This window comes from Chanos chanos, chromosome 10, assembly GCF_902362185.1.
Source record: "Chanos chanos chromosome 10, fChaCha1.1, whole genome shotgun sequence".
NCBI lineage: Eukaryota > Metazoa > Chordata > Actinopteri > Gonorynchiformes > Chanidae > Chanos > Chanos chanos.
In genome coordinates this window covers 3,970,858-4,042,946 of record NC_044504.1, presented here as the reverse complement: position 1 = coordinate 4,042,946, position 72,089 = coordinate 3,970,858, and the positions used below count along the sequence as shown (strand labels likewise).

General features: G+C 42.8%; 1 protein-coding gene across 1 annotated transcript; it reads right to left on the bottom strand.

Annotated features, from left to right (window-relative positions):
- Positions 1–18,440: 18,440 nt before the first annotated feature.
- Positions 18,441–61,703, bottom strand: anos1 (anosmin 1). The gene is made up of 14 exons (XM_030787115.1): positions 61,521–61,703; positions 54,054–54,101; positions 38,720–38,782; positions 37,860–38,082; positions 32,302–32,486; positions 31,661–31,790; positions 27,170–27,375; positions 25,695–25,839; positions 24,866–25,009; positions 22,128–22,216; positions 20,700–20,871; positions 20,025–20,245; positions 18,731–18,872; positions 18,441–18,493 (listed from the first exon to the last, which is right to left on the bottom strand). Exons 1-14 carry the CDS (start codon positions 61,701–61,703, stop codon positions 18,441–18,443), a joined length of 2,004 nt encoding a protein of 667 aa, XP_030642975.1.
- Positions 61,704–72,089: the final 10,386 nt, after the last annotated feature.

Here is a 72,089-nt window from a genome sequence, read left to right as displayed (position 1 = left end):
GGTCTCTAGCTCCTTCACTTTTCATCCTACCCTGAACACCCCAAGCACCCGCCCCTCACCACCCCCCACCCATCCCCCTTAAACTTAAAACTGTGAACTGCTGAGAACTTACGGCTGAACTTACTGGGACAGTAACAAACACCAGAACAAAAGTCTTTGTGCTTCTTCCATTATACCGCAATTCACCAAAAGAAATATACTTCATGTCAAAAGCTATACGATATCACACCTGAAATAATGAAAAAAAGTCACACACAATTAAAATATTTAACCATTGTTTCTTTACAGGCTTCAAAACAGAGGTTGTGAGAAATGTCATGCAGTAAGCGAGTGATCTACAATTCTTATTAAGTTGGCGTCCTCTTATTTTTTTTCCTCACCAGACCATGCGTGCTTTTATTGACATAGGCTGACAGTGTGGTAAATCGTCGTTTTGACGATCAGGGCTCAGTCTTTGACCTACTCTCCTGCGCGCGTTTCGATTAACAGACGGAAAAGATAAGTCTATAAAATTCCTCGATGAGCACACGGGTCAGATTTTGGCAAGAGAGCTATTAGATGAAGCCTCATCAATTCAAATTGTAAATCTCTACATTTTCGTGCTTTAGGGTAATTTATTGTTGCGCTGGCATTTATCTTATCCGTTGCCAGCTCATATATTACATTCCCGCTCGCGCTGGGTTTTGCATTCTCAACGGTGTTCGACGCCGAGCGCGCGGTATAAGTGCTCGAGCAGTCATTCAGTTATTCATACACCGCAGTATCAATCAGAGTTACCCAACACCTCCGATAAGCACATCTCCACATACCTTAACCGTTTAATTATGCACTGGAAATACCACTGGCTGCGTTCCCGGAGTTCTGTACATAGCAGCCCGCTACACATGAACAGGCTTGGTCGACTACTGAAGGTTTTCTCCCCCCAAAACACTAAGCGATACCCTGTGGGTATTATGTCTCTCTCTCTCTCTCTCTCTCTCTCTCTCTCTCTCTCTTTCTGTCTTTCACTCGCTCTTTCTCTCTCTCTCTCGTATCTCAAACTTCAAAGGCGCTGTTTTGAATTGATTTGTTTTCATGGTCTCATTTCTGGTGCAGGGGCACAACATTGAAGCTAAAACAGATTTTGCATATCACACCACACTCACTGAGACTACGTGTCCCAAGATGAGGACGGTTATGTGGCTTTGGAACACTTCATATCATTTTATGACTTATCTGAGGCGGCCAACTTTCAAACAACTGAGGAAGTGAGTGATGAATCTGGCGGTTTGTGTCATTGTTCAATGTGGTTTCTTGCCTCAGATAATCTATCGCACACACACACAGTGTCAGAGTGAGTTACCGTACTTCCTTCAGGTGTGCAGTGCACCATAAACCAAGCGTTCATGAAGAGCTGCCCTTAACACGCGACAGCTATTGCGCGCGAATTCTACACAGAAATTGGAGATCGGCTGAAATGATTTCCTATAAAGTTTGGCTTGCCGTAACAGTTTAAATGGTGATTGTGGTGTGTGTGTGTGTGTGTGTGTGTGTGTCCTAATCCTCTCTGCTTCATTTCACATCAGAGCAGAATCAGTTTGCCTCATACCCGCTGACTTCATACATAAAGATGTGTGGACAAATTACATATGACGGCAAACACTTGACTGACAGAAATAAGAGCTCTGGTTTATAATGCCCTCCGTTCTGATGCTGCCACAGAAACAAAAGTTTTATTGTTTTGGTGTTTGCCTGGTTTCCCTGCAAACAAACTCAAATTCACTCCTTTTGAGCCGTGCTGTGCAAGACACAGCGACGCGATGATGCTAGATATTTAGATAGATTGTTTTTTTTCTTTCTTTCTTGAATCTGAATAGATTTTTTGAATATCTGACAAAAGGGAGATTAAACTCTGGCCTGAGAACCAATTTGACATCTGTGTGTCCTTAAGGCTGCTGGCATGACATGGTATAGTTGGCATTTACCCATTCAACCATCTGCCAAGAGCCTATTGTTTGGAGTAGCAGAGCATTCCACCCATCCGATACAATAAATCTTTATTTTCAGACATATCTCTAACCAGCCAACTTGGGGGAGCAGTTAGGGAGACGGAGAGAGAGAGAGAGAGAGAGAGAGAGAGAAAGAGAAATCATCACCTTGAACAGTCAGAAGAAGATGTTTAAGAGCTTGCCTTGGCTTTAGACTATCTGTTAACAGTATAATGGTCAACCTTCAGCAAATTGTCACTGATCTGGGGGTGGGGGCTAGACGACGTAATCACTAACAGTTCATGTCTACCCTTCCTCTTTTTTTTCCTCTCATGGCAAGCCTGACCCAATCATATACTCCTGCTCTTTAATGTGATGTGAGATGGATTTCACCCCCATGCTGAGGCCTGCATTCAGAGGGCCAGAAATCCTTAGAGGACACATTACTGTTCTTACTCAAATTCTGTTTCCAACCATAAACTGCTTTTCAGACAAAATTGGCTTCTCATTGCCCGTAAAACACATGCCTTAAATGTGCCCTTCTGTGGCAACTGACAGCAGGTTATTTGTTCCAACTCTGGTATCAAAACTGTTGAGCATAATACTTCCAGCAGGGGTGCTGTTCAGCTCAGATTCAGTCCAGATTCAGTACAGCGAATTCTTTTTGCTAACTTGCGCTAACTGTCGGGCACAACGAGATGATTGTGCAGATCCACAGAGCTTAGACCAAAAATTTAAAGGAATTTTCTGTTTCTCTAATTCTTCTGTAATACTCCCTGCCTCTCTGACACTTACAACTAGGAAACGAGGTGTAATCTGTGGAAACATTGCAAGTTTCTAAAGTGTCTATTTGTCAAGTTTATTTGCACAATTTATAAAGAGCCAAACAGTCCACACTGAGCAACTTTGTGGGTGCGCTGCTTGTCTGAGAAATGCTAGTGAGGCGATGATTACACATTCATAAAAGAGAGACAGAGAGATAGAGCTGGAGAGAGAGGGGATGAGAGCGAGAGAGAGAGCGAGAGAGAGATAGAGAGAGAGAGAGAGAGAGAGAGAGAGAGAGAGAGAGAGAGAGAGAGAGAGAGAGAAATGGAAGCTGTAGAAACAAGTGTAATATGAAACAGGCAGATCTAGTCAGACACTGTTATTGTTGTCCACAGTTTCTGGCTTCATGTGACCCTGCTTTGCCAGCCTGGCGGGCACATGCATGAATATTTAAATGGGAGAGGAACTTCCTTAAAACATCAATCAGCTCCCGTCTATTCAATTACCGCACGCAGATCCAAGAGGTCCGGCCGTCAGCAGCTGCCAACGAAAGAAGATGTCGCCCGGAGCAAACCAAACGCATAATCCAACCTTGTGGACATGGACTCAATAGAGAACAGATTTGAGCACTTGTCAAGGTCTGTAGGGAATAGTTTAGTTACTTGTGTCTGTAATGAAATTGGACAGAGATGTATAATTCAACTCTGTGTCTGTGCGTGTCTGTGTGTGTTTGTGTGTGTATGAGCGTGTTGTGTTAAAATGAGATGCATAGACCAGAGTCATGAAAACATGATGGACGCCATGGACATAAATCATGGAAATGTCCTCTGTCCATTACAGGAATTGCAGTAATGGGCCACAGAGTTGTCGTCTGTTGTTTTTCAGCCGAATGAGGTTGTGATATATTCAAATTCACCTCACATTATAGTCTGGGTGCAGTATTCACCAGGGATGGTCAACTCAGGGCCTGGGGCTCATAAAACCTGTTGGATATTGTTTCTGTCAGTCACTACAGGTCTCTGATTGGCTGGGCTGATGAATGCACTCTTCTGATTGGCAGGTAGAAATCTGCCTCTGGTTATGTGTTGGGGTCAAAAATCATCATGACCCTGACCTTTGGGTATTCAAAGCAGGTTATTCTGATAATTCAATGATTAACTATCACGTTTTGGTTTCAGACTGTTTATTCTCTCTCCAAGTTTTGCCCATATTTCAAACACATCCCTGAGAATTCAGCCATGAAGGGAAAAAAAGCAGATTTGTGACATAATCTGGGAGGAGTGTTTGTGATAAGTGCGTGAGGTTTGTGGAAACAGGTGATTATTAGTTTAAGAATGAACAACCCTGTCAGGGCTGACAGTTTGAAAGAGGAGCCCAGTGGTTACTGCATTTGTAAACATTTGAAATAAGACTGATAATCATTAATTGATACAATATTATTGATGTATAATTAGTTTAGTTTTTTTTTTAACCATGCTGCTGCTGTGTGCTACTTCTGTAACAAACAGATGTATAATAGAGCTAATATGTTGATAAAACATAGCTCAAAGTTTTAACTCATTTTTTCAGCGACTGAACCTTAACAACTGTGTGATCTACAAAGTGCTTTGTAAATCTTAAACACTCTCTTTTCACCTGGCAAAAACATTATAATATTGATTTTCTTCAAAACCCAGGGTAAATACAGCAAAGCAATCAGCAAAGCTCCATACTGAAGGATGACTGAAGAAAAGTAGGAGAGTAAAATTCAACCGCTTCTCTTTACTGAGAGATTTTTGGAAGACGATGGCTTTTCCATGCAGTAAAATTTTATTAAACAGATTCAATCATTGTGAAAAATCAGTCTCAGAGGGCAAGGAGCATCCATCCAACAAAAGTGCATTGCAGACATTATGTTTTAAAAAATACAGATGTTTTTGCTCATACTTTCCATTTTGAACATCATTTTACAATAACCAAAATTAAGTCTTTAATTATCCTAATTAACCCGTCATTTGTCCAAGAAATCCTAAACGTTGCAGTATAGGTCATAGATTCCTTCTCACACTTTGAAATTTTTTGCAGTAATGTGATCGATGAAGTAACAACTTCCAATAACCCTTCACACGACAAATTACTGCATCAGACAACACAATCAAAACGACAGCAAATCATCTCTGGAAGAAGAATTCCATTAAACAGAAATGTGCCCCCATTTTAATCTTCTCAGCGTCTGAGATGGTTGATGTCACACGGAATATGATCCACGTATTTGCCAAAAAAATAGACAGCGGATCTGAGACATCTGGACGAGAGCACAGCCTACAGAACTCCTCTAAAAATGAATCGCTCGGCTCGAGCTGGCCAAACATGATTTGATGTGAGGTGTGTCATCTGCAGAGGTCTGACGTATCTGTTGTTGAATGATTGCAAATGTAGGGACATGGTTCTCGCTAGCAATAACAACGCAGATGAGAAACAGGAGCAGCCTAAGGAAACAGTTCGTTTGAAAAGTTGATTCGGAGAGGAGCCGATCTACCGTTAACAAGAGCCAGACCCGGGCCGACAGAGTGCTATTCTTGGCAACCGACCTCGGTCCTTCAAGAAAGACAGATCTCACGGCAATAGCAGACGTCTTCCTCTGGGATTTCGCGCAGACCTCTAGAGTGGTTGGTTAATGCAATGTTTGCTTTTTGTATTATCTTTATGTGTTATTGCTTCCCGTGGCTGATTCGGTCCGGCTAATTATGTTAATCAGAAACTGTTTGGAATGCGTCACTCATTAATGTGGCCAAATGGAACGCTGAAATTACCGAAATGGGAGGGGCACCGAAGGAAATTAAGAGATGGAGACCAAAGGAAAAAAAATGAACAAAACCACCACATTAAATAGGCAAAATTATTTGTTAGATGTCAGTGGTCTAGTTAAGTCTGGACTGAATCTGAATTTGATCTGGTTCAGAGTCCTGCAGCTGTCTCTTGGCTTATTGATAAATTGCTTGATATATGAGGCTAATTGAAATCAAGTTAATATTAATTTAGCTATTTAATCCAGCTGGGAACAAAAAAAAGCCCCATTAGTTTTCAATACAGATGAAATATTATTATAATTTTGGATGTCAGTTATTGAGAAATACCATACGAAGACATCGCCAAGGGAATTATATATTTTGTCTCCACTTTTGCTGTTTTCCTGTGACTTACCTCCACAGTGAGATCTTTTGAGTCTTAGCTGCTGGTCTGAAGTTGGGGGTAGGGGGTGTGGGGGGGGGGGGGGGGGGGGGGGGGGGGGGGGGGGGGGGGGGGGGGGGGGGGGGGGGGGGGGGGGGGCTGCTCTTCAAATACCAATTGAATCTTGTAAATTTCCAGTGATAGCTTTGTGTCCCCATCTCTTCACCTCTTATCAATTTTCGTTTATCTTTGTTCCTCCGGCAGAGAAACTGTGCTCCTGTGTTTGTGAGAGAAATGGCTTAATTTATAGATTGCTCAAGGCTTTTAGAGCTTGGAACATCCCTCTGAGAATTATTTGAACTAAAATGAACTACACCGCTCAGCTGCCAAGTTCAGAAACAGATCTTGTGATGATAAAACCAAATTTTAATGTACTTTTGAAAAACAAACAAAATACAGCTTTTTAATGCATGTCTTTTATGTACTGAAGGAAAATAAAACAGGTCCCAAGATTTTGCCAAAGACTGTTTGTATTAAATCTCAATTTTGTTATCTCAGCTTTAGTTATTGGCTTCATGCACAAATATCATCAAAGTGGTTGCAATGTTCTCTTCACTCTGATCTGAGAGCAGTTTGAGAGAATCTGTAATGTATTAGTTCAGATCAAAAGGAGCTTTTTTTTTTTTTTACTCATCATGTGAAGAATTTAGCCTCAAGAAGCTGAACAAATTCTTCTCTATCTAGGACCTGGATGACAGAAATCAAGAGCTGTCCATCTGAAAATCTGTCAAATGTATAGAATTACTAATATAACATCAAACATATGAGAAATTACTATTATAACATCAAAATATCAGATAGACCTCCCCAAAGACAAGCGAAGCTGTCTTCATTTAAAATCATCAAACCCTCGCATTTGTTCTTTCATTTTTTTTTTTTTTTTTTTAATGTTTTGTTTTTTTCGAGAGAGCAGAGCTGGATGAACTGAAATGAGGAAAAGGTCACCACGGCCATCATAAGACATAAAACACTTTGCTAACAAATGCAAACGGAGCGTGTGAGAAACAGAGCTCTGCTTTAAAGACATATAAATTCTGGAGACCCAGGGGCTGGTTCCACCGAGTTTTTCTCGTTTAGTTCTGGCCCTCGGAAGCCAGGAGAACACGCCGACTTACTCTGGTCTTCCTCACAGGGCTCGTGTCGGAGTGTGTTTTTCTCCGAGAGACCGCGTTAGCTCGGCACTGTTCGTGGGCGTTCCACAAGAAAATGCGCAGAAAAAAATTCCAGCCCCTCCAAATCTTTCCGTTCTCTGAGGAGAGATCTCCTCGTCTCCCTGTCAGGAGTGATATGGGATCTCCGCATCGCCGGAGCGTTATGATATGGAAACATCTGTGGACGCTTTGGTCTTCACCGTTTTATCTCTCTGATACGTTCAGACTGATGTTAAGAAAGATATCTAAAGAATTTTTTATGGCTAAAGCAACAGAAATCCCCAGAAATTATGGAACTTTTCTCTTTTGGGTCTTTTCTCCCTAACAAGCTTACACTTTGCTGATTTGTATTCAAAAACATGCCACAAACACACACACACACACATACGCACACATACGCCCCCCCCCCCCCCCCCCCCCCCCCACACACACACACATACGCGCACACAAAGTTTGACAGACAAACTTTTGCTGTCATAAGAGGTAATCAGTCGTTGACAGATCCTCTATCTACAGAGGACAAAAATGAAAAATATCTCTCCACATCATAGTGTGTTGTGTTCAGTCCTCTAACACATATCCCATATGTTCTCTGTCTCATTCCAGGTCTTAAAAGTGTCTGGCCCAGCGGCCCTTTCTGACACAGCATCCTCGACCCCTGAAACCCCCTTCCACCCTCCTCAAATCCCCACCCCCTGTAAATCAGACTGCCTGTCAGCACCTTCACACACACACACACACAGAGATTCATACATAAAAACACACACACACACACACGCACGCAAACACACATGCACATACACACGCAGACACACGCACAGATACATGCATAAAAAACACACACACAAACATATACACACATGCGCGCCTGCACGCACGCACACGCGCACACACACACACACACACACACATACAGAAACACACAGCTTCCCATACACAGCAAATGAAACTCACTCTTCCACAAAACACACCTCTGAAGCATAAATTCCTATTAACAACATTCTTATAACAACATTCTATAAACAACATTCTATTAACAACTGTATTTTGTGTTCCACTTGTGTCTCTGTTGTTAGAAATTCACTGCTTTGTTCAGAGGCTTGTCCCAAATGCCTCTGATTTAGCCTCTGTTTGTTTTTGTGTCCTAATTGATGTAGAAAGCCGAAGCCGACGCACTGGTGTATTGCACTGGAAACGGGTGCAGTCGGCTCTTTCACCGCGCCTGTTACCAGCTGCGTGGCAGATGTTTGGGAAAGGAGGGAGGAGAGAGTGTGGAGAGGGTGTAACTTGGGCACACTCCTGTTCTCTCTCTCTCTCTCCTCTCTGATTATGATTTAGGGAAACCTCTCCTCCACTTTCCTCCTAATCTGGGACGCAAGACATCCCCAGTGCTCCAGCGCTCCTCGGACGAATACTCCTTTAACCCTCCTCTTCTGTTTTCTCCTCCCTCATTTTTATGAAAATGTCATTTAAATGCAGACCAGTGACATTTGACAAAATAACATGCTGTTAGCACAGATACGGTTATGTATAAAACAGATAATTTGACACTAAAGCAACAAAAGTAACATTTGGAAATTCATTACGGTTGTTTTCTGAAAGCGTACTTTCATACAAGTTTATCAGTATAGATCCTGTGTCGCCACTGCTGAATGCAGCCAGTGGTCCAGGAGAACGCAGCTGATGGGTGAGTGTATCAACCAGTATCAACTCTGTCTTCCTCACTGTCTGTCTGTGGCCACTGACGGTCAGGTGACTATGCAGAGCTCTCCTCCAATCACATCGCTTCACTTGGCAATACTAAGTAACCAATAGTGTGAGAGAACACACGTCAGAGGCACACACTCACTACACTCATCCAGACAAATAATCAGGCAGTAATGTCTCACCACATTTCCCTTGTTATCTGTGTATAATTAAACATATAGTTATTATGCTATGCTATGTTTGTTAGTTGCAATGTGACAATATACATCCATGCGCTGTTGAAGAGTGAGTTACAATGTAATAAAATAGTTCTGTTTTATTACATTGTTGTTATGCTGTATAACATAAACATCTTGGTAACGGATAGAGTTTAGAACAGCAGGGTTAGCGACGGTCACAGGTTCAGTGAGCAAAATGTTTCTGTTTCAGAATGAGGGCTGTGTTACTCACAAGACAACACAGCTGCGAACGGGCCAAATATTATAATCCCCAGAGACCACAGGCAAGTGTTCTTTTGCCTGTTTATATACAGGAAATCTAGATTAAATTTAACCAACAAAAACAAAAGGGGTTTGGCAGAGAGGCAACTGTCTGTTCTGTGGTAATAATGATGGATGGAAGGGAAATGTTGTCCACATTGTGGTTTCCTGCAGGCCAAAGTCTGTGAACACAAAGGAAGAGGCGAGTGGGTTTGCTACTTACCTGTCTGACCGCACTCAAAGGACTTCAGTCAGATGCCAGGGTGGAGGGGGGTGAGAGTTGCATGCATCTGTCTGTGGAGTAACCCCACCCCCCACCCCCGCCTCCGCCCCCGCCCATTTAGATATAATGTTTGGTTAATGTAGGCCAGCTGTTGTCGACATTTGATTTTAACTTTTCCCCGTTTAACACATCCACATCCACCACAGCTCCATGTGGCCAGCTCTGTATGATTATAATCAGTCAGGCAAGAGATGATCAGAGTGGAAATGAGGTCGGTATGCATTAAACACACACACACACACAAGCACATGCACAGAGCCACGCACGCACACACACACACACACACACACACACACACACAATGCAAGCGCGCACACACAGGCACGCACAGGCACACACACACACACACATATACACACATATACACACACACACAAAAGAAGACTGCAGAACAGCACAGAATACTACAGACTGCCTCATATAAACAGTGGTTTTCCACAGCCATGTGTTGGTCTCTCTCTTTAGCGTGTTTAGACACAACTTATTGGTAAAGTACAAAACAAAAACATGCTGCCAAAGTCTTAGTGTGGGAGCCACTCAGCTGATCCTTGTTCCACAACTGTTGGTGACAGCTACAGAAAGGAAGACAAATTACCTTCTTTATGACTTGAAAACAAGCAAGATATGAATGGGCAGGAGAAATGAAAGCCGTTCTATTATTCATTGAGTCATGCACAATTAGTCATGATGAATAATGAAGTATGAATTATATTAACCCTACAGATAAACAGATGTAAGTTCATTTTCACTCCTCAGAGTTTGCATATGGAACATACTATAGCTACTAACGGAATGGCTGAATTATTAATTTGATTCGTGGATAGAGTTACTTCAGCACTAGACGATTTCAACTTTACAATACATAACTTTTCACATATTAGTTTCTGTTTCGTTTAAATTCATCCATGTGTACGTGCTGTGCTTCTTACAGGGTGGTACACGCTTTATTGCGCCACACGGATTAACAAATGTAGACATTTATCAAATCCATGTGTCGGGGCTGGGGGGGCGGGGAGGAAGAAAAAAAAAACTTCATAGGCCATTTCTGTCATCTGTCAATCATTAAAGTATGAAATTTTATTTTATAATAACCTCAAAGAGATGGAATTTGGAGACATTGGGAGGACTCTATTCTCCTTGACCTCTGGGGTTGGAATGACCCATGTTGGCATTATTTGAAAATTGAAGCACTTCTGAAAGTCTTTTGATTTCTTTTTGTTCCACAGTGTATTTTCAATTGTGTTCGCTTCAGACCGCATGCAGAACCACTTAAGTCAGTATGTGGAATCAGTTAAATATGTGGTCAAAGTAATGCTTCATATCTTGGCGATATTAGACACAAGTTGATGCCTTTGTGGCGTTTTTTTTGTCTGCTAACAGTATTTACATTGTAGCTTAAGACAGAATCAGAACCCCATGTAGTTCTATGGGTCATCGTGGTGATAATTATTTCGTCTGATACTACTGTTGTACATCCGTGGAATGGATTTATTTGTCATATCAAAACAATTGTCTTTGTTTCTCTTGTTGCGCAGACGTAACATTAAGTAGGTAGTAAACACACTTTTGATGGCGTATGTGCCTGAGTTGTTTCTCTTGCTGTTTGCAGCTTCAGTTATGTCTGTTTTGAAAAGATGATAACATTTGTTTAGCGCTACATTAACCAGAATGTAGTGCAATCCAACAGCTAATTGGGGTGAGAAAAATATAAGAACTGTAGCAGCATAACTGATTGAGAAATCCTGTAATATTAGATCCTTAACAAAAGTCTTTTTCACCATTAGTATTCATTGAGAGATATGCTATCATCTGACTTCATTGCTGACTTTGAATCCCAGTGTGTGGGTAGGAGACTTGATCCTAGCAACTACATTTGAAGATGGACTTGCCAATGATCTGTCTGGTACCCAGACTAACAAATTCTCTGAGAGCTTGATTCTCCCTTTGGTACTATCATCCCCAGGTTCCTCACAGTGTTTCATATTCGTGCCAATGGTACAATGCCTGGCAGTTTGTGAGGCTTTGTTCAGGGCTTCTCGGAGTATCTTCAGGTTCCTCTGACCAGGTACTTTGTTTCAGTGACAGGTGTGAAATCTCTGGAGTTTGCTTCAAACCAGTCACTAGTGTTCAGCTGACTTATTTCCAAAGGTTGCTGAGGGAATGCCCGGGATGGTATCTCGCAGGTGATCTCATTTCTCAGTAGCTGAGTCTCCTAAGTAGCTCATATATAGAGCGTCTTCAGGGCATTGGGCAAATGGATCTACTTCCTCTGCACACAGTGTCATACTGACCTCTGTGGATGCATACACACTGCATATACCTTGTATATGGAGTCTGGTTTGACTGGGGTCTTTGTTCTAGTCAATGCAGTAATATGTGTAAGTAAGTTGCATGTGCTTAAGGCATGTGTACTTACTGATGATGAACACCAGGTGATGGTTGTGCCTTCACCATGTTGTCTCCATTGAGACCATGTGCTGAGAAGTAGGATAACACAGAGGTCATGGTAACAGTAAAACTCCAGGGACTATCCAACTGTTTTCAGTGATTTTGGCAACTACACAATGTCTCTTGGACCTAATGTTCAAGACTTGTGGTCGACGTCCACGTTTGCATCGAAGTTTACCAAAGGGATCATGTCTTTCACATGGGACGTTCCTGACATTTGTCTGCATGTTCTCAGTGAACTTATGGTGCAGGGGTAGATATGCTGATACATTTCACAATACTGTCAGAGGCAAAGGGTGGAGCATTAACACTCTTTCCATTTCACCACTACAGTCGCCAACCGTCTTCAGTTCTGAATTCTCCACAGCTAAGTCAGATCCGTGTTTTCTTAGGTTGACAAGTTCTTTTCCTAGCCAGAAGAAGATGTAATCCTTTTTTCCTTCAGGATGCAGAATCCTCAAGGCATGATTCCTGGAGTGTTCAAGCATCCACTTGAAGCGTCTTTAGCTCATTGTTGATGACAGCAGTTTCGTGGATAACTCCAACAGTTTGGAGATCCTTCAGACTCAGGGACTTGTGGGTTTATTCCCAAAGCCTTTCCCAAGAAAGGGAACAGCCGTGAGGCTTCCGAAGCTTGAAAACATTGTTTTCTTTCTCTTAAACGAACTGTCTCGCAAACCTGATGGGTGTCATTTGTCACATTCAAACTCATTCAAACTGGAAAGCAACTGGAAAAAGTCAGGCAGCTGGAAAAACTGGGAAAAGGTTCTCCTTTGACAGAGCGGCTACCATCTTGTGCGTATGGATTTGTTCTAAACTCGACCCCAGTGACAGGCTCCTTGTCCCAGGGCCAAGGTGCTGACCTTTCGTGCTGTGCCTCTCCTCAGAGGGATGCTGACCTTTTGACCTGCCTTGGAGGCTTTGCCACCGTCCGGTGGTATGAGAGGAAGGAGAGCTAGAAGCTAGAAGAACTTGATATAGACTTTTGTGTCTTGTTCCTCTGAAAGAACAATTCTACACTACAACCATTATGTCCCTCGACACTGAATACTTCAACTGAGAAATGTGAAAGGAAGCCTTTGAGGTTCAGGAGACCACCATGGAGAACATTAGCAAGTAAAGAACAGGGTGAATATTTGTGTTTGACTGACAAATATAACTGTAATGTATGGATGTTAACCTTGAACAAAAACGTTAAAAGTTATTTTGAATAAAACATCACCTACAATGACATTAACAAACAAGTTTGTTGAGTGGATTATACATCTGAATAATTCATAGCAGAGGTTAAGAGGATCTAAGACTAATTGAGTTGGCCTTTATTAACGTTTCATGTAAGAGTATTATGTCAATGGGACTACTTTTGTTGTTCTTTCCATTTCCCAGGGGTTGATAAGACAGACTTGCCTGAATCTTGGGGACAGCAGAGTCCACGGTCAAAATTCCTATACTGAAGGGGTGGGGGGTGGGGGGTGGGGGGTGGGGGGGGGTGACCGGGGCCCTTGTAACTTCATTAATGATGAAGGCAGTAGGGTCAATATGTGTTTATTTCCTGGAAGAAACATTAGCGGAGATTAACGCTAATCAGCTGCGAGCTTAAATGGATTTTCGAGCGATATCCTCCTAGCATACTCTCCGTGAGAGGATGTTTTTTTTTACAGGGTGAATGAGATTTAGATAATGCTCTCCTTAGGGGATATTCTCTAAACGCCAACCGAAAATCCAGAAAAACACAGTTTTCAGTCACCTCTCAAACCTATTCCCAGAACTCAACATGCCAACACAAATTTAAAACATTTTCTCAACTTGGCATTGACTCACAAAGACTGGCCCTGATACATTTTCATCTGAAATGATTAGAAAAGCAACAACATAACTTCTGGGCCTCATGAGAAGGCCAAATGTAATAATAGTAATATATATATATATATATATATATATATATATATATGTGTGTGTGTGTGTGTGTGTGTGTGTGTGTGTGTATGTGTGTGTGTATGTATGTGTATGTATATATATAAATGTATTTCGCATCATTGACAGAGGCAATGATTTATTACATTGGGTAATCTAGGTGTGTTCCATTAAATGCCTTTATGGATGGATGAAGTGGAGAGGAATTGCACTGCTGTACTCCTGATTAGTGTCTTAAACTTGCTATGACACTGGATATTCAATCAATGTTCATAGGAGAAAGAATTTGTTTTTCCTTGTACAAACAATAAGATGTACCAATTTTTTTTTTACGCTTGACAGGTGACTTGAAATCGACATGCAATTTGAAAGTGTGAGATGTATGTTTTTCTCCTTTGCAATCTAAGGTTTGTTTTTTTTTTTAACAATTCTTTGCTGATAACTTTAAAAAAGCTTTGTGAGACAAAGTTTCATAATTGACTGGATCTGGACTATGCAGCTTAAACATCTTTCATGGCCTTGGAATAATACTTAAGAGAAAAAATGCCACATTGGTTAGCCTTACCAAAGCCCTAAATCCCTTGTGGTGAAAAGGATTCTGTCTACAGTGTGTGTGGCTCCGAGGAAAGTCTCAACCCTACAGCAAAACACTGAGAAAAATGAATGGCAACAGTGTATTTTCTTCATAGAGAAAGAAATTGAACTTATTATGTGCTCTTATAAAGACAAGGACATATTGCAGTGTGTCAGGCAATGGACAGATGGTGTTACTCTTTAAAAAAAAAAAAAAGAAAAAGAAAAAAAAGACAGTTTCATGAAAGCTGGTAGGTGCCGTAACCGGTTCTTCAGACGTGACCATATGGTATTACGGATGTGTTCCTGGCGTTATAAACTATGTAAATCCCATTTCAGCTCAGCTGTTCATCACAGTTTCTTGTAATCTTGTTATTTCCCCTCAATTGAAGGCTCAAATCCTAAAGTCAGTGTTTGGTATCATAATCAGTGTTTAAATACAGCAAAAACAATAATCTGCTTGAACTGGAATCTGTTGCAAAAGTTAGAACCACATTAATAGATTTGCAGAGACTTTGTTTCTCAGGGAATCTGCTTTACATACGCTCTCTGGTCCTCATTAGCTTTTAGACGGAACATCCTCCTGGCCTGATAGAGAGGGGTCCTTTCATCTGTGTCCAGCCAACTTCTCCTCAGTGCAACCTAACCGAAAACACCCCCAGAGCCCCCTATTCTGCTCAGTGTACCCTAACTGAAAACACCCCCAGACCCCTGGGCAGGAGTAAAGGAACGATATGACTCTTCCAAACATCTAATGAAGGACTAACAGAAGATGAAAACACGTTCAAAACTCCAGTATTGACCCTCCTGAGTGAAGCAGCGCGCTACCTGAGGAAACTCTGTATGGAGTAAAGACCGGTAATTGGGCAAGGAGCACTTTTGGTTAAGTGTTTGAAGGAGGAGGTTGGGGGGGAGGGGGGGGGGGTACAACTGAATTATCTCAAGGTGGGAATCACTAAGATTCAGACCACATGTAAAAAAAAAAAAAAAAAAAAAACTTTTGAAGCCTTGAAGAAAAATGTGGATCTTGTTTGCATAATTACAACAATGTAATTTTGGAATAAGAATCTGCCCCCCCCCCCCCCCCCCCCCCCCCCAAAAAAGGAAAAAGAAAAAACATACTATGGACAAGAACTTGTGCAGTTTGTCCAGACGAAATTGGATCTAATTCCAATCTGCAGTGAGATCACAGTAGGTTGGCTACGCCGTTGCCACTGTAACATAGGTAGAGCTACAGTTAGGGATGCTAGTGGGGGAGTTTTGATGAGTGTTGGGGATGGCTCAGTGCGATGCTAATCCACAGAACAACTGTTGAGGGGTCAGACGAAACCACATAGAAGAGGACAGAGATGCTCTTTGTTTTCCGTTCCCTAAGAAAGAGGTTAGTGTTTCATTATTGTCGGCACACCAGGCAAACGGCAGCTAGCCCCCGAAGAGCAAACATTTGAGAAATCAAAATTCTTCATGCTGTGTGCGAGAAGGATGGTTCTGTTTCCGAAGAAATCGCTTGCATGTGAATTCCAAAAAAACCCCAAAACGGGTCATGTATTTCATTGTCAATGGACTTCTTTGCCTGCTCTATCCCATACTTGTTAGTTACTGCTTCTTTGTTGCTTCAAGCTAAGTTTGAGGTCCTTTTTTGATGTGTTCACACTAAGGGCCATGGTATTTGCTGTTTGCAAAAGGAGCTCTGGCAGGCTGAAAAAGGGGAGGGCTACTTTTGGCACTGAGAGAAAGAAGTCCTGCCTGAATCCTAGGCCTGGGTCCCAGCACAGACAAGCGGATTATCCTACAGAGAGAGAGAGAGAGAGAGAGAGAGGAACTAATCTATTGTGACATAATAAGACTGAACATAAACATTCTAAGAGGAGAGAACTAAAAAAAAAAAAAAAAAGCATGAAAGCAAATTTTTTTTTTTGGGAGGGGGGAGATGAGGTTAAAAAATACATTGAAATGTGTTTTTCTCTCAGACATTGTGCAGACAGAGCTGGAAAACAAGTGCAGAATTGATTCTGAATAAAGTAAATATGAATTTAAAGTAATCCAGATTCTAAATATAAACAATTGCTGGCACCAAAACAGAATCCACACTACCTTTTAGATAACCTCAGAATTTTCAACAGAAATCTGCAATCAGAGATGGAGTCATTAAGCAGGCCGGACCCTTTTCTCCCTTTACACTGCAAGTGATTAATCCAGAGCTAGAGACCACAAGCAATGACAATAGGGATCCATATTTTTCGGCCCTAGATAGGTCATCGAGTTCTCCACGGCCCAAATAACATGTCATACAAGTTTCTGTGGTATACTGTAATAATTTTCCTGCAAACACTTTTAATTCTCTGACCAACTTGGCCTCAGTTGCTTTATCCAATAAATCATTCAAATACAGTTCACTTGGCATTCTAATTTTTATCACAGAAGAGAAACAGACTGGCTCATGCTCTAATAGATATATTTTTTTTATGAACGTTTTTCCTTTTTGACACAGGAATGTTTGGAATCCACGTCTTGACCATATTTTATACTTTCCATACTACAGTACTTTCCTTGTGTCGTCGTTTGTGTGCAGGTTGAAACCATCTTTATTAATAAGAGACGTATAAATAAACTTAACCGCAGTTTAATAGTATTGAGTTACTGTGAAACCATACAAAAACACTGCACTGAATGATTGAGTGTTTAGAGAATATATCTGGTGTCGACCTTAATTGTTTTTATGAGGTATAAACGAACACAATGCCTCAGAAATAAGCAAAGGAGCAGGGGACACATTTTATTACTTGACATTATGTACAGGTTTGACTATGGAAAAATAACATAAGACTATATGTACAATTCGATTTTTTACAAAGTATGTCTTTACAAGAAGCCGTCAGATCAAAAAGGAGAGACTAAAAACACAAAACTCACTCACTCGTACACACACACACACACACATATACACAAAGACACACACACACACACACACACAAATCAAAACACACATAAATAAATAGAGACATTCACTGACTGTTCCACAACAAATATTTCTACAGCCAAGAACATGTACAAATTAACCGTTTCTCTTCAAATTTCACACAAAGTTATAATTTCATTAATAAACAGTACAAATTGCAACGCATATAGAGTTCTCTGTTAATTTGTTAATGAGATATTACTAACTATATTCATAAGAGGTATCACAGAAGGATTGCATGCGTACAGGACAATCAGATCTCACATGCAAAATGCAGCGTGGCCATTCCATCTGAAGCAAGGTATTCATCTACACTGCCAATCAACTGAACCTCATCATGCATCATAAGAATACAGAATATTGGTTTGCACTAAAACCGTTCTTTTTTTTCTTTTTTTTTATTACATTTTGTTTAACTTTCATCAGCATAGCCCATTCTTTCCCACGGTTACCGTAACACGACAAAATAAATAGCTGAATTCCTAACGTACTTTATGAGGGTTTGAAAACTTGACGACACTTTACGTACATACTGTTCTGACACAACACAAAAAAAAAAAAAAAGAAAAAAGAAAAAAGAATTTCTTATGACTATGGAAACGTGAGGTTTGGTTGTTTCACAATCCTAATCTCGGCACTGACCCATTTTGCCGTGTCCTCTGGGATCGGAACAAGTGGAAAAGAAAAAGGAAAATCCATTTCAGAGCATTATATGAACAAAAAAAAACAAAACATTTTTGAAGCGTTTAAATAAGATGTGCACCAAGCATGAGCCAAAAAAACCAATACAAAAACAAAACAAAACAAAACAAAAAAAAAACAGCATCGGCACTCGGCCTGAAAGAGTCGTCTTCTGTTGACACACAGCGAAGGGCTGTTATTTTTCGGATGTCCGTTCTGGGGTTGAGTTTTGTGTTATACACTGGGTTCTGTGGAACACACTGCTGTGATGTGGTCTGGTTCGGTCCGGTCCGGTCCGGTTACTCAGTGTTTCTCCGGAGACTGCTTCTGATGATGCTGCTGCCTCAGTTTTGGCCCTTAGTGAAAAACCAAGGACATCTCAGACCTCCAGAACTATGTCTATGTACACGTACATTTAACTAACAGTAAACGAATGTGATAAGAAACATTAAAAATAACATACTGCCACAAAAAATACAAACTGTCATTTTCATTTTTATGTGTATACGTGTGAGCGTGAGTCTGAATGCGTGTATATGTGTGTATTGGGTGTCTGCGTGTGTGCATATGTAAGACACAGAGCATTCTCTTACTGAGCTGTAGGACTGGGTTGACACTGGGAGTCTGAAAGATCTTCATGGTGGCTGGTCCCTCTCCTCCCGCGGTGATGACCTGGACCTCCAGCCTGTAGTACGTCTCTGGCCTGAGGTTGGACACCACCAGCAGGTTATGGTCCTAAAAAAACAAGAGAAATTAAGAAAAGGGGGGTCGACCGGCCTTTGGTGACTTATGTGATTGTTGGATCCAAATCCCGGGACTGTTCACTCATGCACTGCGGACAAAGGCAGCCTGCTCCTCCATACACAACGGTGCCGCGGCCAGGGTAATTAGCCTTAGGTGAAACCGCCGGCGAAGAGATGTTAAACAGAGAGAGAGAGAGAGAGAGAGAGACGTATAAATAACGCCTTATCAAGTCCATATTTCTTTCAGGACTGTTTTTTGCATGATAAATGGAGATATGAGTGATGTTTATTTGCAGTTCAAACTCAGCTAGCGTGTGCTCCAGATGTGTTGTTGATAACGGAGATTATGGAGAAGCTGCGTGCGCTCGTCTGACAGTGCGGGGAGGATGAAAAGACGAAAAGGGGGGGGCGGATGGACGGCAGATGAAACGAGAGGAGGAGCGACTCCCCTACCTCTCTCTCTTGTTCTCTGCGCTGCACTGAACTGTGCATAATTACGTTTACATAAGGAAAGCAACACCATATCGCCATCAAATACCTTCAGACAGGTAGAAAACCCACAGCCCCTCCAATGTTTTGCCATTTCTCAGATCACAGATCTGCTCATCTAATCAGTTTAACACGCATTCAGCAACGGTTCTGACTCATCCGTGGTGCGCGTCCAAAAGGTTTTAAAGGTTTTAAAAATGGGGCACAAAGTCAGTTTATTTATATATATATGAATATACATATATATATGTGTGTGTGTGTGTGTGTGTGTGAGTGTGTATATATATATACATATATATATATATATATATGTGTGTGTGTGTGTGTATACATATACACACACACACACACACACACACATATATATATATATATATATGTATATATATACACACACACACACACACACATATATATATATATGTATATATATAGATATATAGATATATATATGGGAGGGGGAGTGAGGTCGCTGTGAGCCCATTCTGTAATGAATAAATGAATTAATCTAAAAAACCAATCACAGCATGGTGACATACTGACATGCCCGAGTCACTGAATTAGGAGACGACACCATATGTTTTCAGACATGCTCTGTAACGTAGTCCAATGTACTACAAACATTCATCCCATTGCTCCCAGCTTGGCTGCTTACCGGTGGCAGGATCTGAGACTGGGAGATGATGCTGTTGGGAAGGCTGTTTTGTCGACTCTCCGTGGTAACCTCGGCCCACGTGACCTGGAAGCCTGTGATTCGCTGGTGAGGCTGAGGTCTGGACACCCTCCAGAGGAAGTGACCCGTGATGTTTCCCTCATGGATGGAAAACGCCGCTGTCAGGTTTTCTGGCTTGGCCAGGACTTTGGGCTGGACGGATCCTGCATCACAGCGGAACAGTTCATATCAGTAAAACTCTACATAAAACCGTCAACACTCGTTAAAATGACATCTGCAGCAAACATGAGGTGAGTAATAACTGCAGCAGAGTACATCAGCAAGTATTAATATCATAACAAAACAGTGCATATCAGGATAGTGCAAGTTAACACTACAAATCAATAAAGATCACAAAACAGTTTGCACTAAATATTATTAGAAATACTGCAATGCTGTACAAACAAAAAAAAAATCACAGACAAGAATCACAGACATGCTTTTTCAAGAATCACAGACATGCTTTTACACACATTATATATCACTCCACAGGTTTTAAAGTAGGTCCCGGATAACGAACTATTGAAAACGACAGACAAAACACGACTGAGAGTCCCGGGGGAAAGAGCGTCAATGAACGTGTCTGGAGGAGCACAAGAAAAGGGGAGGAGAGCGTACCTCCCTCCCCGGGGCAGGGGATGGGTTTCTGGGTCTTGCTGCGGAGCACGGCGCAGGCCGGCGTGAGGAAAGTGGTGCTCTGGTCTTTGGAGCGTCTCTTGGACTTCATGGTGTGGACGGTCACTCTGTACTTGCAGGAAAACAGGAGGCCAGGAAGGTTGATGTAATTCTCCTGAGGGAGGAAACGAAAATCTTCAGCTCGGACACTTAAAAAGATGCCTCAGCGCTCAGCTTCCAATCAGGACGGACAGAATTTCATATTCATAGCCCTGGGTTGGTCGCTTTCCTGTCAGATTCTCTATAAACTGTCAGTACACTCACCGGTTCTTTCCATTCTGTTCACCAATGTGAGGCTAATGTGGGAGCGTGTTTTAGTGTTTACTCAGCACCGAATCAAATTCAATCAAGAGACCGGGACAGTTTGAGCGCACAAATGTTTTTTTTCAGTGTAACTCTGTGCAAATGCCTGCACATAATATTTGTATGGCTGTTTTGCTTTGAAATACAAACAAAGTCATAAACAGAGAACACATCATCTTTCTCTCGTGAGGTAATATAGCGTAATAAAGGTCATCAGGTGGGTCCAGTCCTCACTGAATACCTTCTGGTTACATCTATTCATTTATCTGTATTGTGTTTATTTAATTTAATCTGTAATTCCTGGGTTTATGGGTAGGGATCTAAAATCCAAAACAGTATGGATTTTTAAGTCTTTGTGCAGCCATATTGTCACAGAGGGTGTAGTGGGTGAGGCCAGTGGGGTAGGGTTGAAAATGTAATTTTCTGATACAGACTGGAGCATATTAAAACACGGGAGAAGAGCAGGGAGCGATAGATTCACACTGACAGGAAGGAATGCCTTTTTGGAATGCTGCCATTCCCGACCGCTCTATAGAAAAAGGATGTGCAGCTCCTAGCAACCGGAGCAAAGCTCCCTGAAGAATGCGTCCATCAACCAACCCTCTGCTGTCCTCCACAAGGCAGGGCAGCGACGCCCCCCCCTCCCCCCACCTCCACCCCACCCCCTTAACATTCACCTCTCCCTTAAAAAACTTTTGCCCCTGCCTGGACAACCGAGTGATACGGGGAGGGGCGGGGGGGCACGTTTCATTCCAGTTCCCGGAACCTTTGTTTCAGAACACGTGTTTTACTAGGCCTGTACACACCACATGTTGTGACCACTCCAAGTGAGTCATTACCGAAAAACCACGTTCACCAATTGGCAAGCCGTAAAGAAATGAATTGTATCTCCCCCCTCTGAGGCTCTGAGGGAGGGTGTATTCATTTAGTGGACTTTTTTTCCCCCCCAGTTTTTCAGTGACCTGGATAATGTTTATTTGATTGAATGTGAGTTTAAGTAAATATGTATGTCAAGTATGAGTAGTAAAGTTTTGACGTTTTGAAAGTGACCCAGTAAAACGGACTCACCTGAGTGACAGACTTTTCCAGTGCTTTGGTCTCGTTGTGAGCGCAGTATTCAGGCATCCACTGGACATGGTAGCGACTCACCAACGGGTCTGGAACCACGGGAGGCGGGGGAGGGGGGGGGGGGGGGTGGTTCAGGGAGAGAGAAGTCAACAAACCGCAGGATTACTGCGGTACATCAGAACAAACCGCCTGAATAACAATCAAATCAACGCCAGCCTGAGAATGCAGGGGGAAATGTTTTTCAGAAATGTAACCAATTAAAGGGTTCGTTCCTTTGCCCCGAAAAATAACACGTCTCTCAACGGAACGATATGGAAATCTCAAAAGAAAATAAAAGTGCAGATTCACTAGTTTCAGGAGGTAGGATATTTCAAAACGAGATGAATACAAACGTGGGATTTCACTCCGCGCTAAGATCTGGCCTCACTTGACTTCCCTCTGTGTTGGTTATCGTTAACAGTAGAGTTTCAGGAGTTAATCACGGGTGTTTATGCTTGCTGTGCAAGGGTTTATTACTGAGCAGGCCTTGCAGTTTGGATGTGAAATTGCTCCACTCACATTAATAATTGAGTTATGCTGTGTTAGCCCTTGGCGGGAGCCGCAATTGCAAGCGGTAGATAAAAGGAGTCCTTTGATGGCTTCGACATGGTTACGGAGCTCCAACGCTTGGAGCGTTTTTGGAAGCAGAAAAGAGAAATTACGAGCGAGAGAGAAAGGAGAAAAAAGACAAAAAAACGGGAAAAAAATAAACACAATATGTAAAGCTTTGCTGACAGTAAAGGGAAACGGTAATGTAAAAGAACAGAGAGAACAGCAAAATGGTCTGTAGCTGGGACAAACTTCAGCTGGTCAGCCAAACGTGATTCAGAGGTATTTCCCATCATTCCGCATACGAAATCGAGAGGAACACTCAACAGGTTCCGGTAATTAGGCGGCAGATACGTATACAAGCAGCGAAGAAACAGCAAACAAGTTTTCATATTTTGAAAAACTACACGGACTATGAGTTTTTCCAAACACGCTTTCTTATGAAGTCGAAGACGTATGAAAATCCATCGGTGCGAAAATGTGAAATATCGCAAAAATATTAAAACGCCGAAATGTTCTTTCCAATCACGTTTCGCTTCCAGTCATCGTTTCACGATAACGGAGCTGTCCGTTTCTTTTAGTTCCATGGAAGCCAGAGTTTCTCCTTGCCTTTTAACTATTCTGCCTCGGGAGATGTCGGTGGAGAGAGTAGAGACAGCGGAGCCCAAACGGACACGCTGAATTGCCTCAGAGTGAGTGAGAGCTGTAATCAGCGTTAAACGAACCTGCTCTTCACCCCTCGCAGCGAGGGGAAACCATCGGAAAACTCCGCTGATTGAGTTCAGAGCAGCAGCCAGCGACGGACAGCTCACTGCCTCGCACTGTTATAACATGCAGGTGGTAGAGAATCATCCATCAACCTCCACTCAGAGGAAAATAAAATAAAATAAAGCCGCTGCCTGCCACACAACTTGTCTCTGTATCCTCCAGGAAACGGAACAGTCTCATAAAATAGCACCGCTTTTGGCCCGAGCAGCCGCCGCGGGCCACGTCCCAATCCCTCATGCCCGAACGCCTGCAGTTTCAGCTCGGCTGACGGGGAGAGACCACGCTGCTTGTTACGGTCGTACGGAACGGCACTCCATCACGACAACCTGGCTCTGCTTGCCCTTGCGCGTTTCTCTAGTCTGCCACGCGCCACGTGTTTTCGGCCGCAGGCTGTGACATACATTAGGGGCCTAACAGTAACCACTGAATCAGATCCTCAACAGGTTCCCTCTCCCTCCTCCTCCCCCAGAGCGCCTCACAAAGTTTAATCTCCTCTCAAGACTTCCATTCTGGTATTAATCAAAACGCCAAGGTACACCCATATACTGCTGTGTGCGAGAGGGACGAGTCGTCACCCCCCCCCCCCCCCCCCTTTTATTTTTTTTTTTCTTTTTGAGCTGGTGAGTTCTGGAAAATAACGTCAAGCCTTGTAAAGCAAAATGGAGTGTTTCAGCACCGCGGCATGGGATGTCAGAGTGACAAGTTAAGCGTTAAGCTCAGCTTTCAGTAAATTCTGCTGCAACTGTTCTGTTCGCCATTTGGCCACGAGCACATACCTCTCCTCTAATCATGCCACTCCGCAGTCTTTATTACTCGCAATTAACTTCACAATTAAACAGAATAACCCCTCTATTCTATGATCATATTTCAGTAGTTTAAAGACGGCCGAGTATCGTGTTGTGTATATGACCTAGTCATGTTTTCACTGGGGTTCTGAATTATAATAAATCATCGGTTTTACTGTACAGCTGAACCGTGCTGCGCATTGTAAAGCTTGTCTGTAAAAATGGCGATCGGTTCCCGGCAGCGTGGATGCGCAGATGCCAGCCGCTCGCTGTAAACTGTTTATTAAACAGTAACTCTGAACAAGGATGTTTACAGGATGTTACTGTAACTACGGATACAGTATCCATGTCAGTAACTATGGGAAAATCACAGGTTTCAAGCTAATTACCGTGTTAAGCTCAGTACCTCTTACATATTCTGCCTTACCCAGACTGTTTCTGTAAAACCCTCATTGCTTTGTATCATCACACAGAGACCATCCGAACCTGTCATATGCAGAACATTCCAGAATAACACAACACGTTAAACTCGAACATACTGTGCAATCTAAGTTTTCCATCGGCACGTGTGGTGACGCTGTCGTTTCTGAAACCCACCTCCTCTTTTCTTCCAGTAGACGCGGACCTGTAGCTGGCCGTCCTGGTAGAAGGGCGTGCCAACCTCAAGGGCACCAGTGGGTCTCTTTCCTGGCACAGATACTGCTGCAGGCCCCTCCTCTTTCCTTGATTTTGATCCTGACTCTAAAGAGAAATCCCAAAAAACATTTTTTTTTAGTCTTTAGGGCTTAAAGAGCTCAAAAAGCTCAATATCAATAAAGTCTAGTTTATTGAGTTGGTATATTCAATAGTTAGCATTGCAGTTAGACATATGCACTGCTACAGTGAAGTGGTTTAGCGCAGCTCTGGTGCGCCATACCGTGTGACGCACTGAAAAACGCATACACAGTCTTGATTTCATTACTTTTTTTTTTTTTTTTTTTAACAATTCCATCCTAGTGTTTAATCAACTCACAGATTGTGAATATTGCACTATGTAGACACTGTCTGAGTTCGTGTAATACAGATGACTTAGTGGTATAGGAACAGAAACATCAAAAAAGATTTTACTGCAACTGAAAGTGTTTTGAAACCGCAGACGTGTTGGAAACTGAGAGCCGGGTAGACCTACGATGATGTGGCCGGCGTTAAATTGACTCTGATAGTATTTATATTGGCCTGATTGGCATTTCACTGCCAAATTAGCCGACGCTACATGAATTCTGAGCGTGTTTATATACTGCCCGGTGTGCATGTCCGTGTCACTCAGTTTCTAAAGCTTCAGCGGTTCCAAAGCGCTTTCAAGCTAACGGTGTAGAACGCAACACCACGGACGCTGAACGAGGAGCCTCGGGACATCGGGAGGCTGAGACGGAACGTTTGGACGTACTCGAGTCGTCGTGCAGGGCAGTGCTGAATTGCAAGGCTGCTTTGGAGCTCTTCAGACGAACCTGCCCCCAATACGCCACCGCCTGGAGCTCCACCGTGTAGCTGATATTGGCCAACAGTCCCTCCAGCTCTACCGAGGTCTTCGCCTGGGAGAGAGCAACAACATCAAACCATCACTAACACGTCCTTCACAGCCAGTCTTTTCGCTAGGTTAACGTCACCCAACCCCGTTTGACCGTGGAACCCCAAACCTCTAACCCTGGGGGGAAAGGAGAGCTCATTAAAAACACATGTGGTGAGAAGGCTAAGAAAAGGACTATGAATCCCAGCGTGGCGGGAATTGCCCCGTAGGGGTCTGGCTTCTCGAACCGCACAGGGAGTCTCGGCGTTATCAAATCGCCCCCGGTGTTTGGCTACCTTGTGTTTTGGCGCTCGGAACATTCCGCAAGCAGCATGCGTTTGATTGGATTTCGTTATTGACCCCGCTTGTTTTGGAATTCCGGGAGCAGCGGGTTGCTGCCCAAGCACTGAGGCAGAGAAGTGGAAACCAGTGGTGTGCGTGTCAACAGAGACCTTGTAGAGCTTATAGACTTTGGCAAGACATCTGCTAGTTATTACCAAAACAAATTCAGCTTAGGATTCTGTATACAGAAAGCACAGGCGTACCGGTAATAGTTGTATCAATCAGTACTACTGCAGATAATGTAACGAAAACAGATGCAAAAAGACAATGGTGAAAAATGTTCTGTAGCTGTTTGTTAAATATGACAGGGTAATCACTGAGTACAACTCAGACAACAGTAAATAATCATATTATATAGTAATCATATTATATAATCATATAAGCGCTTCATTGGTTTGTTCAGTTTACGAATTTGTCGGAATAACACTACTCAAATCCTTGTCACAGGTGAAGCTAAATGTTTCCGCTTTTTCAAATTCCAGCTCCCATTCCAAATCCAATTTTTTTTTTTGTGTCCCAGTTGACAAAATTGCTTATGATTTTGAAGTAAAAGCTGCACATCTCTCTCTCTCTCTCTCCCTGTTTATTCTCCTTGCTGATAGATTACTAGAGAAGCTGACGGTACTAAGACAGAAAAAAAAAACATCCTTCATTCAAAGAGCCCTGTCATAAACTCTCCTTACATTTAGTGACAACGTACCTCTACATCATCTTTAAGGGCTTTGGCCATGCGCCTAAAAAAGAAGAAAAAAAAAAAGAAAAAAAAAACTGCTCCTCTGAAAGAAATAAAGAGCATAATGCACTGCATCTCTGGTGCCTAGATGATCGATTTTGAGAAGTGTGTATGAAATGAAGTCAAGCTGCTGGACTGTTTCTTATTTATACTGCCGTCATCTCGGGCCCAAGGCCCCAGAGATCACACACAGCCGTCCCGACGCCCGGGTGTTGACGGGCGGTTCTGAACGCGAGCAAAGCGACGGAGAGCGCTAAACGAGAGGAGGGCGGATGATTACCCCACTGGTGGTCTTTCTCCTCCTCTTTTTGGCCGGCACGCCCGCCCGTCCCGGCACGGCCCAGCTCCAGTGGACTTTGAAGTGGTGAACGGGGATGTCGGGCTCCTCCGGGAGGGTCCAGTCCAGCAGGGCTGTCAGCAGGCCATCGGAACCGGTCGTCAGGTTGGTGACTCGCAGGTTGGACGGGCTGGGAGGCGGGGACGGATCTGCGGGATACATTAGCTCAAGCTCAGAGGGGTTTTCAACAGCTTACAGACACAAAACAGGGGCCTGTTCTTCAGCTAAAATAACAAAAAAAAAAAAAAAAAAAGCATGAGATTCTGTGCAGAGACCCTGATGCCAGACAACGTAGGATGCATTTTCTCACAATTTTGAACTGGTATCGTTGCTAACGCAAAACAGCGGCGATCCAGTGATGCGATTGCGATTTCTCCAAAATGTGCTCGCTGATGCCAGCGATGAAACAACTCCACAAGCGTCATGGGGTTGTTTCATCATCACAGTTTAGCGTGCTGAGCCAATCACAGGAGAATGTTGACAACTTAGAGTTACCAACTGCATGATATACCACATCTGTGTGCACTGGGGAACATTTTGAATGCGTCCAGTGACAGTTTTGTGGCTCATTTAACTTGGCCCAAGTGGAAAAACCCTGTATCTGATAGGAATCAGAGGGAGCAAGCTCAGATCTTGTGAAACATGCTCCATGGTCCAAGTGCTCTGTAAGCTTAAGTCCCTTCAAAAAAGATTAAAAAAAAAAATGCAACATCGTATTGTTGCGCCACTTACATTTAATCAAATAAATGAGGTTTTAGTTAGCTATTTATTACTTTAGGAACACTGCTTTATGTACATGAATTAACAAATAGTTGGAGATGTGCATCCAATGAGTGAGTTATAAAAGAGCGAAGAACTGTTCTTCTGTTTTGTATTTGACTTGTTTAGCTGTCTCCTGTCTGTGGCGTGTTTCTTGTCTGCAGTAGCGTGTTTAAGTTCACTTGACGTTTTGCTTGGTCAAAGACCACAGGCCTGCTTTGATCACTCATCTTCTGCCTGACCAATGGCAGACCCGCCCTGACCGCCTGTCACCACCCTGACCAACGACAATGGACCAACACAGTCTACGAATCGACTCTCTGACCAATGGCTGGAGCCTACACTCTCGTTAAGTCTGACCAATGAACGGAAGCCAGCGTTTTCACACTTGGCCTGCCAAAGAACAGGCAACGGCAGCAGCTTCTTCTAGGAAAAACTGACTCAGTCTAACAGTAAGTCCACTCCTTTTTTATCGTGTCCTCTCCCACCTGAAATCCATTTCGGCTGTTCCACAACGCAACGCCACATCATCATCATCATCATCATCCTCCTCCTCCTCCTCCTCCTCCTCCTCCCGACCAGGCGACGTGAAGCCGCGCAAGATAAATAAGCAACCGAACGTTTTCCGTGGACGGCGCCGACAAATTACGTTAGCGGGGGGAAATTGAAATCAGATGATTCACTGCGGGTGTGTTATGTAAATAAGAGCCAGTTGACAAGCTCATCAATTGCTGGAGCCTCATGAATTCAAAGGCAATGGGGGCAATCAGTCAGCCAAGCTGTGGACTGTTCTGACTGATTTAAGGGCTTTCCAAGGGTCCATCAGAATGCATGTGTAAATATATGTGTGTGTGTGTGTGTGTGTGTGCGCGCGTTAAGCAGCTGCTGTCTAGAGATGCTGAGCCTGACATTTATCACTCAAAGGTGAATTTACAGCGGCACTGCGTACCGGGACATTTTGGTCCGCCACACCGGGGTTAAGTATGTGCCTGAAGCTTCTAAGTGACCGGCCCTGTCCCAATAGCCTGATATAACCCCCCCCCCCTTTCCCTTAGTAAAACTAAAACTTAGGAAATGGACTAAACGCTTAAAAGTCACATTGGGACGCTTTCCTTCCGTTCACATCAGTTCAGTTCGATTCAACATTGTAACAAAGTAACTTTACAGAGGTTAGGCCTGGGACATACTCAGTTCATTCAGATTACCGACACGAGGGAGCAAGGGCACGAGGAAGGAGGCCGTGTTAGAGGACTGGGACGGTGCCGGACGCTCAAATCCCCGGAGGCACGTTTAACTCGAGTCTGCTGTCCGTACACGAATCCAACAATGCGGCGAACGGTGATGAGTTTCCTCCGCTTATCCAAGTAAATTACACACTTAGCTCAAGATAACTGTTAACAACAGGTGTCAGGGCCAAGGCTGTTTTAAATAGCCTTCAAAGAGAGATGATGCACATGATAGAGTGACGCCAAACGTATGACTAATCCGATCAGTGCACGGACACGGTCGCATCTGGTAATGCTGCTATTTCTGCATGTTGCTCAAAGATTCAACTGTGAACAACATTCAGCAGGAGCTGGATATTCTGAGTTTCCAAAATGGCATTTAAAATAAAAACAGCAAAAACCCTCGAACCACAACAGTAACTTTTGAGAATAGTAAAAAAAAAAAAAAAACACACACAAAAAAAGACTGCAGACATTGATACCCTGCCAGATATCTACCTGTCACATCACATGTTTTTGAGTTTTAATCCCACTTTTGTTCACTGTTTTCATCACAGTCACCACATGTTATTTTGACTCTAAAATGAGGTTGTTGACAGAATGAAGATGATCTTTTCAGAGTAACCACATCACTGGAGGTATGAGCAGACACTTCTGGGCTTTAATTACTGCATCTGCTTTGTAGTTGACTAATTATGTTAATTTGCATATCCGGGATACTGTTAAGCGTTCTCTCTCTCTCTCTCTCTCTCTCTCTCTCTCTCCCTCCTTCCCTCTCCCTCTCCCTCAGCTGCACCTTGATGAAATTCTAAACACAAAATTACTACCATAAATATGTGGGTGCACTGGAAAAAGTCAGCTCATGTTTTTATGTTATATGCTCTGAGGTTATGCTAAAAAGCTCTTTATTCTCACTGAACATTACCACACACACATATGCGTTTGCACACGCACACACACACACACACACACACACACACACACACACACACACACACACACAGTCAAGCCCAAGCTAGCCCAGCCCTGAGCATAAGCTAATCTGTGGTTAAAATCAGAGGCAGTCTACCTTACCTCATTTGTCCTGGCACACACGCAGACACAGCTTACATGTACACGAATCCTTCAATATCCCTCAACAAATTTCAGAATTATTACATTTTATATGACTGTAAAAGGGTTGGGGAGGGTTGGGGGCGGGGGGGGGGGCCTGTCCGAACAGAGTTAAATGAGTTCCTGCTACACACAGGAGGAAAAATCCCTGAGTACTTCAGCATGTAAAGGCATTGGTGCTTTCTCTGCCTTTGGAGTAAATTAAAGTCCCCCTCTCCTAACTCACTGTAAAACGTTTTAAATGACTTTTCACTGGGAGAGCTACGCGAGGCTAAAAGTTCAGGAGTACGATTCCGCGTAAAAATGCGCGTGTGGACGAATGACGGATTGATAAGTATTAGAAAAAGGATTTTCACTTTCTTTTCTTCATTAGAAAACAGTATAAATCTCTCAGAACATTTCGGTCTCGTTCAATACTTAAAGCAGACGGGAAGAAAGTCGTAGTTAAAGAGCATTTCCAAAAAAAAAAAAAAAGGCTAAAAGTTAACTAAAATTTCAGAGGAAAAACAGATTAGAAAAATGGATTCTTTTTCTCCTCCTGTTTCTTGAATTATGAGGCGAGTGTGCTCTTCTATGGGGCATGCCAATGTGGGAAGCTGGAGACATGAATTGTGGGTATTTGTCGTTAATGGCTAAACCGGGCACGTTGAGGAGTAAATCTAGTCGTAAAAAGCCAGGAGCAGGGGCTCCACCTGTTGTGGGGTCTTAGCAGTAAAATATGGGAGGGGGGGGTGAGGTGTCAGGACCAAGATGACAGGATGGGACAGAGCAAACTGGGCCACCCAGGAACACTTTAAAAAAAAATATATATATATATATATATATATATATATATATATATATATATAAAATACAAGGACAAGCCAAAGTGAGACAGTAGAAATTTCAATTGCTATTTTAAAACGGATGACGCTCTTCAGGGTTTTCAGTCTAGTTAAATGATGAGTACTTTTCAGAAGTGAGAACTACTTGTCACACTTAAAAAAAAAAAAAAAAAAAAAAAAGAAGAGGATCCCTCATAACTGAAGAATTTTTTTGGGATATTTTAAAAGATGTCACCACAGAAGTTGAGCTGATTACAATGAAGCCGAACAAACTAATAGGCACTTTGCTTGGTTTCCGTGATACCCATCCTCTATGACATCACCACCATCCTGAAGGTCCTATACCAACACGCATCAGCCCCTGACCAGACTCAAGAAATAAAAAAAAGAGAGAGAATGATGGCCGCATCATTTCCTCTCAAGTGGACAAGGGTGTCACTGCCTACTGTCTAAACATTTTCGACTAACGCTCCTGTCCCTCCCCTTGGTTTGTTCTGACTGAACACACTCACCTCTAGAGGAGCGGAAGTGTTTGCTGGGAGCAGTGAAGCCACGGGTGCCGTGTGCGTTAACTGCGGCCACACGGAACTGGTACCACCTGCTGGGTCTGATGTCGGCCAACTGGACTCGCTCCTCTGTAACCTGAGGAGCAATTTAGAACCAAAGAGGTCAAAGTTCACAGAGAGAGGTTGTAGGTCATGTACATTTCCAGAAGCATCCAGAACACCCCATGTTTTTTCTATTTAAAACTTAAAAGAAATCCAAGCAGCCATTTGATGTAACAAAGTCTGCAAACTAAAAAAAAAAAAAAAAAGCTTAAAAGATGTTTCCCATACTTCTGAGGCTCTCCACTCTTTTTGCGTGTGTGTGTGTGTGTTTCTTTAATTTGCTGAAACTTTCAAGAAATTTAGTGCATATTCTAAGTAGCAGTTTCAAAAAGTCCTCCAAGACTCCTGCTGATTCTGAATATGATTAAATGATTAAAGATGCATAAAAACCACTTTGTAAAACTTTGTGAAAGGAGAGGGTCTCATGAGGAGGGGGGGGGGGGTATTCAGTTCAAATGCTTAAATCATTAAGAAACACAGGGTGTTTGGGTAGGAGCGTGGGCTTTGCGTTTCGGGCGCGGAGCGTTCGGGCAAAGGTCTCGTACCTGGGCGACGGTCTGCCATTCCGTGGCGTCGTCCTCGCTGGGATGGATCCCGTGGTTCCAGCGCCGCTGTAGGACGTAGAGAACTGGCTCCACCGAGATGTTGAACTTGGAGGACCAGCGGATTTCCAGCTGGCCCGAGGGCAGCTCCACAAACAGCAGATCCTTCCTGGGCTTCAGCGGAGCACCTGACAACGCACACAAATCACCCACCCATATATCAAAAGTCCCACATTCTGTCATCACCTACATTCTTACTGAACTATGGGGAAAAAAAAATACACATACAAATATTTCAAAGAAAAGCGTGTGAAATCTTCAAAAAAAAAAAAAAAAAAGAAAAAGAAAAAGAAAAGAAAAAAAAAAAAAGAGAGAAAACGTTCTACTGATTACTGAATGATGCAGACCAGGCCTGTGTTTCTCCACATCAAGCGTTCACAAAACACATGTGAACGAGTTGCCACTTCATGCATTGTAGTCTGATGAGCTTTAGCGTAACGGACAATAAAGAAATCTGCAGTCTGACTTTGATCAGTGCCAGCAAATTCAAACACTTTCATCCTTAGAGAGTGGACACATGTGGCAGAACATCTCTTCTTTTTTTTTTTTTTCTTTCCTTAAAGAGGACACGGACAGTAAGGCGTCTGAAGTGAAGTCCTCTTCATTCAAGTGAAGCAGAAAACCCGAAGAACAAGCCATGGTTTCGCATGGCGCTTACTCCCATTCAAGCCCTCAAAGCCATTCTGAACGTTTCCATGTGTAATAAATTAAAGATTTATGAAGTACAGGAGGACTTTGGGGGGAGAGGGGGGGGGGTGTTGGGCGGAGGGGAGTGATGCTCTCCCATGACAGATTAAGTCTCTACACCCAGTTTATTCCAGCCGAGATGTATTGAGCTGTTGATTGAGTGGCAGTCTTGAGATGTGTAATGGCAGAAGAGAGAGAGAGAGAGAGAAAAAGGAGAAAAAGATTCGAGAGAGCTACAGTAAATCAATCATAAACCTCCCTATAAATCAAAGCAACTATGATGAAGTCGGTAGCAAAGTGCCCCGTACTGTTCTGTATGTGTGGAATCCATATACAACGTGCCCATTTTGAGAAGAGAGCATTTTTCAAGGTCACTTAGAGGTGACTGGAAACTAAGTCTTGACAGAGGAAGTTAATGCACATATTTCAAAACCTGAAAGAGGGAACTAGATCTACACAATAGACTGTGGAAGAATCTCTCTGTCTCTTTCTCTGCGTCTGTATGTGTGTGTGGTTTATGATTGATTTTGAGGTGGATATATAAGCTAAAATAGATGAGCAAGGCGCTGGTAGTCAGACGATTATGGACTCATTCCTCTGTTATGCAGATAGAGGCTCTCTCTAGGGGTAACAGCTGTCTGCTGTTGTGCTGTGGTTTCACACAGCTGAAGAGAGTGTGTGTGTGTGTGTGTGTGTGTGTGTGCGCCTGTCCCTGCGCCATGCGTAACGCCATAACAATACCGCAGCGTTCCTGTTCTGACCTCCAACCACATCTAGCACATCAATCCCACCCATGAACACACACACACACACACACGCCTCAGCCTCCAATCATAACCAATGTCTCAGCTCGACCCTATCCAAACCGTACCACAAGGCTTAGATTTCACTCATACTCCTCCAACAATCACACACACACACACACGCACACACACACACACACACACACCCCTCACTTGTATTCCAGCAGAAAAACACATGCACACACACAGACGCACACATGGCACTCCTTCCAAAAATCACACAGGGTGATGTGGCTGGTTTTATTGCTCTTCTTTGCTGTGAGCACAGAGTCTATTTCAGGAACTTACCTTCTCAGTCACGGATGACAGGTCACGTCCAGCCGTAATCACACTGAGAGATCACTCTCTAATTATAGCAGCTGACGTAAACCCTCATCAACAGATATGTGAACAGAAGATCCACTCAGAGGACTTTAGTCTAAATATTCTCATTTTCCCATAACTCCATCCACATCAGTAAACTCTCTGTGATAAAATCTGTAGCTTCGTCAGTCAACGTCACAGAGAGGGTTTAGCCCCATTAAATCATATCCATATAATTCAATCATGTGTTTCAATCTCTCATTTGTTTTTGGTTTTGTTTTCTGAGCCTGAGCGTTCCATGGCTTCTCTTTCATTGAAACTCCTGGCGTTTTCTCTCCCTCATATAAACTTTTTAACATGTAGTGTCTTCTGTAAGGGAACGTCCCACACAGCTGTAAAGTTTACCGCTGTGAAAAATGAGAACTGGGCAGCGAATCCTCTGGACAGGGCTGGTCTTACCACATGAATAAACAGGGAATGTGCGCAAGTCTTACCAGCGAGACCAGCACAGGCTGACGTCAGGGGTTCTTCATATCATTTGAAAATAATTAGGAGGTCTCGCAAATAGGCGTGAAACTTTGAACGACGTTTCTCTGTTTTTGAGAATGACAAATTTCGTTCTTGTTTCTTTAGTGAATATTGGTATTGAGTGAGTGAGTGAGAGAGAGAGAGAGAGCGCGAGAGAGAGAGAGAGAGAGAGAGAGAGAAAAGAAAGGGGGAGTAAGGGTGAATGAGAGATAGATAGAAAGAGAGAGGGGGGGAGAAAGAAAGAAAATGCAGGAGAGACAGAAGGAGAAGAAAGAACAGACAAGAGACAGAGAGAAGGATTGAGAGAAAGATAAAGATAGAAAAAGAGACTAGGGAAAGAAAGAGAGAGAAAGAGAGAGGGGGGGGTAAAAAAAAGACTCTTTGAAAAACAAAGCACTCTGAGGTATTACACTGTGGCTCATATGCAAAGGGGATTGGAATGGAAGACCCCACAGAGGGTGCAGACAAAAACCTCCACTGCAGGGGTCTCATGTCACACAGTGTACAGGCTCACAGGCCAAAACACACACACACACATACACACACACACACACACACACACACACACACACACACACACACACACACACACACACACATACAGAGTCACATCTGAGAACCATCTACACGCGAGCAACGCTCAATTTCTCCCCTCTCGCAACAAGCTAATCGCTTCCAGCACAATGTCTCATTCTACTTGTATAGTTACGTGAGCGAAACCCGCCCGCACACACACGCACACACACACACACACAGAAACAATTACACCCTCCATACAATGAGCATTTAATGAGCCCTTTTTTATGCTGAAGATTAGGTCTGGAATTCAATCAAGGCTTTTAAACGGACCTGAATGAGGAAGAGTGAGCAAATCTGATAGCAATAAAAGCTCGTCCTTGACTATCGCATTCCGCTGGCTCCGTCTAGAAGTATGGGCGCGAAGTTCAATTACCACCCATATGTTAGGGGTTGTATGGGGTTTGAGGATCTTGTTTAACAATCCTTTCTCTGTTTAAACGATCTTTTCAGACAATCTGTCCAACCCTGCATAGACAGACAATCCAGGGTCTTCTGAGTACATTTAATCAATCTCTCACCTTTCAATGTCTATGGGACTTTTTTTATGAAGTCAGTTGTGTTTGTATAGAGTATTTATATGTTTATAATATATTTGTCTGGATATCCAGAATTGGCTTTGGTCACTCCCACTGGAAAACCAAATGATGAACTGTTTTTCCAAAGACACACACACATACACACGCACACACACACACACACACAAACACACAATAACACATGCACACACAGTGCAGGATACCAAAAGTGTCTCTCTCTATTCTCCGCAGAGTTAAATTCTGAAGAATTCTCTCTACCCTGAGGGTAGCTGAACTGTGTTCATTTTATCCAGACATGAGATCTGTCTGTCTACAAATGCAGTTCAGAGTCACTGAAACTTCTCTAATCCAGACATGAGATGCCTGTCTACAAATGCAGTTCAGAGTCACTGAAACTTCTCTAATCCAGACATGAGATGCCTGTCTACAAATGCAGTGCAGAGTCACTGAAACTTCTCTAATCCAGACATGAGATCTGTCTGTCTACAAATGCAGTGCAACATCACTGGAACCTCTCTAATCCAGACATGAGATCTGCCTGTCTACAAATGCAGTGCAACATCACTGGAACCTCTCTAATCCAGACATGAGATCTGTCTGTCTACAAACTCAGTGCAGTGCCAGTGAAACCCCTCTAATCCAGACATGAGATCTGTCTGTCTACAAACTCAGTGCAGTGCCAGTGAAACCTCTCTAATCCAGACATGAGATCTGTCTGTCTACAAATGCAGTTCAGAGTCACTGAAACCTCTCTAATCCAGACATGAGATGTCTGTCTACAAATGCAGTGCAACATCACTGAAACCTCTCTAATCCAGACATGAGATCTTTCTGTCTACAAACTCAGTGCAGTGCCAGTGAAACCCCTCTAATCCAGACATGAGATCTGTCTGTCTACAAACTCAGTGCAGTGCCAGTGAAACCTCTCTAATCCAGACATGAGATCTGTCTGTCTACAAATGCAGTTCAGAGTCACTGAAACCTCTCTAATCCAGACATGAGATGTCTGTCTACAAATGCAGTGCAACATCACTGAAACCTCTCTAATCCAGACATGAGATCTGTCTGTCTACAAACTCAGTGCAGTGCCAGTGAAACCCCTCTAATCCAGACATGAGATCTGTCTGTCTACAAACTCAGTGCAGTGCCAGTGAAACCTCTCTAATCCAGACATGAGATCTGTCTGTCTACAAATGCAGTTCAGAGTCACTGGAACCTCTCTAATCCAGACATAAGAACTGTCTGTCCAAAAACAAGTGCATAGTTACTGAAACCTCTCTCTACATCTCACCACAGCTGAATGCCTAGCTGTTTAATATTAGTGTTTTATGTGCAGTTTAACATGTTCTCACTCAAAATGACTGAAAAAGACAACATATATCTAAACCATTCACTGAGTCAGTGCTGAGCAGAATCTGTTCTTTCTCAAAGCTGCGGACTTCCATGAAAACTGCAGAAAAAAATTGCTGAAATTTTGTGTAATTCCTGTTAACATACATGTTACAAAGCGTCTTCTAAAATCCAGAGCTCTGTTCAATATAAATGCACACTGGCTTACCCTGACAATCAAATATCTTTGATTACATAAATGGCTATAAAAACTTAAAAATAAAAAGCGGCACAGGTTCCATTTACCATCACTAACTTTTATTTATTTATTTTTTTCTTTAACAATAGTCTGTAGTATTCTCTACAGCAATCTGAAACGGATTTTTGAATAGGGGAGCTAAGCCATGGCATATTGTTTGAATCAGGGTAAAATAATGCAAACCTTTCATACTCTTTTTTTTTCTTAACCAAACCCCAGACCCAGAAAACTTAAAAAGTCTGTTCCAGCCCAACACTAACAGTCATTTGTCAGGCCTGTACTCATTAACATATCAGACTGTAATCAAGGACCCTGTTCAGGAGATTCAGACGTATTAATGCTGGCACTGGACAGACACTGAAAGCTGACTGGGTTCCTGAGTTTTCTATTGGCTGGTCTCTGTTGGTTGATGTCTATTGGCTGACGCCTGTTGGCTGAGCCAAGCTAGAGCTCCTGATGTTGTGTGCGTCCTTTTACCTTTGTAGACGTTCTTGGGGATCTGGCAGGTGTGACCGCAGCCGTTGGAGCAGCACTTCTTCAGCCCCGAGCATTCAGAGTCTTCCTCACAGCTCTCCACGCAGGCGGCGGCAAATCCGCTGGCTCTCTCCGGCGAGGGGCAGTCTCCCTGCTTTACCGATTCCACGGAGCGCAGAAATTCACAGCTTGTCAAACACTCGTAGTGTTTCTTTGGAAAAAGCGGCTGAAAGAGAGTTACAGAGAGAGGGAGGAGAAGAAAGAGAACTGAATAACAAAAAAGATGGCAAAACTGTCAGATGTTTGTGGTGTTTCTGAGGAAAGAACAGTTCAGAAAAACCATGACCGAGGGGGGTGGGGTAAGTGTCAGAAATGAATAAATGTCAAAAAATATATGAAAAATATAAGTGTCAGTTATGGGAGAAGCAACTGAGAGGGGGAAGGAGTTGAAAGAAGAGATTAACAAAAAGAAAAAAAAAAAACAAAACGACAGAATAAGCGAGAGACAGTTGGAATTTTTTTCGGTCTCTGAGTGAGTGCAAACAGCACATGAGAAGAAAATGAAAGCAATGGATGGGGGTCCAAAAAAAAAAAAAAAAAAAATCAGCAACAGATACTGGAGCGTTTGTTCGTTCAGTCTTTCTGAAACCAGCCGTTCTGGTGAGGTAAGAGCCATCGTGTTTGTGCAGCGGTACATGAGTCACTTGATGGAGAGGGTGGGAGCGATTTTGGACAAAGAGTGAGTGACATTTAAGCACAGCGAGTCTCCGCTTCATGCTTAGCTACGCTCTCATAATTTCCCTCCTTATTGAATTTTCCCCCCACTGAGAAGAACACTAAGGCATTTTAAGCTACTGACTTACCTCACATAAATCCTGGCATTGATTCTCCTTCAGATCCCATGATGCCTTGCATGGCTCCAAGCACTGTTAGAAAAAGAAAGAAAGAAAGAGAGAGAGAGAGAGAAAGAGAGAGAGGGGGAGACAGAGAAAGAGAGCGAGAGAGAGGGGGGGGGGGGACGAGGAGAGCGTCAGTGCATCAAAGACAGTAGTGGCATACACAGGGTCGCGCTGACCGAATGAACAGCGTTCTGACACAATGCCAGTGCCAAGCACCATCAGTGAGTCACTTTCACAACCAGTCCTGCTCCAGAACATCTCTCACACCACACAGACACCTGATTCATTTAACCATCCTATTGCACGAGACGCACGGTGTCCTTTCAACCTGACGCTCAGGGCAACCTTATTTTACCAACACGGGCCAGTAGCTTTCTCTTTCACAAAGACGTCTGGTATGATGTAGGCAACTATGGCATCATATTGCTGAATTACAGAAGACAAGACCCGTAGGAGTGGGGCTCTGTACAGAGATTATGAAGCAGTAGCCCACTGGTTAGAGATTTGTTATCCTTAAGCAGATGATCTAGAACCTTTAGACAACCTTTCTTTTTTATTTTTGGTCATTTTCAGGTGTTCGCCTTGCGGATCATCAGCAACGACCACACACTCAACGCACACGTAAGCGGACGCCGAACAAAAGGGAACAGAACGCAGCTTTAGTTAAACGTAACCTGAAGAGCAAGCGTTGTCGAAAATATCCATGCTGGATTTCGCTGGCAGCGCGATCTGAACAGCTTGCCTTCAGAGAGGCTGCTGGCATTTCTTCACCCAAACGCCTGGACCTGATGGGGTTTCACTGGCAAGAAGGCCAGAGTTTGTCCTCTGAACCATTTCCAGTGGTGTGTACTGACACACACACACACACACACACAGAGAGAGAGAGAGGGAGGGGCATCTAAGGGACTAGACACCCACTTTCAGTAGGCCCATAACTGCCTTATAGAAGCATATGGAATTTATTTACATGTTTATATTTTTATAGTATGGGCCAAATTCATCATACCAGAAGTGAAAAGTAAACATACCAATATGATCCGAGTCCCCTCCCCCTACTTCAATGTAAGGGTTCAGCCGCAACGAATCAATTCCAATTAGGTTAAATGTAATAAAACATGAAAGTTCATATATGACATATGGATACCACCCAGAACACGATAACCTGTCCTATGTTGTGACTGCCCCGTGTAGAGATAAAGCCTCTCTTTGGTCCTGCCCCCCCCTCCTCCCCCTCCCCCCCAAATTTTCGAAGAGAGATTCTTTCAGTGTGTTGCCAAAGCCGCTTCTCGGCAGCTTCTGGGCTAAGGCTGGGTCGTTCCCAAACCACATTCCCAAGACTTGCTCCAAATGGAATCAACTCCCTTCACTTCAAATCTGTTCATGTGTCAGCTATGCCGGCGGACCACAGATCAGACAGAGCGACTCGTATTTCGCACCAGGTTAGCCTGCTTCAATACCACAAGTAGGAAAGGCTAGTTTTGTTAGCATTTTATTGACAAACAGGAGTTCACATGAATGTCGTTAGCATTATGCTGCAATACGTTACTTGAAATTTACACAGCAAAGCAACAAGTGAAATAACACTGTAAAATGTTTAGAATTATATTTGTAAGAGGATCCTTGTAAGTTTTTTTTTTTTAATTTTACGAAAATGTCTTTGAAATGATTTTTAAATCGTTTCAGACAGATAAAAAAATTACATTAATATGAAAAAAGGAAAGAACTCTGCTGAGTAAGGGACCAGAGTCGTTTATAGCTTTTAAATTAGCTCATTACGCCGCTGCGTCGTTATTCTATGATTGCCTGTGAAAAGTTGATTTGTTTTTTATGGAGTGTGTGGGCTGGGTGCGTGTTGAAGCATAAATCTAGCCAGCGTTTCGGCTGTAGTCCGAATCAGCCCGCCAGTTTCTTAATGACAGACTGTGGTCTGGTCTCTTAATTAGCTCACAGCTAGTCTTCCGACCGGTTCACGAAGGTGACATTCCTCATATACGCTAGCTGCTAAACGCTATGTCTTTGCACAGGGTCTTGGTGGGACTGGGGTGAATGAGCGTGACAACTCTTCCATCCATGACTGAAGAAAAGTTTCAAATCAGAGAGGCTTACCAATCACCACACTAGAAGCTAACGCGCTTTCAACCCGAAAGAGCGACGGGCCAACACATTCCCTCATCAGCGACGCTGTTTAGATGAGAAACTGAGAGCGCGTCGCCGAGGGCGATTTAGCGCACCGCCGAGAAAAACCAACAAATGCCTCCCGAGGCTTCAGTCTGAGAGGGCCTCCGTCGGAAATGATTTGCAGATATTCTGATGGCTAACATGTGTAGTTACGCGGGCTATGTATAACGTTCTTCGAGAGATTTGAGAGCTAGCCTTCAGGGTCGCGCGAGTTACGCATACTTTTCCACATTAAAAAGGAACGTCATATTTTGTAATTTCGGAAAATACCGATGGATTAACGCAAACAGTAGCAGACTATAGCACAGGTGCTGTATCTTAAAGGAGCTCCACACTTGAGCAACGAGGAGTTGAATGACTGACGTCTGCCTCAGTGTAGTTATTATGGGATCCCCAGCCAACACACGCACACTCCAAAGCCTCTCAAATCCCCCTGACAAATCGCTAAACATACACACGTAAGCCTCAGGATAAAACCAGGTTCACCCCCCCCACCAGTGTCACAGTAACAAAGTCAATGCATTCCTTTGCAGTGAAAAAATGTCTCTTTATGGAGGAGGGGAGTGCTTTTCCTTCCTCTTACACACACGCATGCACACACACAGTCAGATGGAGAAACACAATTGTGCTATGTCTTTCAAATAGGTGATGTGCATCACACGTGAATATAAGCCTCAGGTAACTGGCAAACTTGATATTGAGATGAAATCACACCGGACTTTCCAAGCCCTCCTGTACGTCATCACCTATGTGACACTTGAATACACGCAACAGTTTCTCACCGGTTCATTGAATTTTCTGGATTTTTTTTTTTAAGAGTTTCAGGTAACTCCCGGAAAAAAAGGACTGGTGTCCTAAAAGCAGCAAAAAAAAAAACAAAAAAAAAAGAACGGGAGCACGCCAGAGTGAACCTGGCTCCTGAGTTCTCTTTGCAGGTGTGCCGACAACTGACGAGCTGACGGGAGCTTCTCAGCGGCCGCACCCCATCCCAAAAAACTGACATTTTAGCGGGAGAGGTGAAGGGTGACAAAAGACGCCCCTGCCAAAGCAAATAGGAGGGCCCCTGCTATAATTACAAAAGACGCTCTCATCAATCAAATAAAGCTCTTTTTAACATCGTTCTTTCACAGCTGAATTAAGCTATCTTTTCTTCAGATTGAGCTTTAGGATGAAGTCATGCCCTATGAGGACAAGACCATCTTTTTCTTAAATACCGCAAGCTCAAATGGTGCACTGTTTCTCCTTTGGGTTTAAAAAAAAAAAAAAAAAAAAAAAAAAACCATGACAGTTTTGCAATGTAGCGAACAAATACTAGATAAGTCATATGGCAATGTGAAAACACACACACACAAATACACAAAACAAAACATTGTGACTGCCAGCGATGGCGTTTCTCTCCTCGAACAAAAGCTCTTGTGCTGAGTTTGCTTCGTCTCTCTTTGTGTCCACGCCGTCTTGGCTGAAAGTGACACATTTTGCATGGGTAAGCAGGCTGAGCCATAAGGCCTATTCAGAGCCCATTTCACACTGGGGTAAAATACAGGGTTTTCAAGGCCATTGTGCAGGGGCCGCTGTGTGAAAGTTTGGCTGAATGGCTGGCTTCTCCAGCATTCTCTCTCCCTCTCTGTCTTTCTCTCTCTCTCTCTCTCGTCACGTTGTAACGACACAGGAGGTGAAGGAGGTGAAAGCAGTTGAGGTGGGAGGTGGTGTGCATCCCCAGAATTCACCTCCTTTAAAACAATCAGTCTGTCGTTTGAAAAATGATTTAAAAAAAAAAAAAAAAAAAAAAACACAAAGAAGAAAAACAGAAAAAAATAAGTTTGCCGAAAGGGACAGCTGAATCAACATAAACAAAAGCAGGGAGAGAAAAATGATGTGTATGTATAAAATGTCACAGAGGCTTATGGTTAAGTTTATGAAGCATGAAGCGCTACCAGTAGAGATCGCCCCAGGCCTGGCAATACAAACTCAATCATAAAAACGAGAGAGAGAGAGAAAGAGAGAGAGCGAAAACCACTCTCAAAACATTTGCTGAGATCCCAGGTTCCCTTGCACAAGAGGGCCTGTGTGTATATATGTGTTTGACTAAGTGTATGTCTCGTCATATATTACAGTACAGTCTAAAACTGGGGTTGACAGCACATCTGTAGTTTATGCATGTTTTATATGTGTGTGTGTGTGTGTGTGTGTATATATATATATATATATATATATACAGTGCCAGTCAAAAGTTTGGACACACTTTCCCATTCACTTGAATACACACACACACACACACACACACACACACACATATATATATATATATATATGTGATTGTAAGTTTGTAGGCATTACACAGTGTGTTTTTTATTGGACATATATGAAAACCCTCTTGTTTTAACGCAGTATGTAAAGTGACCAGTCAAAAAAATGAGATTTTATATTTATACATTGCTTTTGTTTATGTTGTAATTCAAAACAATGATTTAAATATAGTGAAAGAATTCAGTTGGTTGTTGTCTTTGTTTTTGTTACCATTTTTACTAATTACACTTCCCTGCCTCTCAGCTTTAAAAAAAAAAAATAAATAAATACATTTTTTAGAGAAGGACTGCAGCTTCTGTATGTGACCACATGCGACACGGGTCCTCCCTCAGCGCTGAACGCGTTTGCTTTTGAACCCGGCTGTCCAAAAACCGCAGTTAATGTCCTGTTACTGATGTCCTGAGTGTGTTTTCTTTGAGAGAGAGAGGACTGTGTGAGAGAGTCTGGATTCCCAGAGAGAGAGAGAGAGAGAGAGAGAGAGAGAGAGAGAGAGAGAGAGAGAGAGAGAGAGCAGATCCTCTGGGGTGGGAGCCTTTGTTGATTCGATGTTATACCGTTTCATCATCATACACTCAGAACTGAATTATGGTTCTCTCATTGTGCGAAGCAGATGGCTGTTTTCACGCGTATGCAGGAGGAGATTCTGTTACACTCCATCTTCAGGGCTGTCTGTGTGTGTTTCGCTCCACCCAAAGGCTACACGCAGTCCCTGAGGCCTAGTCTGCTCTTCTGGCCTCCACTGGCATCTCTCTCTCTCTCTCTCTCTCTCTCTCTCTCTCTCTCTCTCTCTCTCTCCCCCTCTCTCTCTCTCTCTCCCTCTCTCTCGCTCTCTGCATCCCTATAGAAGCAGCTCTAAGCTCCATTTCTCTTGATGGTTCCCATGTCGTCTTTGCGAGCTCTCCTCTAAAGAGGTTCATTCTTATTCATGGCAGGGGCCCCTACTCTCAACAATATTATCATAACACAAAGTCAGTTTGATTTCTCTCCAAATCCATACTCCGTTCGAGCATTTTATTCCTGCCTTGCGCGAGGACATAAAACTGGATTACATTTACAGTGGCATCAGAGAAATGAGAAATGAATTTATGGTGTTTCTGTAGGTGCATGACTCTTCACCACAGGAGCAGTGGAATAACCACAGCACAGAGCAACTGTGGGAGAATTTACTCAAGCTGCTTTCTTTTCTGTCTCTCTTCCTTTTCCAATACAAGCCCCGAAATATATAAAAAAAAAATTCTACTGTACAATTCGAGTCCTTATGGACCTCACTTTTCAAAATTAAAAAAGTTTATAGGAGTTTTCTTTTCTTTTCTTTTTTACATCTATCTGAAAATACCAGCTATGCTCTGTTTTGGCCATGTCAACCGTTGTGAAAAGTTCATATCCTCAGCTACACGCATCTCTCTCACTTTTTAACTGGCTGGTAAGTTTTGGACCTCGTAGAGATGCATGCGACAAAGTCTCTCCACCCCCCCCCTACATCTTTCTAAATCGCCACAGGTGTGTGTTTTTTTGGAGTCGCGGCCCAAAGAGACGCCAGCACACTTAAATGCGTGAGTGGATTATCCCCCGTCAAGGTTGACAGAGAACGAGACAGATTAGTGGGAGTGTTTCAAACTCACGACATGTTCCTACTACTCTTCCCTACGTCTCTCAACACGGCTCCACAGCCGCTCTCAAACCTGACTGCCTGCCACTTCAAAGCCAACTCCTCCAGTTTGTGTTTGGTTCTGATGTTTGCTAAGGATTTACAGCGGTGCTATCATAGCTGTCAGTGTCGGTTGTTCGGGGCAGGAGACGGGTTTCTCCATTAACTGTCGTTTAAAGGCAGACATAGAAGAGGAGAAACTGCCTGCTTTTTTGTTTCCCCTCCTTTGAAATGAGCTGTTGACGGTTAATGTTGTGTGTTCACAATCCTTCGGGTTTCTTTCAGTGAGCTGCCATTCTGCAGTCTCTTAAGTCAGTGGCCATGCAGGGATATTTCAGTATCATCAATCATACATTCATTTTTTTTAATTCATTCACTTACTGACAAGGTATAAAGCCCCTGTGTTCATATGAGGATTCTCATGGCAATTCATAATCACTGTCACCCCCCCAAAAAAAAACAAGGCCTAGTCAACTAGATCCTGGTTAGTCATCTATTTTAACCGATTCTACCACTCAAATTGATCAACTAACAATTTACAAATAGTTAGTTTCAATTGTCGGTTTAAAACATTTTTTAAAGATCATTTCGAACGGACTTTCGCTGCACGTGGCGCTGAATTCTCAGAGGGGATGAAGGAATGAAAACACGAGTATGTCAGGCATAGCATGTCCTTTGAAGAACGAGACAAACGGCGGAGAGCTAGCCTGGCAGGTGGTATGAAACAACCATACTTAGAGAGTATCACTTTAATTATTCATTTACATTCAGTCAGAGGAGCAGACAACAAAGAACCCGGGCAGAGGCTTTCTTGTCAAGATGGGACGAAAAGAGAGAGGGAGGGGAAAAAAAAGAGAGAGATAGAGAGAGACGGTGTGGGGGTACTGATAAATTATACATGCAGCCCACAATAAGAAGGGCTTGCTTTATTTATGAGTATTTGAAACTGAGCGGGCAGGATTGTGCTTCGTATGCCGCTGCACTGTAACAGTGGTGCACTTTAATACTTAATAACACTCAGCATTTTACTCGCGCGACACAGAGGCCTGCCGACTACCGCTAGGCTAAACAGACCTGTCCAAATAACCTTCGCGACTCCACCGCAAGGAGTCGGCCGCGCTTCTCCGCGCGGCCTGTCAGTGGATGTTAATAAACAGAGCCGGACGGACGATGTCCTGTTTCGGCCCCCGTAACTCGATCTCAATTAATCAGGCCTCCCGCCCCCGCGCGGCTCGGTTTACGTTTAGTGACAATTAGACTCAACAGGATGTATCCGTCAGGCACCGGGTCAGATCAGCGATAAAGAGTCCATCGCTGCCCCGTCCGTCGTTACGGAGCAGGGGGGAGCCTGGGAAAGGCAGATTCTCCGTCGAAGGGTTTTCTCCCCACGCGGTCGTGTTTGCTCTCCTATCTGATTTACAGTAGTAAGCCCTCCTCCCTCCTTCGTGTCTAAGATTTCACAGACGTTGAGTGAGCGAAGATGATGACAGATTCTGGAGAACATGTCAGCGGAAAAGAAGAAGAGGGAGTGAGAGACTGATCTGCTTTCCTGGTAAGAAAACCACTCAGCTTGAAACATACGTTTCCCCAAAATATATTTTATCGCACCGCAGATCACGGGCCTGGGGTCACGTCGTACTCAACACGCGTTTGACAAGCCGGCTACAGAAAAAGATGTTGGGCTCCCATGGTGCCCGTGCTGCTGACAAGAAATTCATCCAAAATCTTCAGAAATATTCTGAAATAAGATATGCCAAATATCACATTCATTCTTGCAGTACGGGATTTTTTCCCCCCCTATAAGTATCCCATGGTGTATAACCTTGCGTTTAATACAGATGCTTTTACAGTAACATATGGCCTATATTCTCCTACAGAAACCATGTCACATGCTGTGGTCACGAAGCATCTCAATCTTTTAACTGTTTGTTAAAAAAGAAAGAAAAATCAGCCTGATTGTGCCTTTGGGCACGCTTGACCGGAGGAGGTAAAAGGGCAAAGCATCGGCTCCAAGGCTAAAGAGTTTGATTACTGTCTATTTGAGTGGATCGCAGTAAGGATTAGGAGCGATTGAAGGATGAGTGAAGGATTTGAGATAACAGAGGAGAATCTCTACGAATCACACTGGTTTCTAACACACTGACCAGATGAATTGCATGCTTTAGATAACCTAAGACACTCCTGAAACATTCAACGCCCTCACTCTCCCCCGAGGCCTCTTTAAGCATTAAAAGCACCTCTGCTTGGTAAACGTTACAGGCTACGTCTGTTGGCATGTTTACCTCCATTAGTGTGAGAGCACAACTCGTATCAGTGCAAAATAAACTTTCAGGATGTGGGGTGATGAAAAAAGACCAGCAGTGACCTCGTACTTCTTTCCCTCCCTCTCTCTCCTCTCTCTTATCTTCTCTCCATTCTCAGCCAACGACTCAACCGCTGAAATGCCCCTAAAGAAGAGAGAGGGGCGACCCAAAAGGTCAGCAAACTCACAGAAACTGATCGGCACAAAAACAGGTTGTTCTGAACCATCCCAAATGTAATCACTCCTTTGCAGAGCAATTAAAAGATGAAGGAAAAGAGGAAAAAAAACAGGGAGGGGTGGGGTGTTGGGGGGGGGGGCTGTTCTCTATCGCTTTGAGAGGATTTTTTGCAAGCTGCTCTGATTAAGATAATCCCCGACCAACACCGAGAAAATTACAACGAGTCGCGATCTGACACGGAGACACACAAAATCGCAACATCTGCTAAAAAAGCCGACTGGCTCCCGAGCGCTGCTTTTATTCAGAGCATCAGAGGATAATCAAACACTCCACGGCTCCAGCACGACATTAATCACCGCTAAAATTATCTCTTTAATAAACAGCCAAATAAACCACAAATCGTGACACGGACACACTTATTAATCTAAACGCGCCGATTACGCGGATACCTCTGCTTTGTGCAGAGCACAGAGAGTCGGTCTGGCAGTTGTGTCTTGTTTAAAAATACTTGTTTTGACACGTGTTGTTCCAGGGAAGTATGCTGGCCCCATTAAGTGCGACTTTAACACTTTTCAATGTTCCTCTCTTCCTCCCAGTATGGTCAGGTCTGGATGTCTTTTTTTTTTTTCTCCTTTTACCGGATTCTGGTCCTTGCCACCCACCATGTGAATAATGAGGTTCACAGATAGCTGAGTTGTGCCACCCCCTCCCACAACATCCAACCTCCACCCCCCCAACTCCTAATAGCCCCCCCCCCCCTTTCTCACCCAATGAAAGTTAACAGCCATGTCCAGTTCAGGCAACTCCTGCTGGGGATGACTAGCACCCCCCCCCCCCACAGCCCCCTTCTACCACCCACACGCCAACACTAGACTACGGTCATCATCTGACAGTCCACAACAGAACAAGCCAAGACTTGAAACACAAACACACACACACACACACACACAGAGCTCATTACAAAAGTACACATCTAGGCTGGAGTTGTTTTAAAGAATGTTCATGTCATGCACACCTTCGTACAAATCTATTGGGTTCACTGCCTTTACTTAAGAAGACTAACAGAATGAGAAAAAGAGAGAGAGAGAGAGAGAGAGAGAGAGAGAAAGAGGTCCATATTTGCTTTGAGAAAACAACTCTTTTTTGGTTCCACGTGGTACTAGTAACATTCTGTCACCTTGAATCTGAGATTATTTTTTGCGCAAGTGCCCCCATTCATAGATGCTCACTTTGAGTACACAGATCATTGTCTAGCTAGCACAAGATTATGATTTGTGTGTGAATATGGAGCTGCAGATCCATAGAACAACAGGTCATCTGACAAAAGTACAGGGACATAATGAACCGCGGACAAATAACGGTGTGTAAACAGAACCTCAAAACATTGTGATAAACAACCGTGAGGTTTACAGAGTAATCTTGAAGATTGCTAAACCTTTTCCATAAAAATACAGTAATAAGGAGGTTCTTTTACTTGACAATTCTGGGTCTTACAAAATGAGTGGCTACCATAAGCAGAACATGTCTGAAGGGGTCACGTTGTCCACACTGTGAGACCCTCCTTCAGGCTTATGAGTAATCCCTGTTTTTTTTGGGTCCCTGTTTCTTCTGACAAAATCCCTGGAACCAAATCACGGGACTGCTAAGTTCCACCACTTAGTTCCAGTTCTGGTTCTATGTAGTTCTCTGCGGTGGGGGGGAGGGAAAAAAAATGAGCAAAAGAGAATCTCTTTGGACTGTCAGACACAAATCTTTCACCTCCTAATCTTGGACCGGTTCCAGAGTTTGTTCTGAGTCATGGCATGCTGGTGAATGAGGTGTTTAAACAGGGACATTTCACACCAGAACAATGGTCTTGTCTCAGCTGCACAACACTGTGCCTCTGATGGTGGTACACACACCTCACACACACACACACACACACACACACACACACACACACACACACCACACACACACACACCACACACACCACACACACACACACCACACACACACACACACCACACACACACACACCACACACACACACCACACACACACACACACACACACACACCACACACACACACACACACACACACACACACACACACACACACACACACACAGGTTGGCAGAGGTGTTGCAATGCAGCGTCTGGCTCAAACGCCAACCAAAAGGTGCTTTGATGTTCCTGACAGACCAGAAAAACAGCCCGGTTCAACAATCAAAGCAAGTGCCCCACACTCCTCTCCCCTGCTCTCAGGAGTGGCTGCAAACTCACTCCGGGGCCAAAGGAGGAGATGACCACACAGAGGAGGTACCTGCGAGGAAAACACAACTATTACACCAAGTCGGGCTCATGTGCGTAACCCCATAAGGACTGCAATGTTTTCTCCACGGACACGACATTATTTCTCTTTTAAATGAAGATTAATGAAGAATCGAGCCGAGCCAACTCAACCAATTTATTTTTTACTGGACTGATTGACCCATAAAAACACTACTGTAAGGGAAAAACAGAGTTTTGGGGGGGGGGGGGGGGGTTGCTGAAAGAGAAGGAGGGGGGAGAGAGGTAATGGGGGAGGGGGTATATTATTGAGAGCTACTTTTGAGCAAGAGACACAGTTTTCCCCCATGATTGTTATCCAAACAAAATTTTTCCACTTTTATTTCCACATTTAAAGACTAGCCACACGTGTCCTGCGACTGAAAAAACAAGACACTGTTTGTCTAAAGGGATTTCTGACTGAATGCTCGACGTTTGGGTGAAGGAGGTGCCTCAAAAGAACACCTGGACATTTCATTCTCATTTAAAAAACACGCTCGACTCATTGCAATTAAATAGCAGCTCTACAGACAGCAAAGGAAAAAAAAAAAAACCCTTTTCTGTATTATGCAAGACATTAAAAAGGCAGAAGCAAAACTATAGCAAAGCAGTTTGCTGTTGAAATATCCTAATTCAGAGATGGATGGCTTCATTATGTTTTGTTTTGTAATGAGAGTTTGTCGGTTTGTAAAGCTATTAATTTAACTGATCAGTAACAGCACATTAAATCCATTCCATCGATGTTTTTAGTTAATAGAGCACATTTGCTTCCGGAAGCCGGTTTGATTGCAGCTGTGTGCGTTCCAATGCCTTTCGCTGGTCCAGCTGTGTAACAAACGTCTGTGAGAATTCATGCTCTAATTTGAGCAATGGTTATTTACGAATTAAATCAACTTTCGTATTAAGTTTTGGACCAGACCCTTGTGAAAATCAAATGTGAAAGTTTTTTTCCTAAGTCATCTGTGCAGCTCTTGAGTATCCAACACTTTTCAAACTTTTCAGCACCCCTCCCCCATCTGGCCATAGAAAGAGAAAGAAACAAAATGACTAAAAGTGTTGGGTTTTGGACAAAGGCATTAGCACTGTGGCCTCCTTGCCTACTGGTCCTGAATGAGCCATGGTGGTGTTATCGTATGTTAATGACTACCCAGACCCTGCCCACAAAAAAGCGCCCTCTCTCTTTCTCTCCCTCTCTCTCCATCTATCTATCTTTTTCTTTACTTCGGCGACTGGGCAGAGGGGTTAATTACCATAACAACGGGGCTTCCAGGCTGCAGGGGCCAGTAGCGGCGGACGCACACGCCTCAGTCCGAGATGACTTTCACATCTCAGATGAACGAGGGGAGGCTTTGATTTCCTAAAGTGCTGACAGATTGCTGAGGTCACACCGCCGTCGCTTAAATAATTAAGCAATCTCTCTGCACCGTCTACGCAGCGGGAAGCTCTCCTCCAGGGGTCTGGCCAGTCACCTCCGCTGCTGAGGACGGACAAATGCAGGCAACTCGAGGGGCGAGGGGCAGAGGAAGCGGAGTGGGGGGGGGGGGGGGGGGGGGGTGTACTTTGGTCATTACTTTTGTTCTCCTGTTTGACTTGTGGCAGGACTCGGCGCTGTTGATGAAGTGGGGAAAAAAAAGGCTAGTAGGTAGTTTGCTTTCTCTTCACCACTGCAAAACACTGGCCTATTTAAACTGGCACAATGGTCACTGCGGTATTATGCAGTACCACACTCTCAATGCCTCTACAAACACTCCACTCAATTATGCAGATCAGTGAAGATAATATCCAAACACAGACAAGGAAAACAACCTTTTTCTTTCCTTTTATGGTTAAAATCTACTCCAAAAACCCAACCCTCCCCGCCGAACCGCACCGCGCCCCAGCAAAAGAATATACCGCATGATGATAACTACCGAAGTTAAAACAAAGTCTTACCAGACATTAAAATAGTTTCGTGAGCAAATATTAGTAAATGTTACGCTAGAGCTCTAACGAAAAGATCTGAATGTGTAAAACAGCTCAGGGAAGACCTGGGAGAAAGGAAAAGTTTTCATTTGCTCTGTCGTGAAAGAGAGATCAAATTAGCTTTAATGGCATCACTTCTGTGCATATTTAATCTGCGTAAAAAAGGCCCCATTCAAACGCAAAAATAAAAGAGAGCGAAGAGGCATCACACCCGTAATGACCACGATAACAGAGCACGTATGGAACAAAAATCTCAAACATTCACCGGGTTTTGACAGTGACGACGCTCGCCTGTGAAAACAGAGCGCTATGCTTAGACACGCATACAGCCAAAGCCCTTTTTCAAACAATAAGAGTCTTGATGAATGACTGGGCAGAAGAGTCGTGCCAGGGGCCAAATGTTGGCCAGTTTCAGGTAAAAGGAGAGGAACTAGTTTCACTGCGCTTAAAAAAAAAAAAAAAAACGAAAACAAAAGGAGCATTTCATTTAACAGTCCTCTTCATCTTCTCTTTGAAGAACTCTGAGTAAACCTGGAAACAACAACAACAACAACAAGAATAACAAAAAACCCCACGAACCCTAGGTTAAGATGATTTTGTTTTGTTTTTTTGAGGCATGAGGAGTCATTTGGGCTCTGCTTTCTGTCATCTTTCCACCACTCCACTTACTGGCCACGTAATTCCCCATCGCTGCCCAACATACACACGGCTTCAAATTCATAAAGCGGATTTTGACAAATGGTAGCAAATTTGAGTTAATTCTTCGATTTTACACAAGGGATGTTTATGTGGTTTCGCAGAAAACACTCTGCTTTAGCTCTGTTTGACATTTTGCAATCCATTTAAAATTATAATGCTAACAATGTGGACGACAACGGTTGCTAGGCAATTTGTCTTTACGACTTCATGACGATTAGCATGGTCTTTATTCAAAACATTTTCATTTTTTGATTATATTATACGGTTAATATTTAAAAGGCTCACATGTTCATAATATTCAGCGTTGAAACATTTCGGTAATTTGCTTTTTCATGTCAAGCATTGAGGACAAACTGGTTGTGTTTAACAGCACGCAAATGCAATTGCTGATGAGAAGTAATCCGTCATCACCTCTAGAATAACAGGATCTCTATAAACGATGCCGACAAGTCGTTTCTACAGAGGGCAGATGGAGAGAGAGAGAGAAAGAGAAAGAGACGAGAGAGGAGAGCGGAAAAACAAACTAATGCAATTGTACGCTGGCGAAAATGTAAACATGCGTCTGAGTGCGAAAGTGAACACTCTGGGTGATGTTTATTCTTAAACCCTCATTTCACTGTCAAACCTCTGACACTCTCAAAATAAATCCACCCTCGTCTGTCGCGCTAGAACTACTGTTGGCAGGACGAACCGTCGGCCGTCAAAAACAGCCTATCACTTTGCCTCGCCGTAACCATCCCCCACGCGCGCGTCTGTGTGCGTGCGTGCGTGCGTGCGTGTGTGTGTGTACATTAGCGTTCAGGTTATTCTCTCCTGAAAGGTGGTCTGCTGTGGAGCCCTAATGAAAACTGTGAGGAGAATTGTCAGCTGTTCTAGGGGAAGGTGGAGAAAACGCGTCGGCGCTCCTGCCGTCACGCACAGCGTTCTCGCGGCACTTTTCACAGCCACCACAGGATCCGCGCGTAAAAACCCTAACGAGACGCTGCGATTCAAACCGTACGGCCGGGATAACTCAACACGATCCGTTACGCGCGGCAAAGGCATCCACGTAGTGGTAACACCTCCACTTTGCGTTTAAGGGCCCTGAGCTAAGAAAAAACAACAACTTCAAACATTTGTCCGGGATACATTTTTCAAAGCAGTCCTTTTTCAAAGTAGTGCTGTTTGATTTGCCAATCATAACACTGTAGGACAGGACTGAGGGAGGGAACTGAGGTACCTGTCACTCTAACTGGCTCCTGTACAATGCAATGATGAAGTGTCCACGATTATCAAACACATATGTTTTTTTTTTTTTTTTTTTTTTTAAATGAGTGAGATTGGGGTCTAAGGTCATATAAAAATCTGAGCCAATGGCAATAAGGTATTTTAATTGCGGTTATATTCTGCAAGAATGACTGGGCATATATGTCACGAAAAGACTTTGTCCTTCAGCAGCTGGTAACATAGTAAATGATGACCTAGAAAAAGCCTTGATGGCCGTCTGACAAATAGATGAACTCACTGCTGAATGACCTTCAAGGCACACTGCCATTAAAGACATTATAAACACTGCATGTGTGTGTGAGACAGAGTGTGTGTGTGTGTGTGTATGTATGTATAGGACATCTGAAAATCATGCATCTATTGAAAGCTAAAAGTGTCACAGTTGTGCTGTGTAGAAGTTCAGACATTTCTCACGTTGACGCCTAGCTTAGCCTTGGGCTACGTTACCTTTGAGCACTGCTTATGGTTTTGGCACCACTCCAGAGATCCATTGCCCTGAAAAGAAAAGGGAGAGAGAGAGAGAGAGAGAGAGAGAGGATAGCGTGAGTTAAACGTTTTAAATACCAGTCAACACATTCCACCACTGACACGCCACACAGCGCCTGCTATTACAACACATCCACGTTTTTCCTCCTGCATCATCCTTCCAAACGTCCCTGAAGACATCATTACAGCCTCAACAGCCAGAATATTTTACGAGCTTCTCGGAGGAACGGGATTTTAGGATGACCTTCATCATTAGCCTTTAGCAACAGCCGAGGCATATCTCAGATAAAAAGAACCATTTCATTCACAGGGTATGACCTTCAGCCTGCTCGTCCGACAGGTTCGGTCCAGCGCTGCGAGAAAACAGACAGAGAGAGAGAGCTGGATCTCTGGTCAGTGTCAGGCGTGCGAGAGAGGAAACGGTTTATCGTAGCAATCCCAACTGTCTGTCTGATTTCACCAAGCAGCCGCTGAGAAGTAAGAGCAAAACGGATGTGATGTCGGAAAGCGCAGAATCCCAGTCCAGATGGGCCAAAGCCGTGCTCCCCTGGGCTCAGCGGTATGACCCAAACAGGCCCGAGCATTGTTCTCTCCCTGCCTCACCGAGGGCAGACAGACACCAAAGACTGCGAAAAAAAAAACCCCAAAAAACGAAAACCTTTTTCTCCAGGTAAGAGCTTTCCTACTGCTGTAATTTAATTGCATGAGAAATTCCGATAACGAACAAGGAAAAAAAAAAAAAAAAAAGAGTACAAAAACGCTCCAAGAGGAATTTTACAGGGGGACATGGAGGTGTGTGCGAGTTCTGTCTGCATACACATGATTTATGGCTGTTCTTTGATCTCCATCGCAGCTCTACAAACACAATGAGGAGAGAAAAGAAGCCGCAGTCTGTAAAAAAAAGAAAAGAAAGAGAAGACAAGAAAAGAAAAAGAAACCACTTTTCTCTCCTTCTACTTCACAATAAGACACAGAGTCAAAAATTCCATGAACACTCTCAGTCTGCAAATATAAGGTCGTTTTGCGACATGAATTGACGCTTTGTTCCTCCTGAAACAACGGCAGTGGAAGACACAGCCAAAGTTTACAGGTCTGCTAACCAAAAAGTCTGCTTAAGTTCAATGTCAAGTTCAAAGCCCCTTCGAACGATGTAATCCGCTGGAAATTCCCCCCACACCCGCCACCACCCCACCCCCCCACCTCAAGTCCCCCCAGAGACCCTAGGAGAGAACTTTATCATTAAAAGACTTATTTTACCATCCAACACCAGTGGGTTTTGTGCTGTCTGTGTCAAGGATAATGGTCAGCGGGCTTCAAAGCCAAGCGCAGAAAAGAGTGGAAAAATAAGTCTATCCTTTTAAGTAGATATCAGCCTGTTCTTGAAGGAAGACTGTTTTTGATTCAACTTCACTCAGAGGAGCTCCTCAGAGGAGGAGAAGGCAGAGGAGAAAAAAGTCCGTTTCTAATCCGCTGGTCAAGCGCTTCATTAGAACATCTGACTGTTATTATCAAATAACTTTCAACTGAATCTACAAGGATAGAGAGAGAGAGAGAGAGAGACGATGAGCGTTAATAATGAAAAACACATTCAGATCATCTTTCATTATTTCTCATCTAATGTTCATGAATCAAAAAAAACAAACAAACAAACAAACAAACAAAAAAACAGCAGGGTGACAAAAACGAAACAAAGCAAATAAACGGCAAATAAAAACGCGTTCTAGACCACAACACTTTCGCTAATACTCGCGATACTCGAATTCCTGACACTTCATCAAGAGCGGTCACTGGCCACTAAATCAGGACGGAGTGATTTTTTGGAGGGGGGGGGGTTGTAAAAAAATATGGAGACTCTGCGCTGCGGCCTGGGATTTCAGGGCAGACCTATCAGTCAGCATAATTTACACAGGCTGTCAAAGCGTTTGACAAAACTCCTCCATCACCGGCCTCCGCTCTGACACCTCTCGGATCCCATCACTCAAAGACGACGGGCACTCGGCCCGAGAGGTCGACCCTCGGTCCCCCGACACGGTCCCACCAACATGGGGGGGCGGGGGGGGATCAGCGGGATGTTGCCCCAGCTGTTGCCGGGACGACCTCATCGTGTCAGCGACCTATAGGGGATAATTATAGGGCAGCTCTTTTAACCCTTCGTGTCCCCACAGGCATTCCTGGCTACATTTAACACTGTACATGTTCCCAGTTCCCTTAATCAATCTTCCAGTGCGGTGGAAGAGGAAGAGAGAGAGGAGTTTTTGGTGAACAGAGGAGTTATTCGTGGCTGGTTGAGGATGTGTAAACACGGGGTTCATTGGAGAGGTGTATCGTGTTCAGTTGTTCAGTCAGCTGAGAAAGACCAGCAGCTGGTCAGAAGCGTAACAGGGTAGAAAGACTACAGGCTGGACATCTCTTCTACACACACACATACAGGAGCTCCTCTGTCTCTCAGATTCACCTAGTCAACTTTGCTTTCCTTTTTACACACAGCTGAATGGAAACCTGCTGAATGGGAAACGTAGAGAAAAAAAAATAACACGTAATATATGATTATAATATATAATGTGGGTGAAAGTAGTTGTTTTTAAAGAGGATTAGTCCATACATGTGATTGCTTTCCAATTGAGGAACAAGAGTGTCTCAGAAAATCTAAATAAACACCAGCATACTTTTTGACATTCCACTGGGTATCTTGACAAGTGTTTCTTCATATCTGGCGCATCCGGTTTATGGGTGCATCCAGGCATCGCTGTTTAAACAGCGTTTGAGAAACAGGCCTTTGAAGTATGGCATGTTGTAATAAGCTGGCAACAAACTAAATTACTTTACGGCATTTGTCGCCTTTTTTCCTTCGATCGCGTCACTGCTGCATTCCTTTGTAAGACGTGCCGGTGAGTAACAGGAGACGGAGCCATAACGTGACGTTCCACCATTAACGTTAAGGCAGATCCTCCAGACCGGCCTTAAAAGAGTCACACCCCTCAAATGTCCCAACCTCACCGCAGTTAAGGACCACCCCCCCCCCCCAATCCATAATTTCAGCAGTCTTATCTGTGAGACAGAAGTTTAAAAAAAAAAAAAAAAAAAAAGATAAATACATCCCTGTGCTCATATCCACTGACCCCCCCCCCCTCTCTATCTCTCTCTCTCTCTCTCTCTCTCTCTCTCTCTCTCTCTTTCTCTCTCTCTCCAGCTTTCCTCAGAGTTAATCACCATTCAACATAATTGTGTTTGAGTTTAGACTGATTTTCTCGGTTGGCAGAGTTGTCATGATTGAATGATTAAACTAGGCAAGACACAAGACATTTATGGAAAATTAATCTCTAAAATAATGTTTTTCCCCCCTTTTTCAAGAAACCCATATGTATGCTAACCATTACGCATAGAGGGGAAGAGAGACCAGACTAGACTTTTTAATGGTTTACCTTCAAAAGAGATTTAGCGTTTTACACAGTTTTTCTACTGTCTTCCCCCTGACATTACCTCATAAGTAGCCCTTATCAGCACTCTTCCCAATAGCTTATCAGTTCACATTATCTGGATGTCTTCAAGTCCACAGGTTGCTGTATGTCACAGATAGCACTGGAACATCAACAGCACAGGACGAGAGAGCAGAGCAGAGACATAAACGACTCACAGCCGCTGATCTGGGGTCAGTGACGAGGCTTTGTTCATAACTGTGAAGAGGATTACGGAGCAGCTTTTTGGACATTTAAGCAGAGGGTTCGCTGAAGCAAAAGGAAGGAGAAACCGATGAAAAGCGTGTAGGTAGGTCTGAGGGGCTTAGGAGAGGTAACACAAGCCTCATTCATCCCCGTTTCCTCGGTTATGAAAAACTCCACACATAGATGAGCCGAAAAGCCACAGTTTGATTTCTTTCCCAAGCACTTCGGCATCAAAGAGCAGAACAGAGGAGGACAGGGCAGAAACTACTTTCCAATGTTTTTCTTTCCCCTCCGATTAAAACATGAGTCTCTGGAGGTCTGCACATTAATTTAGAGAATGCAGACATCGGGAATGAAAGGGCTAATTTAATACTTTTATGACTTCAAATGGAATAACTGAAGGTCATTGACACACCTTTGGCTTTACAAGGCCACACATAAATAACCCGACACAAAGCGAATGCTTTTCCATCATCCACTGGGAACAGAGCCTCTCTTTACTTCATATTTTCAGTCTATATGGTTTATGACTGGGAGTTACTTCTCTGTCTGTACGCGGGTGATCCCCCTACACGGGAATGAAGCTGCTGCATTATGCGTACTTCACGATTTGAAGAAACCTAGGAGAGTTTAACGTCGAGCCGCCCCGGTCCTCGATCGACAAAACCGACGCGTGCCTACGAGGTTTTTATGAGTGACGACTGAATCACCATTTACACAGGCCCCCGACCTTATCCTTACTCCCGTCCAAAATAAATAAATAAATAAATAAATATGAATGTTTTTGCCGGAAAAAACGCCTCAGTCTGGTTAATGTAACTGACCGAAAAACTTTCCAGTGACAGAATTTGGCCTTGGGTATCGATTCCAGTGACATTCACACTCCTTAAACCATTATTCGGTTAATCAGTAGCAAACAAAAAGACCTTTTCTGATTAAGTACCACACACAATGACAAACACAGACATATGAAAAACACCCTGTGGGGAGCAATTAGACAAAAAGCTCATAAAAATGGCCGAAATGGCTAATCAACCCCAAAAACCCCACCGTCTGAATCGCAGCCATTGTATAATCTAAACCGAATGAGAAGTTAATCTCTAATGTTGATCTCCTATCTACAGTAGATTTCATTAACACTTTGCAGGAAGACCATCTGCATTATCTGTGCATTCCTGAGCTTGAGAAGAAACTGATTTGACCAATGACACGGCCTTTTGTTTCCCACCCGCCGTCGGCAAGGTTACGCCCATCCAACCCCTTTAAAAAGGAGAGTCTAAACTTCTCCGAATGCCCCCCTAAAGCCTTCGGTATGAGAACCACTGCCTCTAAACCAGACCGCTAACCAAATATGGAATTTACTGTAAAAACATATCAATGAAGAGTGACAGAATCAAACGTGTGTCATTTTCTGGAGAAGCATTCTCTACCAGACATGCGAGGTTTCATCATTTCAATCACACCAGCGCCCCCCCCCCCCCCCTGTTTTGTTTCGCTTTGTTTTGTTTTATTCCCGCAGGGAAAGCCACAGTAACGAGACTGTGTACAGGCCAGCAGACTGTTTAATCTAAACGGATGACAGAGAGAAGATTCCAGAGTTTCCAACACCCTTTAAACAGAGCATTTAGTAACCACAAAAGCGGTGTCAACACAGCTGCAGACTCACCAACCATGATGGAGAAACATCACAAAGTGTTTCAACAGCAAAACCACCACCACCACCACCACCAACAACAACATCAACAACAACAAGAACAACAAGAAAAGCCTATTCCAAACTTTCAATGAAATGCATTTGTTCAGGCATTCACAACTGTCTTTGCAACTCACATGAAACAACGTCAGATAAAAGACACATTCAGAAATACAGAACATATTTCCTGCATTCTAACTAACGGCAAGTGTGTGCAAACCCACATTTATGTCCAAGATGCCACTTGTGGTCGTTTCACTGCGTAAGCAACGGGACATTAAGACTGATCAAGAGGTGAGGGACCTGTTTAGCAGGAAGGTGACCTTACAAGTAGAGCTTAGGGGACACAGGGGGGCCCCAGTGTGTCCACTGTAGAATCTGACAGTGGCATTTGGTGGGGATGGGGGGCGGGGGGGAAGGGGTAGGAAGAGAGGAGGATGGGGGTGGGGGGGGGGGCAGTGTTAGAGAGGTTGAAGGGGTGGTGGAGGGTGTATGTTTTTGCAGCTGACCAGACCTCCCATTTCCACATGAAAGGCTTTTGAGCTCCCAGATCATTCGACGACGCGCAGTCTTCACAAGAATATCAACAACAATTGCTTTCTATTCCTGGAACCTCCAGCCTGTTCTGCTGGTCTCCTTATCAGCACCAAATGCATCTACCTCAGGATCACAGACTCCTCCTGCATGCTTCATGCCAGAAACCAAACAAAACAAAAACAGGAGAGAATTGTGCATACATGAAAGGTTCATGTGTATGTATGTTATGAGTTCAGTATTCAGGTATATAGTATTTATAACCCAGAAAGGGTATTGTCAAATAACTACAGCCCCGATGATAATGGCTGAAAAATGATCTCTGTGATCTGGGGAAAAATTGCAAAGTATGACAAGTGTTAAACCACAATTTATTGATTCATGGTCTCTGCCTCTCGTGAATGTATTAAATAAACAACGATTGTTAGTTTCACTTTCTTCATTTAACCGTTTAAAAACAAAACCTTACACATGAAAATGAATTTCTTCTCTCGTCATTTCACCAAAAGAAGCGACGGTGAAGAGAAATGACTGTTCAAACCTCTGGCATCAAAAAAGGCTGCAGACGTTAAAAAGTGTAGATTTGCGGCGAGATAAGCGTTGTTGTTCATCATCAAAGTAAACTGGCATTCCGTCAAGGAATTCAGGCATCAACGCCATCTCGTATTTGTGTCTATTCAAATACCTCGGGTTAAAAAAATAAATAAATACATCAATAGGAACCAAAAGAGAAAAGATCTACGGCCGCCCCTTTCACTTAAGTCCTGAGAGGAAACAGTGTGTGCAGTCAAGGGTGAAAAACGGACCCTGACACACCATAGCCAATCAGCTAGAGCCAAAGACCACTTACTTCTTCACAAACTGAAGGGTTTCCACAAAACTTGCGGGGATTTTCATGAATTTCAGCTTACAATACAAAAAAAAAGGTGTGTTTGGTGTCACAAGTGTTAATCACAGTTCATGGAAAAAAGAAACCGATTTTACAAAGCACCGAATCACGCATCTTGCGCTTAATTGAACTGACTTTGTTTCCAGCATTAACATGCAAATTTCATCCTACTGATGACAGAGTTAAATTAGTCGTACGTTATGTAAAGTTTCTCTGCATTTCATCAATGCTGTAGTGATTCCATTCCATAAATGCACATACTGTAACACGGCACTACTGCATTGCCTCATTAATGTGTTGAGCAGGTAGACTCCATATAAGCGTACTAATCATTTCACAAGCGGTATAATAACCAATCGTCAGTCGTTGTGGGCCTTGGCTAAGTAAAATGCAAGAACTTCAGCAAACTTTCTTTACCGAAGCAAACGTCTACAAGTCGGACCAACTCGTCAGTGTTGTTTCTCAACACAAGAACTTGTTAATTTTGTTAGAACTGTTTGCTCAATTAAGCCCATTCAAGCGCTCGAAGTCAGTCCGCAGCAAATAACTGTACACAATTACCAACGAATCCGTCTGCTATTAACTTACACATCCATCAGAACACACTTTAGACAGTAAGGAGAGAAAATATGAAATGTTTTTCTTCGTACCTGATAATGCTTGAAAAATGCTGAAATTCGAGTGATGTGAAGACTAAGGCATCTCGAGGCGCATCTCGCGCGGTAAATGCTCCCGGTGAAGAAGGACTCGTCTTGTTTCCTGGCGTCGACATTCCATATTACAGTAATCCATAAACACAGGGCAAGACACACACTTGAGCGCCTTGAGGACATGGTGTGACTGTGTTGTCGTTATCTCCGCAAGTCAATGTGCACAACTACACGCGCTGCTCCTGCTGGAGCAACTAAAGAAACTTCAATTATACATCGGGGGGCGGAGTCCGATGCTCGCGCTGCTTCGCTATTGGAGGAACGTATGGTGATTGACTTCTGGAAGCGAGGTTTTGTACTGCAGGTAGGCTGGGAGCAGCCTGAAAATGTGCAGATTTCAGATACCTGAAGTAGCGGGTGCAGAAGAATAGGTTATACCTCTTATCTCTGTTTTTGTTCCAAACTGTCAAAAAAGGCTTAAAAGTTTAGTATTGGCCAGTGATGGCGGATGGAGAGAAAGTAATCCTGCAAAATTCGATTTGACCTCACTGATTTGTTTTTTGATACCGTGAATTTTAGAATCTCGCCCAGTTCCAAAATGTATTGTAAACTATATGATTAAACGGACTTTATTTATCTTACGAAAGCCCTTTACATGAGGCAACAGGACTGAATGCGTCAGTTACCACATCTTAACTGAATAAAGTACACAATAATTCGGTCTGTTTTAGTCATGAGGTTTTTATGAATTCAAACACAATCATGTTAAACTCGCGTTTATCTTCTTCTCTCAAGCCAATAGCGCAGTGCTTGTGCGGCGATGCTCCGTTCGGTTTCAGCCTTACTGCCCTCTACTGATGAAATAAAGTGCTTGCAGACAAGTCGCGAATGTGGCATAATCACATTCAGACAACTTCTCAGGACACTCCACTTGAACGAGGCTAAACACAATAGCCACATTTTTTTTTCTAACAGTAGCAAGGAAAAAATCAAACTTTAAGAGTGACTGAGTCAGTACAAAGAGCTCTACAAATATGTTGTTCACAACAGCTTTTTCTTTAGCCAATGGTTAAAAATGACATTGTTACGGTTAAACTAAGCCTTGACTATTGTCTAATTAATATTTAATTAGAGAGTTCCCTAGAGAGTTTGGAGGATATTTTGGCTTTGGTTTCCTCAGCTTATGGAGTGCTAACTCTGAACATTACAGTTGTAACAGTTACTCTAGTCAACATGGGGCCTTGTTAGGCCTTCCTGCATGAAGAGAACAGGACAGAAATCGGGACTCACATATAGTGGGTCGTTTTGGCCGCGACCGACAGTATACCCCTGGGCAAGGCTTGGTATGTGCCAACTATTTCAGCCCGTTCGACAGTAATGAAAGCCATCCTTTAAAACATAAAGCCTCGACCTATCTCTGAGCACAACCTCCTGCCAGACACTGCTCACATAATTTAAGGACCATGTTCTTCACAAAAAGACAACTCCTCTTGACCACACACAATGTAACTGTACACAAGCACTGAATAATCACATGTGTGGCCAACAGCTAGGTCACTAAAGGTCTTCATCACGGTCTGTGGTGTGTGTGATTAGGTGTGTTAATGTCATGTTTTCGACGGTACGTGTGACTGAGAGGGTCATATCCCAGGTGGTCTTCGCGGCACAACGGAATTTGTGGCGGAGAGTGAGTTCCCGGGCCACTCTTAAAACTTTTTAAACACGGATGTCTGTGTACCTTAAAAAACGGTGTAATGGCTTAATTTGAGGGGATTATTACAGCCATGTGTGGCGGAGGGATTTTTTTATGGTGTGCAGTGAGGGGAAAGAACTGACTGTGTGCGGTCTTAATGTCTCCAGCAGCATGAAGGACATGCATCCCTATGACTGTGTGTGTGGGTGTGGGTGTGTATGTGTGCTTGTGTGTGCGCGCGAGTGTTTGTGTGTGTGTGTGTGTGTGTGTGTGCGTGTGCGTATGTCCGCGCACACACGTGTATGTGTGTGTGTGTATCTGTGTGGGTGTGTGCCTATGTGTGTGTGTGCGTGCGCGTGTGCCTATGTGTGTGTGTGTGTGCGGGTGCGTGTGCGTGTGCCTATGTGTGTGTGTGTGTGTTTTCACTGACTGTAAAGAGGCTTCAGCCAACAGTGAACTCAGGCAGTAAAGCAGGCCGAGAGGAGGGCTGGTTGTTTATCTGGGCGAAGGTAAAGCGAGGTTTCAGCTTTCACATTTCACATCACACCCTTCGAACGGAGTAATGACCTCCTGTCTCCATTGGCAACCGTTGTTTACATCTGTAAATAACACTCTCTCTTTCTTCCTCTATCTGCATAGATGCGTTTGAACATTGACATTTCACCCACCTATCGCATGTGTGGAGATTGTTTCACACTTCAACTGACAATGTAACTTTTGTGTGTGTGCGTGTGCGTGTGTGTGTTTGTGCCGCAATTAATGCAGCCTCTACAAACTTAATCTCGAATTTAGTATTTGCTGGCAGTAATTATCTATAGTCTATAATCCATTGTCAAAATCATTGAATCTACAAGACAGCACAATGAAAATGTTCAGTAGATTAAAGATTGTATGAATGTGTAAAATATAAAAGAAACATTTTAAAGTACTTGTATACATTCCATCTGACTTAAAAGAACATAGACAAAGTGTAGACTTAAGACTTACTTTTTATAACAATCAGAACAGTCATACTTAAAAAATGTTAGAGGGATGGATGACATGTTTTCATGGCCTTAACCTCATGGCTGTAATAGCATGTATTCTCCCTGGATTCCGTTGTCTTCTGGATTTCAGCTTCATATTTCTGCCCCATTGAAGGCGTTGAGGAATGAGGGTTCTTTTTCTCTCATAGGCTCACATTCCACTGACTTCATTTTTATTCCTAAAAGCCCGGGATGTACTCACTGTTTGACATATCTGCACTGAACATATGTTTTAGGGTCTGTGTATGAGCAAGGCAAAAACTGTGTGTTAGAATTCCTTGTTCCATGGAAAAAAAAAAAAAACCAAAACGAGAGAAAAATACACTTTGTGGGGACAGTATTTGCAGTGCAGTGCTGTCATGCTTAGGACTAAAAGCTTTCTCTTGAATGGTGCTTTTGTTTTACTGTGTTGAAGTGACAACATTCCTTTCCTAATCTATTTTGTTGCCTCCATTAGATAAATGGATTAGTCGATATTCTAAATGTCAAAATAATAATAATAATAATAATAATAATAATAAAAGTGGCAATTTCTGGATATTTTTCTGCTTTTCTTACTTCTGCTCTGGATATTTTTACCTGGTCAGGAATAAAACAAAAACCAGGATCGATTCATCACCCAACCTTTTCATTTTAATTTTCTGATGCAGACATTTGAGTCATGGCAGTTGCCAGTCCTAAGATAATGACAGAGGTGACAACTCTACTGTGATCCATCATTATGGTTGATTCAGATCTTCTCTTATCATTTTTACACCAGGTTAACAGCAAGGGCAATGCTCTGAACACAGTTTTTTTTTTTTTTGCAGCAAACCTGTATTGTGTGAGTTTTCACTTTGCTATGACATGAAATGCAGTTCTAAGGTCCACAAACTTTGCTGTGTGTTCCCCGTGTTTATTATGTGCCATAAATACGGATAAATACATACACAGCTTAAATACAGATGAATACATACACAACTTAACCAAAGTCCATCTTGTCCCTTCAGTGTTAAAAATGTGGTCTTGCTATTTTGTTGCTGACCACTAGGGGGAGGCAGCATAAAACGGGTGCCTGCTTGACAACGCAGCGGCAGCATGTAGTGTCGTGTAAAAGAACAGAAGAATGAGTTGGCACTGGGTGTGCTTAAGTAATCAGAGGGTCATGAGTTTGATTCCCTGACCACCCCTGTAAAACAGTACCGTGTACTGTGCGCCATGTTGGCTCGTCATCCTAAACTTAATGAGCTCTTAACTGAGGCTTTCTATTAATTGAGGCCAATCTATTTAGCTATCCAACTAGCTAGGTTGGATAGCTAAATGGCCAATCTATTTAGCTGTCCAACCAAAGTCTGGAAACTTCTGTGAGAGAAAATCTGCATTTAAATTGCTTTTGAGAACAATGGTGGCCAAACTAAAATGGAAAATAAACATTAAACACAATAGCAAATACAGGGAAAATGTTCTTTAAGTGAGGTTAAGTATAATCTACCATCATACAATGTAAACCTTTTTTTTTTTTTTTTTTTAAATAAACAGTCACTGATGTCAGAGGTGTAAACTCAGCCTTTTTGACTGGCAGCCATTGAAACACTCATCATGGAGCCCAGGACAAAGTGTCTTTATGCCGAGAGCAGACATAAACCATCAGCGTTGAAGAAGCACTTTGACATGACCGGTAAGCACAGGAGTGAAATCAGTAGTTGTCTCTGATGTCAGTACCACATTTTCAGACTCGCACTGTTTAGTTTTGAATATCATACGCTTTGTACTGGAATTCAAAGTCTAAACATTGGGCTTACTTTGTTTAGAAATGCTTAGATGGCAAGATGTTGTTTTTCTTTTTTTTTTAATCAATATTTTCATGGGATTTTCCAGTATTCATTTCTTCTTCAAATATTTAACTCCCCTCTTGAGTCCAGAGAGGGAATGGGGGGGGGGGTATCTTTTATTGGAACCTAAATATTTTAGGACCAAGTACCATTTAGTAAAGCCACAAACAATGCCATACTGTGTAGAAATTTCACAACTGGAACCAAAAGAGAATTGTGTCTGTGAATAGAAACAGGGTGTCTTTCCAAGAAACGAAAAAAAAAAGAAAAGAAAAGAAGAAAGGAGTCTTGTGAGCTAGTCCTCAGAGCTCTCGACATGGTCCTGATGGCACTCCAGTGGTGTATGTGGTGTATTTGTTTCCATTTCAGAGACCAAAAAAAATAAAAAAAAGGGTTTAACTCTTTCTTCCACAGACAAACCAACTGGCCCTGAACCAGGAACGCGTTTTCTTGCCAGTCAACACCGTCATGCATTGACTCAACAGGGTAATGAAAGTTTATAGTCTAACAAGCTAAAGCCACGGCCCTTTGGTTTTCCAGCTGTTAGCTGATATGCAATGACACACGACCCATTGATTTGTGCAGAACATAACTTGCTCCATCAATTTCATGCCTGAGAAACCAAAATTCACAAGTGATATTTCTCAACTCTTTGTGTTAACAGTTTAGTCGGAAACACTGGAAACAAAAATTGTTTAAATCTCCCTTTGTATATCATAGACCAGTAGTACTTTATTTGCCAGCAGTGGCTACCGCACTGTCCCTTGGTTTATAGGCAAAGTGTTGAAACAATCACTTAAAAAATAACAAACGTGGCTTTAATGTGAAGACAGACAAGTCTTCACAATATGTTTTTTTTTCTAAGGCTGCAAATGTAAACATGTATGCTATGTGATTAACTACATTCTGAATGGCCATATCAAGACAGTGCTTGTTTACCATGAAATTACTGAACACGCACACACATATACCCACGTGTATTACAATGTGTATTTTGTGTGTGTGTGTGTGTAATAAAGAAGACGCTTGACAAAAATATATTGCAACGATTAAAATATTCTACATCTACCACTAGATGGCAATATCATTGCTTATATGAGAGGTCCTCATTACTGGCTGGGTTGATCAGGGAGTTGATCTCAGAGGCCAGACATGTCACACCACGTCTACTGACGTTCAAGAAAACTGCAACATTGCCACAATCTTCAATATGCCACCAAAAATAAACAAACAAAACAAAACAAAACAAAAAAATGACATCTCCATCACACTGCCTGTGGAGTGTCCACTGTTTCCAAAGAACGGGGGTGTATTACGTGTAGTACTCACCAGACAATGCTGAGCCTTGCTGCCACTGTTACCCAGAGGCACTGTTTCCACCCCCGTCTGAGTGCTTTGCCCAGCTATGGTGTGACAATAAGGTCACACACGTGGTGCAGGCCACTGGACTACTCTTCAATTGAAACGACAGCAAAATAGCCCATGTGTTAAACACATAACAAATCAGCGTATAGCAGGTGAGTTCTTCCCTAAACGCACACATGTATAATCCAGTATTACACGGTGATGCCGCATGTATAGGCCTACATAATAAGAGGGGAGCGTTAAACAAACAAACAAATAAATAAGTACTTAAATAAATAAACAAACAAATAAATAAATACTTACTTAAATAAACTTGAAACTTGAGTATTGGGAATATTGGTCAGCACGGAAAATGTAATTTAAATAATTTTGAATCAGAATCAGATATGTAGTACTGAGATGTCCATGTCCTATCTGTTGCTTTAAATAAGTTAAATCTCTTATTTCCTTCCTCCAGATTTTGACAGGGAGTGCCTTGGTGTGGGTTGCAGGAGTGGGAGTAGATGATGGGGAAATGGCCATCGAGAATTTCGTGATTTGCATAATTGTGCCTCCTCGTGTATAATTTCTGAAGTCGTTTTTTAAAAGTGCTTTGAACCAAAAAAGAATCAATCTTTTTCATCTATTTTCCTCTGCCTCTTTCCATAGAAAAAGAACAGAGGCAGCATAAATGTTAGCACATTAAAATTTGTGGAGTTTAAAGACTAGCAGCTTTTTGACCAAAAAAAAGAAAAAAAAGCTAGTCCCACAAAAGCTTTTTCCCCTAAAACTATCCAAACTTTGTCTAGTCAGTCACATTTAAGCATTAATTCTGGCTTAGAATAGAAGCTTCGAATTACTGTGCTTCACCTGTTGTCATGGAAACGACAAATTGTTGGCAGTAGTGCAACAACAGAATTAAGTAGGCTACCAAACTTTAAACTTAAAGGTCAACCATGGTGCTAAGGCAATAATTTTGTCAGAAAACAAATATCCAGTGAGGAACTTTTACATTCAGTCCAGTGAAAACCTGGCGAAACAGTAAAATGTATATCTGTGCTTTTCTGAACTAAAGTTAGGTACCCAGTGAACAGTGTTATAGTTGTAGCTAGTTAACAAAGAGGAACCACATTTAAAACTGGCCTGGATACAAAGAGGGCAGTTTTACACTATTGCTATATTTATTACGGAAACACATCCTACTCCCCATAGTTTATTTGTATAAGCTATTTACAGAGTTGGCAGACAGCCATAGTGTACAAGGGGAATGGGCTGCCTTCACCATTACTTGTCTGACGTCTTTGTTTCATTCATTCAGTGTCTTCAGTTCACACAATTAAAATGACTCATTGATTTATTGATTGACTGATTGATTGATTGATTGATTTACTGAATTAATGAATGAATGAATGAATGAAAGGCAGTGTACATCTTTCCTGTCACGTTTAAAGCAGTTTTCATACACTCGTGCTGTACCTGTCCCATCATTTTCTGGTTTCTGTTTTCTCGTGCTGTTGTTTTAATGCTGCATTTCAGTAGCATAACATAAACAAGTCTATCAATACAGTGGTAATCTTTGAAATTGTATCATTATTACCCTTGATTATCTTGTCTTTGTGTGCAATATTTTTAACAGGCAGAGCAGAATGTAGAATCACTAGTATACAGCAGATAAAAATGTAGACTGATACACACTGTTCAGTATGTGATCTCATGTCACGGCTTATTTTCTGACCTGGCAGGGAAATCAGTTTGTACATATATGGAGAGGAAGATGCCAGCTGATGTTCCTTAAAACTGACACTCCGGTCCTGGCTTTACAACTGCTTCAAATATCAATAAACTTACCAAAAATGGCCTCTATTACATAACATACACAATAACATGCCCATCTAAGCTTTTAGATCATCAAGATAAGACCGTGAGTATATGCATGAAAATCTGTGTATGTTTATCAACAATTCACGGGGGGAGGGAGCGAACACAGCCCACTCACATGCTAAAACCCGCCAGAATTTCCATAGAAACCTGTAAACCACTGACATTTCATCTGACAGATCCATCAAAATAATCTGCATTGCACACGGTGAAGCGCACTTCCTGACACAAATCCAATTATCCTACTGGCATGAGGCTCCAGAGCCAACGTGGTGAATATGGACAGCACATTTGAGAGGGGACCTTGCTGAAAGGTATTTGCTCTTAGATGAGTGGAATACACTCATTGTGGACTTCATTTCATGTCCTGTTTTCAAAAATAATCACGACTGGCTGACAGCTTGTGATGAAGGTCAGCATAAAGCATCAGAAAAACGCATCAATTAAAGCACCAGCAAAAAAAAAAAAAGACAGCAATTAAAAATACTGTGAAATATTACAGAATAGCACAGCACTCACCATCAAACTTTAGCATCATCATTATGACCAATGTGAACTATACTATTACTGTAGTCAACCACTAAAAAAAAAGAAAAAAAGTTTCGATCGAATTCAGCTATGAGCAGTATTGCCATAGTGCTAGTAGTAACATTTTTCCTGGAGCCAGTCGGAGTGTAGCAATGTCTTACAATTTAAAAAAAGGGAAAAAAAGTTCAATATTATTTCCGTGACCAGAGATAAGGCTCTTAAGTTGCCACAGTGCTGATGAGACAGCCCACGGAGTGGCAGGAACTTAGGTCATCAACCTTTGACCTTTCACCCTGATTTTTCTCAAAAATGCCTGACATCTGTCTGCGTGCTTTTCCCTCCTCTCTACATTGACTTTTATTTCATGTGGGAGGAGGGTTTGGCCATGACTGATTATGAACCACAGAGCTCATCTCCACATTATACCATACAATATGGTCTCTCTGTGCATTTCAGCACCTAAAACAACAACTGTAAATTTAATAGATTGCATCTCTCATAGATTCCATAATCTTCTTCCAGAGGAGCGAGGAATTATGTGCTGTGTTAATATTATTCCCACGGCGTTGTGGATTTGACAGGTGTAAATGTGTTATTTGTGGTTCGTGCTGATTTTTACTGTACCAACGGGGCTTAATGACATAATAGTGTTACGTGTCTCAGAATCTTTATTGTAGAATGGAGAGGGAGTGTGGGGGAGGTGCAGCACGGTCTTACTGAGTGAGTACACAAAGATATGCATAGCTGATCTCTCTCTCTCTCTCTCTTTTCTGTTTATGACACAAATGCTAAAATTCGGCTCGGTGGGTTCAGTCCAGTATGTCGAGAGGGGGGCTGCAGCGCGGTGACAAAAAAAAAAGACACAGCTGGATATTCCTCCAGTTCGACGCTAAACTTGGTCAGCGTTTCCCTGGCTCCAATAAGAGTCAAACAAGAGTGGTGTGACTGGAGGCTCCCTTCCCCCACGGCTACATATCACCATGCCAGTGCTGCGCTGTCTACAAAGGCCATGTGACCCTCATCTGTCTCTGGGGGTTGGGGGAGGGGGAAGCAGATTGAACCTGTTCTTTGTTAGGAGGTCAGCACTATCCCCATAGCAGGAAGAGGTTTTTTACCGTGCACCCCTTAAGAGTGGCGCATGATAAAATAAATAAATAAATAAATAAATAAATATATATTTTATATGTGTGTATATATACTGTATATGTGCACTGCAGCCTACCTCCACGCCACGAAACGAATGTGTGCGTCCAGCTTTCCGCCCCTATCCACTGTGTTATCACTTAGATAAAATCATGCTTATCTGGCGTTAGACATTTAAACACAAACCGAAAACATGTTTTAATTTTTCTTAATCTAATTTAAAATGTACGTCAATCCATCATTTACACAAAAGTTTTTGTGCACTAATATTGAGGCCGCTTGAAAACGGCTGCGGTTTTCATGCCTGTGCCAATATTATGGGCAGATTGATGTGTAGACAGTTTTTTTTTTTTCTGAAATCATACAGGGAAAATCACAGGGTAATCTCGCAGATAGCTTCTTTTTACTTATATTATTATTGTCCAGCGATGAGTACAACGAAGCAATTTTTGGATTATATATCTCTTGTAATGTTCGACAGCGTCCACTTTTATATGTTTTGACATTAGATCGTCAGTTCTTTGGCAATAACTTGAATTCGATTTATTCCATTAATTACCAGGCGCTGACGTTACCAGGCACCAAACATTTTGAACCCGTTCACCTTATCACACGGTACTTGCTCTGACTTGCTCCGACTTGCTCCGACTCAGGTGGGGCTTAACTAGTTAAATATGCTCAAATACTTTAGCACTTACGGTACCTAAAGGAATGTGTCACACTCATGCAAAGCTGTAATGATGTCAACTTGTTATTTACTTTCCAAATCTGAATGACTGAGCAAGGCGAAAGGAGAATTAATCAGCCACTATGTGACCAGGCAAGCGCAAAAAAACAGCCGAGGGGGATGGGAACCTGCTCTGGCTGCCAGATAAGCGGTTATGTTGCATCATGCTAAGTCTGACTGTAGCCTTTTCTCAGGACTTAAGCTCTTAGGGAATTTGCTGATATTTAGTCGCTTCGCATGTTATTTTATATAAAAGTAAATCAATGGACACAGTTTGTTCAATATTATAAGTGTCCAATAATAAGTTGACCCCTGGGGGAAACAAATCGTTTGTAGTTTTATGCCTGTTAATGCTAAGAAAGTATTTTTACTCGATAAGATAAGAACAACTTTTACACAATTCTGATCTAGAGCTAGTAA

Bases quoted from the DNA above. Each gene is read 5' to 3' on its own strand.
- anos1 (XM_030787115.1), bottom strand. From the start codon at position 61,703: ATGTCCTCAAGGCGCTCAAGTGTGTGTCTTGCCCTGTGTTTATGGATT. The intron at 38,083-38,719 runs GTAAGTCAGTAG...ACTCTCTTTCAG, and splicing joins AATGCCAGGATTTATGTGAG to CCGCTTTTTCCAAAGAAACA. The intron at 31,791-32,301 runs GTACGAGACCTT...ATTGCTCCTCAG, and splicing joins AATGGCAGACCGTCGCCCAG to GTTACAGAGGAGCGAGTCCA.